General features: G+C 42.9%; 2 protein-coding genes across 4 annotated transcripts; both read left to right on the top strand.

Moving 5' to 3' along the window:
* The first annotated feature begins 24,354 nt into the window (after window positions 1-24,354).
* Rpl34 (ribosomal protein L34) lies at window positions 24,355-28,091 on the top strand. Of its 3 annotated transcripts, none has more exons than XM_087627884.1 (5): window positions 24,355-24,574; window positions 25,661-25,734; window positions 25,813-25,912; window positions 26,156-26,259; window positions 27,963-28,091. In XM_087627884.1, exons 2-5 carry the CDS (start codon window positions 25,670-25,672, stop codon window positions 28,045-28,047), a joined length of 354 nt encoding a protein of 117 aa, XP_087484010.1. In that variant the 5' UTR covers window positions 24,355-24,574; window positions 25,661-25,669; the 3' UTR covers window positions 28,048-28,091. The 3 variants fall into 3 exon arrangements, with proteins under 3 accessions (XP_087484010.1, XP_087484011.1, NP_001102037.1); XM_087627885.1 differs by having other exon boundaries at window positions 24,355-24,777; NM_001108567.2 differs by having other exon boundaries at window positions 24,357-24,378.
* Window positions 28,092-46,433: 18,342 nt separating this feature from the next.
* On the top strand, window positions 46,434-62,080 carry Ostc (oligosaccharyltransferase complex non-catalytic subunit). The gene is given in 4 exon segments (NM_001108566.1): window positions 46,434-46,616; window positions 51,738-51,831; window positions 54,584-54,781; window positions 61,507-62,080. Coding segments are annotated over 4 exon segments (450 nt in total). The 5' UTR covers window positions 46,434-46,477; the 3' UTR covers window positions 61,526-62,080.
* The last annotated feature ends 10,009 nt before the right edge of the window (window positions 62,081-72,089 follow it).

Genomic DNA, 72,089 nt, shown 5'->3' with positions numbered 1-72,089 from the left:
TAAAATCGAGATAGGTTTTTAAACTTAGGCACTGGAGAGATGGCTCAGAAGTTAATAGCACCAGCTGCCTTCCAGAGAACCTGGGTTCTATTACTAAAACCCACACATCAGCACATAATTATCCATAATTCTATAGAGCTTGACCCTTCTTCTGGGCTCCAAGAGCACCAGGCACACGTGTGATGTGTAGACGTTCATGTGGGCAGAGCACCCATACATATAAAATAAAACAATCTAAAATATGAATTTCTCATGTTCAGAGTATAAACTTGAAAATCCGCACATTTTAAAATTGTTTAAACAAGTAGCTTTTTTAAAGTTAAGTACTTGTTAACTTAAATTAAATATAGACAAACCAGTTGTTGGCCATAACAAATAACACAATGATCAACTGACTGATTATCAGTTAGTTTACTATGTTGGTTTTGTATGTTTTTTTGCACCATCTCCCTATGTCAGGTTGGCTTTGAACTTGTGCCCTTCATGTTTAGGTCCCCTGAGTCTATCAGTTACATTGTATACCTCCACACACAGGCTGACAACTGTGCTTAGAGCAAGATAGTATCTGGTCTTTAGATTAACTATCAATACCAAGTCTAGTTAGTAACACATAGCTTGCTTTACTGATCCAAATAAGAGGCATTAGGTAGTCACTAATTGTCTGTGTGACAAGATGTGAAGTGGTTTAGACCTCACCCTCCCCCTGCCCTCGAGTTGCAGGGGCTATTTTTTTTCATCAAACTCTCCGAATCCACCCCGTGAAAGCACTGTTCTTCTCTGCTCACCTAGCTGTCAAATATGGCAGCCACTGACTTTGACTTAACTTTAATCCTGAAAGCTGAAGTGAATTAAATCGAGCATAACCCAATTTTTCCTTCTTCTTCCTGCCCTTTGTGACCCGAACCAGTTTTCAAAAGAACACCTCGGGAGCCAATTTGAAGCGGATGCTACGGCTTTTATTTTTTAAAAAAAGCTATGTATTTTTGAACACTTGAACCCACACAAAGCCTCAGCAGAGCATCCGACTCGCCTCTGAACTGATACCTCATTTGCGTTAAGTTCAAGGTGGAAGTCTGATTCCCTGAACCCCTTGTTAATTATGAAACGTTGCTAACTTTCTTTCCAGGACCCCAGGCACAGAGGGACAACCACCCACTGTATTACTGATCTCTAAAGCAAATCAGAAGCAGATGAGGACCTAGAAAACTCAACAGCCCCTGACAGTATGAGGTGTCTCTCTTTAAAATACCATAATCCACAAAGGTAAATAAAGTTAAATACCACATGCCGACAGCAATTGACAGGCAAGGTCGAGTGGAACAACTGTTAGGATTGGTGCCCTTTGGTGTGACCTAGATAGAGAGGAAAGTTAAATGGGATGTACGGTCGATCCATCCCGACACAATGCTGGGAGCTAGACAGGAGATCTAGCTCTCCAATCCTTCCCTGACTTCAAGCCTGTTACCAACTGATATTCCTGGTGGCTCTTACCTGTTCAAATGGGGCACGATAGTAAGTGGGTTTACTTTGGTTCTGAGTGAAGAGGACATTCACAAGTTATCTAGCTGGTTCATTTCCTGTCTAGAAATGAACCATCCTCCATCCAGGCTTCCTGGGAAGGTAAGAATATCCTCCTTGTCAGTTTAGGTAAGGGCTAAACCTAAGTTGAATACTTAAAGTCACTTAATAGAAAATTTTACAAAATGACAACAACAAAAACAAAAAACAAAACCTTGGGAAACTATTGCTATTTTTCAAGATAAAAGTTTAACCCATATGTCACGTGCCTTCTGCATTATCTAAGAATACTTCAGGATAGTAAATGTTATTTGGAGATAAAAAAAAAAATCTTACATAGGGCTGGAGAGATGGCTCAATGGTTAAGAGCCTTGGCTGCTCTGCCAGAGGTCCTGAGTTCAAATCCCAGCAACCACATGGTGGCTCACAACCATGTGTAATGGGATCTGATGCCCTCTTCTGGTGTGTCTGAAGACAGTGACAGTGTAATAAATAATAAATAAATAATAATAATAAATCTTTTTTTAAGTCTTACATAATTTGATTTTAACCCGGATTCCCTTCATGTCTTCCTTTCCTTCACCCCATCTCTCTCTTCCTCCTCCTCTTTTCAGCCTTGCTATCCAGCCCAGGCTGGCTTCACATTTTTGATGCTCCCACCTCAGCTTTCCAAGTACTGGAATTCCAGGCGTGTGCCCTATGCCCAGCTTAGACTATATTTACACACATCTTCCATGTGGTTCTGTGTGGTTTCCTTTTGACAATGGCGTGTGTTTGGACAGATGGTGACACTGGCACAGGTGATGCCATTAGAACCCAACTGGTCCCTGTAGGGGCTCAGTGGATTAAGCAGGACTTAGCTCACCCCAGCAGATGTCCAGCTCACCTCCAAAGCATGCGTCTGTGTCTATCAGCAAGTATTTGCATATGCTGAAATGTCACTGGACACTCCAGAAAGTATACGTGTTGCTGCAAACTCTTTTTTAAAAGGACTTTAAGCAGCAGCTGCCAATCCAATAGCAGCTACTGATGAACTTCTACCGTTCCTGGCTCGGAGCAGAGAAGGAAGCATTTTTTACATGGAAAAGGAGTCTTGAAGGTGAACAAACTCATTTTGACTAAACTCACTTTGATTTTTCTAACTAAAGACTGGAGGGGTGGAGAGAAGACAGAATTAAAGGAAAGTCTTGATCATCTGCGATTAGCATAAGTGCGCCAAATTAATAAATCGCAAAAGTCTATGTTAGAAATGAAGACTTTAAAGCTAATGTTGTCTAAACGCACAACTTCGTAGGAATACAAAAAGCTCAAGGTTCAAATAAAAATTTTTCAGGTGAAAATAAAAGAGTAGCAAACCCACCATAGACAAGCGCGTGGGAACCTCCCTGTGAGAGCTGATAACACGTGCCTAAGTCTACAGAGCTTCCTTTCACATCTTCGTTCCCCAGTGTACCCACATAGGTAACGCCCGGCATGGGGATCTGAAATAAGCCAGAGGCAAGAAGGGAGCCAAACAATTGAACTGGAGAAAACAAACAAACAAACAAACAAAAAACCCAGATAAAATAATTATTTAATAACTAATGTCTGCTGGTTAGGAGATGTTTGGTGATTTCCGAACAAAAACAGCACAGTGCTAAGGAGAGAAGAGTAAAACTAGCAATGTGGCGAGCTTACCGGAAACACTAAAACCATCACAAAGGAGAATCTGTGAACTAGAAGAAAGTGTAAACACTTTCTCCCTAAACATTTTGAGTAGCTCTTGGGTAAGAGACAAGATCGACATCTGCTCTTGTCTTTGGCCATTAACATTTGAGGGAAGCATCAATGGGAATAATATGATCTCCAGGGCTAGACCAGATCCAGTGACAGTTTCACAGCTTCCTGGCTTTTGGGAGCCCAGGGCAGTTAGCTCCGTTTTCTTTGTAAAGTGTAGTTGATATATTGTTAGTGAGCCTAACTGGCAATATCCTGACAGGGTTGAGCTGCATCGATAAATCCAATGTCTAGAGAAGTTCGCAATGCACAGTAAGAACTACTCTTGAGAATCTGCAGTCCTTTCTAGTTCATACAACTTGGTAAAGGTCAAACTTGTAAAAACTAGCACATGCTTTAAAAAAAATCTAGTAGGATGTGTTATTAACTGCATTATAAATGTGTTTGTATTTAAAATAGTTTTTGAGAGTATACTGATTAACTATTGTGGCCATAACATATTTCTACTAACTTAGTAGCAGAACTAGTGCAAATGCATTCACTTACAGAGGTGGTGGAAGTCCAAAGCCTCACAGGGACTAAGTTTAGATTTCCTTTCCATGAGCTATAAGGTAGAATCTGTTTTCCTATTTAGCCTAGCTTCTAGAGTAGAGGTCCTCAACCTTCCTAATGCTGTGGCCCCTTAACACAGTTCCTTACATTGTGGTGATCCCCAACCATAAAATTATTTTTGTTGCTCCTTCATAACTATAATGTTGCTACTGTTATGAATCGTAATATAAATGTCTGTGCTTTCCAGTGGTCTTTGGCAATCCCCATGAAAGGACTGTTTGACTCCTGAGGGCTCACGACCCGGTTGAGAAGCACTGTGCTAGAGACAACCACATTCCTTGCCTGGTGGTACTTGTGTTGTCAAGGCCAGCATGGGTACTCTCACACCATGTAACTACAACTCCCAAGGGTCCTGGTGCCTCTGCAGGCAACGTACACATGCACGTGCCTACCCAGACACACACACACACACACACACACACACACACAATTACAAATACGAATACATTTTTTAAATTGACTGTTCTTAAACTAAAGATCATGAAGAAAGGTGTTTCTTCACCTTTAAAATTCATTTTTAGGGAGAAAAAATATCTTCATGATCAGAACTACATACAGTGTCAGAAGCAGTCTGATCATGGAAAGGAATCTTGAACTAAGAAATAAGGCTGTAGGTTCAAGCTTGGTTAATGACAACCACTGGCTCTGTAGTCAGGGTCAAGTCATGGGATTTATCTAGACTCCTTTTCTTAATGTCAGTTCAGTGGGGTTCAAGAGGAAAATGAGGCCTAACCAAGAGTGGTCATCAAGAGCAGAGAAGCAGGAAGGAATCTGATTCATGTAGTATGAACTCTCTTGGAATCAGGTGGACCAATTATTTGATTTCTTTCAACCCATCTAGGAATGCTGGCAGCTAAGAAGTTAGAATGGGAGACAGAAAAGGAAATTGGCATAATGTGATATTAATGGGAGATAAGTGAATATCTACAGTACTAATGTCCTAACCAAACTTGTCTTCACTTTCAAGTCTTTATTAGGGAATGATGGCAACACTACACTTTCAGTTGGTTCACTTAAGCTTGATGCTGCTGAGGTCTCATCCATAGGTTTACTTCCTCAGAAATGAACCAGTTTCCCTTCTACCACTACCAAAGTCTGCACCCTAACTAATCAGTTGGTGTCTTAGTTACTTATCTATTCCTGGGATAAACCACCATTATCAAAGCCTCCACCCTTGGTAGATCTTCTCCAACAAGTCTATACCCCCTGATCCTTCACAAACAGTTCCATGAACTGAGGACCAATTATTTGGAACATATGGGAGGTCATTCTCTTTCCAACTATCACATCTGTTTGTGGAGAGCCTACAGTGGAGAGGAAAGCATCACCTCTATTGAAAGAAACAGCTCAAGCATGCTTGGGTGACCGATGTCACCCATAAACTGCTGCTTGTGAGAGGGATATCTGCATTCAGGCTTCAGCTGAGAACCCTGGGGACAGTCTCAACTTTCAAATAAGAGACAGTGCAGCTCTCGGGGGCATTCCAGTGCAGGGTGCAAAAAGCCTTTCCAGATGTCCTCAGCCTGTGCTACAATATGGCCTTCATGAGTTTGTCATTTACTGGATCTTGGAAAACAGGTCTGAGTGTCCCCTTTCTCTTCCAGACATAACCAGCCACCAGGCTTCTGCTGTTGTTGTTGTAGACATCCCTGGGGCTGGTCAATCTCTCCAACCCCTCTCTTCTCCACAACCCCTTTAGCTGTCTCTAACAGCAGGTGTGATCTCAGAACGGTGGAGTCCACTAAAGACTCTTTGGACTTACCATATCCATTGTATTGGGAAGTGGCACGGCAAAGCTCCTGGGTAGAAGTGGCTCGATGGCGCCAAAATCATTGGCAGCCCATGAACAAGGAAACAAACTCCCGCACGGAGAGAAAGTGCGGCTAACAGATGGAAAGGTGCAAGAGTGGTGTGCCTTTGTTGTTGAAGCGATGACATTAAAAAGCTTAAAGCCAGAAACCAAGAAAGGATGTCACAAGGTGGCTCTGCATCCACAGGCAAACAAAACCCTTTCCTCTGTGGTTTATCAGAGCGGTTCACTGACAAAAAGTGCACATTAAGAAAACAAAACACATTGTGCTTTCTTTAAGGTTAGTCTTAGGGAAAGAAATCACTTATGTTAACCTTATTTTCCTGAGGTGGACATGTGTACTGTCCCTCCAACACAGATTGGCAGGGCTGGTTCTGAACCCCTGTCCAAATGATTGAAAGATGGCCCTGGCCTTCAGAAGGAGAAAGACTGTTTTGTGTGTTTTGTGTACTGCTACCAGTCAGAGCTTCTCTTCTCCCTGCATTTGTCGAATTTTGTTGGACATCTTGTTCTCCTTCAATGTTAAGGTTTTCAAATTAATGTTGAAAAACAGAATGCTTGAATAATTGCTTGAATAGAAATTAAAATTTTTAATCATTAAGATTTACTTAACAGATGGGCTAGGGGGATGGCTCGGATGATAAATTACTTCGAGTTTGAGCCCCGTGTTATAAAAAGAAGGAAAAAAAAGGTAAGCATAGTGGTGGACTCCTGAACCCAAGGCTGGCAGTTGGGGGGGGGGGGGACTCCTTAAGCACCCAGCCTAGCACTCTAGTGAAGCACTAGCTCGTGAGAGACCTTTTCTTACAGTAAGATTGATGGAGGCTGGGCATGATGGCACACACCTTTAATCCCTGCACTAGGGAGGCAGAGACAGGCAGAGCTCTTCTGTGTTCAAAGCCAGCCTGGTCTACAAAGTGAGTATGAGGACAGCCTCATCTGCACAGAGATCTGTCTTGAAAAAAAAAAAAAACCTAAAAGTTAAAACTGAACAAATGAATGAAAAAAAGAAAACAAAAAACTGATGGTGACTGATTTGTCCTTTTGGCTACATACAACATACACACACAACACACACATACATACATACAACACCCACAGAGATGCATACACACAACATACACATACAAAACACACACATATACAACACATACACCCACATACAACACACACATACACATACAACACACACACATACACATACAACACACACACATACACATATAACACACATATACACATAACACACACATACACACACAATACACATTCACATTAGAAGATATACATAACAAGAAATGTTATATATGTGTTTTTATTTTTATTTTTTTTAGAAAAGCAGATTTAACACAAGAACTCTAATTCAATCCGTTATTTTAAATGTGTGTTATTACCAGAGGAAAGAATTTGGGGGCACTGGGGTCCTGATCTGGGCATGTCTGTGTATCATACAGCTACAGGCTGAAGACAGAGGTGAGCACATGCTAACCTTAGCCCTGGCTTGATTGCTGTAGACAGTGTTGGAGCTAACATCTTCCTAAATAGCTCATACTGTATTCTTGCCTTAAAAGACTTTCTCTTTTTCCTGAAAGCCAAGTATAAAGCATATTCTGGCTAGTTCATGGCTTCATTCAATTGAATTCCACTTAAGTGAGCTTTAAAATGAGTTTTAGTAAACGTAAGGCACTAAACTAGTGACAAAGTTAACAAGGCCAGAAGAAACTCAGGAAGCTGAACTTCTCACAACTTCTTTTCCATGTGCACGCTCTGCGAATTTCCAGGGCACCTAATTCTAAGCATGTCCTTTTATGTCTGAGAACTCTGGCTCTGATTGTTGTCTGTGCTTTGGTGACACCCCGGTGGTTTCTTTCTGTTGCTCAGTGTTTGTCAGAAGAAGTTGCAATTCCCTGATGGGTTCAATCTCTCCTACCTACATCCAAGTTGAGCCTCCGTCTCTGAACAGCCCTTCTGATCCTCTGGTCTCGGCCAGAGTTTCTGGGGTTGACTTTAGAGAAAGACTTTGTTCTGTTTCCCTGGAAATCAGGTGTTCCATTGCTTTCTTGTTATTTCTGAAAAGCCAGCAAAGAATAGTTCAGTACATAAGGAAAGCAAATTTACAGCATTATCCACGTGCCTCTCAATAATAGCCCCATGTAGATAAGGCAGCCAATTCCCCCACAATATGAGGTGCCCTTCAATAAGAGCAAGAGACTGAAGAGATCTCACAATTGTCTTTGTCTGGCTCAAAAGGCTCCCCCTCCCCTACTCCCTGGCTTTGAGAAAGAGTATTTGTTCTCTTGCAATCTGAAATGTGTGGGCCTAATTGGAATAAGATATACTCCTTAAATGATGAAAATAAAAAGTGATCAAAATAGATTTTTGTTATCCTGTGGGCATTGGGAGCTTAAATGCAAACTGCATGGCTGCAGTGTGGGGAATTAATTATTGGTAATTGAAGTTGTAAGCTTAATTCCCTGCTCGCTTCAATGAAAAAGAACCCTTCTATTTAATATTGAAATAAGCACTCCTAACCCCACGATCCAGGACAACACACACGCTCAGCTATTGAGCAGCAATGATTGTTAAAATAAGAAAGAAAGAAAAAACCCCGTATCTTTTAAACACTGAATTGTAATTATATAAAAACAAAACCATGGTGGGAGAAGGGACAAACACATTAGCAAATACTACAACAGACAGTGCTGGCTACTCTTAACAGATCCTGTTCTAATGTGACAGAGAATCCATTTTGTAAACTTGAGGTTTAAACCATTAAGAATGTATATGTGCTTTTTGAAAACTTATTGAAATGTTTCCATTGAAATGTGCTGTCACATTACAGCAGATATTTTGGGCAAGAAAATATCAATCCCACCCCATGCCCCCATTTCAGCCAAGTGTTTCTGATGTCAGGCATCTTTTTCTTCCTGAGATGTGAATTGCTTCTTGCCCGAGTATCTACTCCCAGGCTCTAGCCTCCAAGAATGCCTCTGAATATTCACACATATGGTAACTTAGGCCTGACGTGCTTTCCTTAGCTACCATCTTCTGAGCCTGCTCCTATAACAAGCAGAGAGAATCATTGTAGTTGAGATGGATGCAGGTATCCCTTTTCCACATGCTCACCATAGGGAATCACATTTCACAGTTGCTCTGTCTGCCAGAGCTGTCCAAGATGGCAGACAGTGTGTGGCTGGATCCTGGATAGACTGGTAGGTTGGTTACTTGTCTTATTGCTGTGACCAAATGCATGACAAAGGGAGCTTAAGGAAGGAACTAGCTCCTAGTTTTTGGGTACAGTCTATCATAGCAGGGATGGCAGGAGCTTGACGTAGCATCACATTGTGAGCACAGTCAGGAAACAGAGAGCCATTAGTGCTAGCACTCAGCTTGCTTTCTCTTCTTCACTGTGTGGGACATAGCACTGAGGATGGTGGCACAAACAGTTGGGCTGTTCTTCGAGCCCCAGTTGTCTAGATAATCCCTCATAGGCAAGCCCATAAACTCGTCTCTTTAGTGACTGGATCCTGCTAAGTTGATAATCACTACTAACCATCACTCTTGGTGTGCAGAACTTGCTGGAGCCAGGGTGGCAGCTCCCATTTAGAATACCAAAATCCAGGAGTCTGAGGCAAGGGTAGAGAGCGGTTAAAAGAGACAGGAGAACCCTTCAGTTTTTTATCTCAGTGTCCCAAAAGCCTTTGCTTTATTGTTCGTCTTAAAAGAAGTGAAAGTAAACTTAAATGGTTTTCTGGATGAAAATGGTTGGCTAAACCATGCATCTAATTTTGCTTCTCTGCAAAATCTCACTAACATATGAATAAGGAGATTTTCTTTGGAAGACATAAAGCCACATGAAAGAGTGCCTGACCTCTGGAAACTGCAGAGCAGATTGGCAACCAGCAGTGCTACATACTCAATATATGGTGCAAAGGGGAGGCTGATCGATGAAGAGGCTAAGGAGGATTAGGGGAGAGCGGTTTCAATGGGCTGGATCTCCTGGTGCACAGGACTGGACAATTAACCCTTCTACTTCCTTAGTATAATGGTTTACTCTCAGGAGTAAGTAAGTACAGAAGAGGCCTCAGGACTGCAGGGCATAAGATATGATTGAAGATGTGAACATTGTTATCAGGAAACAAGATGAATATCCAAGCTAAAAACTCTTTTCCTTCCCTTATCTGTCTCCCAGAAGGCCAGCAGCCTGACCATTTATTTCTCTTTAGGAGATGAGAAGATAGATGCTGGGGGCCAGCTCTGGCACTTCTTTCTTGTTGGTTCTTGAGGCAGTGGAGGGGAAGAGGAGGAGGACTTGGTCTTACAAAATATTTATGGATGCTTTATAATAATAAAGTGTTTACTTATCTTAAGTCTTAAGTAACTTTGCTATAGTAGCTGACTTGCCTGTCTCTGTTCCTCTGAGGCCAGAAGCTGCAGTCTCTGGGATTAGTACCTCATCTTAAAACAGCAGGGGATTAAGTAATGGATTAATTGCTAGAGCCTTTCCCTCTTGTCCAGAAGCCTCTCTCTTGTCAGGCTAGGGGTAAGTTTGGGCAATAAACTTCTATTGAACCAGGAAAAGAGACTCACACTCACAGAAGAAAAACCTTTACACCAGCAAACATGGATCAAACTCACATAAATTCATATGCAGATTCATGCATACACATTCTTTAATCTCCATTCGAACCAGTAGGGTCCCGCTTTCATACTCTGTCATAATCACATACTTACACACACACACCCATACTTACATATGTATATGAAACAAAAGATCAAGCACCAGTGCAGAAAGAACTCACTCATTCTGGATAAAAAAATTAGCTTCGGGGCTGGGGATTTAGCTCAGTGGTAGAGCACTTGCCTAGGAAGCGCAAGGCCCTGGGTTCGGTCTCCAGCTCCAAAAAAAAAGAACCAAAAAAAAAAAATTAGCTTCAATCTTTATTGCATAGAGAAAGAAAAGGCTACTTTTTTTATTGCTAAATGAATTAAACCGAAGTCTGCAAGAAGAAAGTTTTGTTCAAGACTAAGCCTGCCTGCTCCTTCTACAGCTTCCTTTTTTTTCTCTTTTTTTCTCTGCACTCTGACTATTCCTTTCTTAATTGTTTAAGTTGCCTTATAGTTTCTAAGTTATTCCACTCTGCATTCTCCTTCTAGTCTTGTGCCCTCCTTTTGCTCTGATGTAACAATACCCTTGCTCCCAATGCCATATCCCCAATGCTTTCTCTCCAATATGTATCTTTCCTAGTAATCTTTCCTAGTCTTTTGTACCTTCTCTAGGAGAACATTACATGGTCTTTCCAAGAATACCCTCCCTTTTTTTTTTTTAACAAAAGTTCACTAGAAGTTCAAACATAAATTCAAATCATAAATTGAATAAGAAGTTTACAACAGAGAGTGTTTACATGCATGTCCATTAAGAGTAATTATCTGGCTAAACATTCATCATCTGTAACCATCTCTATAGGTTCATGGAGAGTTAAAAACCATAACTTCTGTGTATAAGTTATTAGTGATTTTGTATAGATAAGCCCAGTCAATATCTTCTGTCCTTGCACCTATAGTAAATCCTTAATTTCCTTTTTATGACCTTTGGTTAATGGTTTTACAATCTCTTGGAGGTGCTCTGAGCAGTAGATGCTCTACTTGCTATCTCAGAAGCAATTAAGTGGTGACACTTGTGGACTGGCAGAGTTCTCATTGCAGTTTTGACTATCAGAAAAGAGCTTAATAATTACTATAATTTTAGGAATTCTTATACGATCATCATTAAGAATTAAGAAACCATCCATTTGTCTATATAGCATAACTACAAGACAATAGATATTCATTGTTCTGCAGAGATCTGCCCAAAAGATTGGTCTAATACCTAGTGATTTTATATATATTTTATACTATGAAAAGCATATTAATAGCAGGAATCTTTCCTAAAATGAAATTCTTCTGGGCCTTGCCTACAGGAACAAATGTGTCATAGATTTTTTTTTTAAACCAAGGTGGACCCCATCTCAGGAAGATCACCTGCTAGTTATTAGCTTCCCCTAGATGGCTCCTGACTAAAGAGTCTGTTCTATGAAACATAGCTACCCAGAAAGAAGGCTTTTTAAACGTTGACCCCAAGGAGATTATCAACCAGTATCTCTCCAGTTCAGGGAGAGGGGACATTCAAAGTGAAAAGGGACCTCTGTACTCAGAGCAGTCAATGCAATTTCAATTCTTATTCTTAACCATAAACACAGAGGAAATGATGGCAGATATTTGAGGAGGTCTCAGCATGGAAAATAGAAACCAAATCAATAAAGAGAACACAGTATCTTGGAGGAAATAAAAACTATATTTAAAAAAGCTTCCACAGGATGTGTTATTCCCCTTGGACAAATCAGAAAACAGATACTACATAAAAAGGAAAATTCATATAATTAAAAGAGTTCTTGAAAGCTTAAAGAAAAAGGCTGGCGTTAAAACTCAACTGAGGGGGTTGGGGATTTAGCTCAGTGGTAGAGAGCTTGCCTAGCAAGCGCAAGGCCCTGGGTTTGGTCCCCAGCTCCGAAAAAAAAGAAAAGAAAAAAAAAACTCAACAGAGAAAAGTGAATTCAAGGACATCACTTAAGTATAGAACATCGAGGATCCAGAGAAAAGCCTAAGGGGGGAAAAGACTACACAGGCCTAGGAATCAGAATGCCTTCAGATTTCTCACTGCAGAAAGACAAAGGACATAAAATCCCTAAAAAAAATTCTAGATTCAGTCAAACTATGAAATATATATGACAAAAGAATAAAGATATTGCAAACAGAAAAGATCTCAAAATTTAATTCCTATACTCTTTAATTCTAAAAGGCAGTGAGATCAGGGCATGGGGGTCACTTCCCTCTGGTCAACCTTAGTACTCAGTAGGGTGTACCTGGAGGATGGTAAGTTTGAGGCCAGCCTGACCTTTACAGTAAGTTCTAAGACAAGCCTGAACACCACACAGTTAGACATGCACACACACACACCCCAAAACAAAACAAAACAAAATACAAAAAAGCAGCAGCTACCCTTCTGCCAAAATGAAAGAAAACATTAAGACTGAGGAAGGCATGGTATACAAAGCAGTGTGTTTCTGCTTTCGAATCTGTGTGGTAGCAGACTGACTCCTTGGGACATGTGTGAGTCCCGTTGCATTCATCTAAAGAGAGCCACCAGCAAGAGATTCAGAAGCTAGTAAATCAATGACAACCTAGGCACCCTAGGCCCCCGACTTCTGAGGTATGGCCCTAATAGATCGGTCTTAGAGTGCACGTTCAATAAGCCATCCCTGTCTGAGATTAGTGTCTGTGCGGTTTGTGGGGCGAATCCTGGACTCCAACACTGCAACTACCTCCCACATCACATGCCCCGTCCTCCAGTGGGCAGAGTCAACTGAAGACAAAAGGCAGTTTAAGGACCACACTCTGAGAAACTGAAGTACTATGATTGCCTCCTGTTGTGGGTTACATAGTGTGTCCCAGGCTAGCCTGAGCTACACTGTGAGACCCCCTTTCCCTCTTCACCAGCCCCTACTGAATAAAGCAAAAATCAAAACAAAGACTGTTCTGTGCTTTAAGGGAATCAGGGTTAGGCTCTCCAAGGAGGCAGGCTCAGATCCAGGGCATTTCCTCAGCATTACTCCACTCAGGTGCCGGTCTCTTGTTGAGTGGCCGTTCTCCTAGCACCTGCCTGTCTTTCCTAGGTGTCATCCTCAGATTTCCAGAGCTTCCGTTGAATCATATTACCTATTCTCCAAGCAGTCCTGCACAGTTCCCCACTGTTGCACAAAGTTGACTTCTACTGCTTGCTACTAAGGGACCATAAGACACTTTTCTTAGTCTGGACTGTTTTATTTATACCACCCTGTGATGGTTTGGGTATGCTCAGGCCAGGGAGTGGCAGGATTAGAAGATGTGGGTGGCCCTGCTGGAGTAGGTGTGTCACTTATAAGTCTCTTATTGTAGCTGCCTAAAAGTCAGTCTTCCACTAGCTGCCTTCAGGTGAAGATGAACTTTCAGCTCTGCCTGCCCCATGCCTGTCTAGATGCTGCCACGTTCCCACCTTGATGATAATGGGCTGAACCTCTGAACCTGTAATCCAGCCCCAATTAAATGTTGTCTAAGAGTTGCCTTGGTCATGGTGTATGTTCACAGCAGTGAAAACCTAACAGACACTCCCTATCATGTGTCACATGACACAACTATTCAGTGTTTATTTTGGTTTGGCTTTGACTGAGTATTGATGGCAAATTTAAAATTAGAAGGGTATAATAGTTAAGACTGGAAGTTGGGGCAGGCTGGAGGATATGAGACTTGCCATCAAATAAGACAGACAAGGAGGAATAAATAAATAAAAAGAACATTTAAAAAGAAAATCTGGGCCTGGAAATGGCTCAGTTAAGGGTTGAGGAGTCTGAAAGCCTGACCATTCACTATGGTTCTTTCCACTACAGATTTAACAGCCAAAGCCAGATTTTCTTTCTTTCTTAATTTTTTTTTTTTTTGTTCTTTTTTTTCGGAGCTGGGGACCGAACCCAGGGCCTTGCGCTTCCTAGGCAAGCGCTCTACCACTGAGCTAAATCCCCAACCCCTCTTTCTTAATTTTTTAAGTATTTATTTATTTATTATTGCATCAGATCCACCCAGTGGATGCTGGGAATTGAACTCAGTACCTCTGGAAGAGTAGTCAGGAGGCAGAGGTAGGCGGATCTCTGTGAGTTCAAGGCTAACCTGTCTACATCACCTCTGAGACAAGGTCGTATATTCCCAGCCCCTGACACAGTCCTGATTAGAAACCAACTGAAAAAATCTCCAGTGGCTGAATGAAGAACTGAATAAGTTAAAGTTAGAGTTTCTTAAGGAGCAGAAATACTGCAGATCAGCAAACACTATGTGACAACTAAATTTTCTATTAAATAACAATTCACTCTGCATTGCATCTGTGAAAGATAAAACTCCTTACTCCTTCAGAGCATGCCAATTCTACCCATACATTGGGGAATCAGAGACAGAAGATTGAAGATGCCACGTGGTGAAGGTGACTAAAGGAAGCGGGACTTGATGGCGTACACCTGTAGTATCTGGGCGCGTCAGGCAGGAGGAATGCCATAAATTCAAGGCTGGTCCAGGTTACAAAGTGAGTGCCAGGCCTGCCTGAGTCTTGAAGTGAGATCGTCTTAAAAATGAACGAACAAAACAAAAACAGAGGAGTAGAACTTTAAAAAGAGAACCTTGAAAGCCGTGTCTTAGTGAGCGGAAGAGTCACCAGCATTGACTCAGAATGCAGTACTCAGAATATGCCTGAGGTGCCAGTGGCTGTGAAAACAAAGAGTAGAACTACCACAGGAAGGGGAAGGTGGGCATGCTCGGAAGACAGAATGAGGTCATGCTAGGAATATCTTTGCAGTGAGATGACTCGGATGCCTGACGATCCGAATCCAACTTCCAGCACCCACGTGGAAGGCAATAAGTAGTTCCCAAAAGCTATCTTGACCTCTGCACTAAATAAATACATGTAATAAAATACGTCAAGGGCTGGAGAGGTGGCTCAGTGGTTAAGAACACTGACTGCTCTTCCAGAGATCCTGAGTTCAATTCCCAGTCACCACGTGGTGGCTCACCACCATCTGTCATGGGATCTGATGCCCTCTTCTGGTGTGTCTGAAGACAGAGGACTTGTGTATATATCAAACAAATAAATCTTAAAGGAGACTTGAATGCCAGAGGTGCTGGTTAATGCTGACAGGCCTAGAATCACTGGAAAGACAATCTTCTGGCCAAGTCTGTGAGGGACTGTCTACACTGGATTCACTGAGATGGGGAGACCCACTGAAACTGTGAGCAGTACCATTTCATGGACTGGGACCCAGAGACAGAACGAATAGAAGAAAGCTAGCTGGGCGCAAGCATTCATCTCCCTCTGCTTCCTGATTGCAGATGCCATGGGGCCAGCTGCCTACCTCCATGTCTTTATACCATGATGGACCACACCCTCAGTCTTAGGGTTTCTATTGCTGTGATGAAACACCACGGTTAAAGCAACTTGGAGAGCAGAGAGTTTCTTTCATTTTGTGGTGTGTATCATCCACAGACATTAGGCCAGGGACTCAAGGCAGCAGCCTGGAGGCAAGAGCTGACATAGAGATCACAGAAGAGTGCTTCATACTGGCTTGCTCTTCATGGCTTGCTCAGTCTGTTTTTCTGTTTTGTTTTTTGGGGTTTTTTTTTTTTTTACATACCCCAGAGCCATCCACATTAGGCTAGGACATCCCATATTAATCACCAATTAAAAAGATACCCCATAGACTTGCCTATAGGCCTTTTCCTATAGGAGACATTTTCTAAATTAAGATCGGTCCTTCCTTAAAATTTAGGTTTGGGTCAAGTTGACAAAAAGCAACCAGGACACTTGAACTGTGCCTCAGAATAACGCCCCCTGCTATACTGCTTTTGTCAGGCATTGGCCCCAAAATGTGGAAAGAAACTAATATGTCAAGCTAAAGAATCTGTTTTTAATTCTGGGTTTTGGAGGTGACCTAAGGTTTCTGAATGTCAATCACATGGTTAAAAACTATTTGAGGAGAAATGAGCTTGCTAACTTTGCACGACATTACCACACAAAACAGACAAGAATCAACAGCCTGGTCTCCCTGAGGAACTGACAGCAATGCAGGCCTGCTCCACACCTACTATCCTTGACCTAGGAACAAGCAAGAGCTCCAGGTCATTTTCATATTAAAATTTGAGGTTCCCTTGGATGGGATATTGTGGAAGGGAAACGCTTGACCCCAGGAGACAAAAGAGAGGACTGGGAAAAAGGTATACGGACACATGAAAACTATGGGAGAGGCCACAACGAATGATCATGAAGGACCCAGGGTCCTCTGGCTTCTGCCACACCCCTTCTCCTGATTCTGTTCTTACCCATCAAAGACCTCGCTTTTTCCCATTTCTCCTCTTCACCAGCAAGCACTGATTCTTTCTGGCTGCCACAGGCAGGTGAGACATGTCCCTGAGGGAGGCGGATCACAGCTTCTGGGACATCCATGGCTGGAATAAAGAAATCACTTCGAGGCCAGGGAGAGAGGTGATAAAGGGGCAGGCACCTGCCCTTGGATCCTCTGAGTTTAACAGGAATCAAACAGGTGTGTGCGCAGGGTGTGCAAACATGTCTTCATCACTGTTTAATCCTCAGCTTCAAGGAAACCCAGAGCTCTCTCTCTCGGAAAGGGGGAAAGTAAACAGCTGAGCACTCTGACTCATTTACACTTCAAATATACTTTCAGTCGGTTATTCCTCAACTAATCAAATAGCTTGTGCATCCCTAAAGTAGTATAAAGTGACACACTGTGTGGAATCAATTTTTCTTTCCAAAATCATTAAATCCAGTAGCCTGTGACTTCATCCCTGCTAATTCTGGTACCCACCCTTTCATCCTCCATTAACTTTGGCACGCCTAACAGGCTGTCAGGAATAATTTCCCAGGACGTAAATAATTCAGAAATTAAAAATTAATAAATAATAACAGAGAACTACTGGGAAATAGGCTGGGTCAATTAGCGCGCTCCACATTCTGTTTCTTCGCAGCAGGGGGGACAGCCGCAGTCGTTACTTGAATCTTTCCTTCGATTCCGAGGTCTGATTTACAGCTCTTCATTACTGGATCCAGTCAGACGCAATTACCTCCATCGCTATCTCGGTTCCTAACTTCAAAGAAACGAGCGCTTTCTCGGCTGCTTTTTTTCTCCTTGCAGCAGGCTCAGCTTGACATCCCTGGAATTTCTTCCACGCAGACTAATTAATAAGTCTTCCACTTATCATATTCACTTCTCTTCTTTGATGTGCTACCTTAGTCAATCATCCCATTTAATTAGAATTGCAATGATAACTTTACTTATCTTGTGGCTAGATGTAAATTAAAATAACAGGATTCTAATTCTCTTCCCGATGAGGTTATGACATATGGGAAGACAAAGTTTCAACACAAACAGGATAATATGTACCTCCTAATGTGGGGGTGGAGGAGCATTCTGAAACATTATTTGCCCTTTGTAACAAAATAGGATGACTGTTGAACAAACACGGAGGGAACTCACTAGCATCTTCAGCTCACCAAGCCTCACAGAAACAACTGCCTTTGTTTACATAAAAAATTTGGCAAAGACACCGATCCTGCCTTTCCCAAAGGCAGTGTCTAGGTTTCCAGGAGAACTGTAACTTCAGGAAACAAGACCCTGATACCCTAATCCTTTTCTTCCTTGCTTACCAATTCTGTGACTCCACAATTTGTTAAGTCCTTTAGATGCCTCAAAAATGCCACAACAGAAACATTTCTAACAAGATGTGGTCGTGACCTGCGAAGCCAGAAAGACCAGAAAGCAATAATCCCTTTCCGGAAAACAACCCTAAGGCTGGAATTCCTAGTGCATCTATATGTGTCAGCCTTAGTCTGTGCTGCACCTCCTCTCACTCTCACAGAATGCCTGTAATATAACTGTTCCCACAAAACAGATACAGAGACAATCTGTGAGGTTAGCTTGTTTTCTCAAGGACACAAAGGCAGCATTCGAGAAGGAAGAAATCAAAAGAAACGACCACTGAGCTCTTAAGTTGCAGCCTTCCATGATCTGCTTCCAACTCTTGGCCAAACTCCTGTTCTCTCTAGTATGTTAAGCCATCCGAAAGAAATCTCCTGGCACTAATCCACTGCCAGAGTTTAGCACACGCCTTTTATGCCTTCCTAATAATATACATTCGTCTAAGATATTACCAATGGTTTAGGGACATTGGCAGAAATTTGACATTGTGACATGTTTATGAAATAGTCATGTGATTTCAACTAGCACACATCTACTACCTTTGAATAACAAGTAGAGAAAAAACAAACAGAAGACTATGTATATACATATACATATATGATTTGAAACACAAAATTACAATTCTCTCATTTTTTTTGAAACTGGTTTCCTCCAGGAATACAATCTTTAGCTGCATTGTTTGGTTTTGCTTTTTAAGTTACTAAAAAGAGGAACATCAATGTGAGTTTCCTATAATTGTGCTATCCTAGCTCTTTCAGCCATCCCATCTCTGTCTGTCTGTCTGTCTGTCTCTGTCCCCCTCCCCCATGACCATGTCCAGTTAGACAACAAACAGCATTTACAGAGACCAACAGAAACTTATTTCATTAGCCAGAGCTGAAACCATCGCGCCAATGCTGGTTTGAAGCTAACCTTTGGGGGATTTAATACAGTTGTTCTCTGACAATGGAGCTTGGTTCATTTGCTACTTAAGACATGATTATTTAAATTAAAGTTAATTGGTTTCCTTACTCCCCTTTAGGGCTTTAGGCTCAGAAACATTTCTATTAGAAAAATCTAATTTGTTCTCAAATTCCTATTTCTAAAACTTAGACTGTTAAATGCTGTGGTATTTTAACCCTTTGTAGGGAAAGTGATCCCTAAATTCTGGTACAAGTTAACAAAGCTGACTGCATAAAAGGCACAGTAACACTTTCAGAGAAGGCTGCAATAGGGTCTGGCGAATAACCCACCATGGAAATACAGTGACCAGTGGTCTCTACAAAGATCCAAAGACTGGGCCTCTCCTTGATAATTTTATTTGACTCTTCCTTCCTTCCTTCCTTCCTTCCTTCCTTCCTTCCTTTCTTTTTCTTTCCTTTCTTTTCTTGAGACATAGCTTCTCTGTTTAATAGCTCTACCTGTGTACTAGAACTAACTCTGTAGACCAGGCTGACCTCAGACTCACAGAGATCCACCTGCCTCTGCTTCCTGAGTGCTGGGATTAAAGGAGTGTGCCACCACCTCCCAGCTATGTAACTTCTTTTAGCCAGGGAGAAGCCATGACTACAAGGACTGATTGACACATTAGGACTAATGTGGAGAAGTTGGAATGCTGCAAATCCAAAGCCAAGTTATCTTGGGGCACCCCCAGCGCCTTAATGGTCATCGATCGCCCTCCTCTGTAGCTGACCTAACTAGCATCTTTGTCACCATTAGGTAACACTCCTAGAATATACAGATAGACCCCTAATATCCACCAACCAAAGAGCTAAGAATACAGTCAGATAGCACTGGAGACCTAAAGTCCTCCCCACATGCTGTAACATGTCTGCCCAACACATTACCAATGTGTTTGAAAACTGTTTCTTTCCTTGATATGCTTAATATACCTTTTTAGACAAAGTCATGCCAAAGCAAGACCATCAAACTAATGACCTATTTTAAATGTTTACACCAAATCAATTCATGTTTTCAATGCATACCATGCAATGCCCTAATATAATCAGCTACCTGCTAACAACCACACAGTTACTGAAATGCTTGACTCCATGGGGCGCTACAGATTCTGATTGGTAGCAGTGCAGAAGGAAAAGGGTGCAACATCGAAAACCTTCCAGTCTCTCTGTCTCAATGCAGATAAACATAGCCCTATTTAGAAATAGCATTAAAAACTGATATCTGAAGCTCATTTCAAATAAGAGACTAAGTTATGAAGATTCCTTCTCACCTTTCCTTAATTAAATCCATGTCAATCTGGTCATTCATTTAAAAAATAGTGTTGGCCAGAATGCAGAGCCCATGATTTTATCTCCGAGTTCAAGGCTAGCTTGATCTACACACATCTACTCAGTGGGATTCTATGTAGCAATAAGAATGAAAACTAATTGGGTAGTGGTGACCCACACCTTTAGGCAGATTTCTGTCAGTTTGAGGCCAACCTGGTCTTCAGGGCATGTTCGAGGACAGTCGGGGCTACACACAGAGAAACCCTGTCTTAAAAATAAAACAAAACAAAATAAAAATAACAAAATTTTAAAAAGATTTTTGAAAGAAAAAAATTTAAAGAGTATGGATGAATGTTAGAAACATTAGGTTGAGCAAAAGAGTGTAGGTGAAAAGAGACGCCATGCACGTAAAAGAACAGAGAAGGGGTTGGGGATTTAGCTCAGTGGAAGCGCAAGGCCCTGGGTTCGGTCCCCAGCTCCGAAAAAAAGAAAAAAAAAAAAAGAACAGAGAAGAGGAACCTCAAAGGGTCAGAGGTCAGCACTGTGCTATCTTTGTAAAAAGAGGGAGGAAGAGAAGGTAGAGGACACATCTGCAGTGTTGATCAGAGTGTCTTGATGTCTGGGTTAAGTTTGTGAATCTGAATGGAGCCATATACGTATTCCTCATGGAGACATTTTAATGACTGCATCTAAATGATCTTCGGAGACAGGGCTGGAGAGCAGGCTCAGCAGTTAGGATCATTCGCTGTTCTCCCGGAGCACTGAGTTCAATTCCTAGCATGGTGGCTCACAACCACCTTTGACTCCGGTTCTGGGGATTTGATGCCATCTTCAGACTTCTGTGGGAACTAAACATTCAGACAATATAGACATACATGCAGACCGAACACCGATACAAATAAAATAAAACAAATCTAAAACTTTTAAAAGAATCTTTGTATAAATTACAAGTAGTTATAGAGGAATTTACCAAAACAAATGAGAGAAAATACACAAAAAAAATCACATTTCTAAGTACCAACAACAAAATAGAATTAATAATGTAAGGCAGTGGCTCTCAGTGACCCTTTCAAGGGGTGTCTAAGATCATTGGAAATATCAGATAGCTATGCTATGATTCATAACAGTAGCAAAATTATAGTTATGAAGTAACAATGAAAATAATTGTATGGTGTGGGAGTCACCACAAAATGAGGAACTATATTAAAGTGTCACGGCATTAGGAAAGTTGAGAACCACTGGTGTAAAGGGTACCATTTGCAATCAAGTTAGAAAATGTCAAATGCTTGGAAGCTGACCCAACAAAGGTTATTCAAATCTCTATAAAATCAGAGAAATGTATTCAAAAGTACTAAAGAGGACTTGAATACATGAAAAGATATATTATTGTACTTAGAAAAATTCACACTATAAAACATCTGTTCTTTTCAAACTGGTTTGTGAATTTAACACAAATGGGCTGTCTATAAATTGTATCTAGAAAAGACTTTTTTTAAAGATTCATTTATTTATTATAGGTACAGTGTAGCTGTCTTGAGACACAGCAGAAGAGCACATCAGATCCATTACAGATGGTTGTAAGCTACCATGTAGTTGCTGGGATTTGAACTCAGGACCTCTGGAAGAGCAGTCAGTGAGTGCTCTTAACCACTGAGCCATCTCTCTAGCCAAGACTTTTCTTTTTTTAGGCAAAAATATAGTACATCCATGCTATCTCCCAAGTTACGTTTACTAATTATAAAGAGTTAATAACATGTGGAATTGATAAAGCAAAGACACCATGACCAGTGGATCACAGATCAGTAGAAGTATGTAGCTTTGGTTGAAGACGAAGGTTACATATTAGATTAGCTTCAATAAAAATGCAGTAATTGACGTTGGAAACAGTTATACATGTGGAAAAAAATTATATCCTCAAGTCACTCTATATAAAAAGAGAGAACTCTAAATGAATCTGTGAATAGGTTTTATTTTGTTTTGAAACAAGGTCTCTATGTAAACCAGACTGACCTGAAATTCATACTCTTCACCCATCTTCCCAAACTGGAATTACAGGTGTGTGGCTCTATACTTGGCTTCCATAAGGCATTATTGAAGACACAGGTCAAATACATGCTACACTATGAACACCAGCCAAGATATAAAAATGGCCTAGACTTTTCTCAACAGATGAATAGATGTAGAAAATATGATTGGCACACGCACACACACCTTTTATTCAGCTGTAAGGAAGAATAAAATTATAATACTTGCAGGGAAATAAATAGAACTGGAGATATTAAGCAACATAAGCCAGACTCAGAAAGATAAATATCATGTTTTCTCCCATTTGTGGAATATATGATAAGAAAGTACTTGGAAACTAAAGGCAGGGGCCAAGAAGAGGTCATAAGGATCATATGCAGATCTAGATTTAGATGTGTGTACATACATGTCATTAAAGCATAAATGGGCACAAAGGGGGCCAACAGAGGTGGGAGAAGGAAGAAGGGCAGTTAGAATAAAACTAGCAAGGTTCAATGACATATATGAAATATTATAGTAAAACCATCATTTTGTTTGCTAACAGAAAAATTTAAAAAGATATAAGCAGAAATTTGCAGTTACGCAATCAGCATTTCTAAACCTTGTGAAACAATTCCTTTTTTTAGTTTAAACCAAATTTCCATATGCTGACTAAACCGATGTCAAAACCAAAAAAATAAAGAGATGGTGATGAAGATAACGGTGACTATCTTTTTAAATAAGACACGAACTGCACCAAAATCAACTTTTATCAAAACCCTTAAAAATTACATTGAAAAATGTTAAGCCTCAAATGTCCCCAGTTCAAAGCATAAAAATAGTTGATTCATCTTATTTTAATAACTACACGATAATATTCAGAGATATTAATGAAGAGACAAACAGGGAACTAAAGGAGATTGATAAAAACAAATGAGGGTCTTGAGCTTTTTTTACTAAGATTTCTGTATTTCCAACAAGACTGTTCAATGAAACGTAAACACAGATTAAAAGAGAAGAAAACTCACATAATAGGGTTAAGCTTAATTTGGGAAAATTACAAGACCAGTTTTCTACTGGAATGGAGGGGCTTACATAGGGATAACATTAGCGCACAATGTACAAAAAAGAGCTCCCAGCTCCTAGAGATGGAGATGGTACTCTGCCCAGCAAAGTCTCTCTAGAAACAAAGAGATGAGATGCTAAGGAAATGTATTCATTCGCTTATCAAAAACTATGTTTGTCTCTCTACACCAGCCTTTATAGTGGGAAGAACAGAGACCGAGGGCGCACACGGGAGAGCAGTTTGAGAGGGACCTGAGAAAAGGATATCATTCAGAGCGGTTTACCTAGTTTCTTGACAAAGATAACAGTGATATGGGACTCTTCTTTAAAGTACAAGAAAAGCATTCATTACTTTTGACAACGTCATGAAAACTGGGGACCCATAATATAAACGTTCGCATAGACATTTGAAGGTCGCTGACCCCTCTGGTCCTCATCTTCATCTCGCAGACCAAACTTTACCACCCAAACAAAGCCTCAAGTAGCTGTTAGCACAAAATCATAAATTAGCCACCATTTATAGCGCACTTGCTCATTGTGAGACTTGTAGGCTAAGTGCTTTAACTTCAGGATGCCTTTGATCATCATGCTGCAGGGGTACTTAATAATATCTTCCTTTTAGAGACTTGCGGGTTTGCCCAGAGTGAAATAACTAGTAATTAGCAAATGCTTGGTTAAAAGTCTATAAAGTTTGTGCTCTGGCTGAATAATCGAAGGGAAGGTGGAGAACGAGAAGGGCACAGGTTACCTTATGGGATGTCAGAGAGATTTAAAACTAGATCTAATTACCCTAGGCTAAACGCGTCGTGGCGCCCTTGTTTTCTCTGAGGGAAGTGGGGAGGCCTCTTCTGTCATGTGCTTTAGCTCCCACAGCGATCTTGCACCTAATTTTTCACCTGACGTCCCTACGTGTGGCTGGAAAACGAGCCCGCCTACGGAAGCCGCACTACAAACCTGAAGTCCCATCTACACAGGTCCCCCGCGGCCGCTTCCGTACAACATGGCGGCGCACTCGCTGACATGCCGCTTTCTCTGACGTACTTCCTGTCCGACGCAGTCACATTTGACCTTTGAACTCGCCCGCCCCTTCCTTTTCCTCTTCCGGGGACGGTGCTTAGAGGTATGGTGGCCTGTTTCGGCTCTGTGGCTTTTCTGTTTACGATCCGTACCCATCCGAGGAGCTAGGCAGGCGGGACGCCCTCGGGGTCGGTGCTGTAGCTGGGGTTAGTGGTGAGGGACGAGGAGAGGTGCATACCGGGCGGGTGGTCCGCTCGTAGTTTCGGAAAGCCCTCGATCGAACCAGCGCGTCCGAAGCGGTGAGTAGCCGGAGCCCCGCGCGCTTCGGCCGCCGGGTACGGAGAGCGAGAGGCTTAGGTCGTGGTTGTGAAGCGCTTAAGCGACCGGAACAGTGGAGCCCTCGGTGGGGACCGCGGTCTCCGGCTGCTCCCCTGTTGCTGTCTGTCATGGTGGCTAGTAAGCGAGCGAGACGCGATAGCAGGGGCGGCGGCGCTATGCCTTGGTAATGGAGATAGAAATCAAGTAGTGGCGGCTTAGGCCCTTTAACACTGGTCTGTGTCGCTTTAGGTGCGTGGTAGTTGGGCTCCCTTTAGGTAAAAGTGGATGTTTGGAAGGTGTGGAAGACAAGTCAGCTTGGCTGCACCCGGCTTAGGCGGCTGTTATTTGGGGTAGTGCTAATTAGGCCATTTGTCCCAGGGTTTGAGACTTAACAGCCCACTTTGAAGCAAAGTTGCATAGATGAGTGTGTGTGAAGCTCTTGGGTAGAATTTCCTTGCCCAGCACGTTGAGGAGCTGGATTCCAAATGCATCACTGCTGCGGGTTGGAGGGTCGTTAAGTAACTGATCTGCTAAGGATGTTATAAACAGCATAAGACCCAGGTCTCATTAATAAACAGATTGCCTTCTCGGGGATGCAGCTTTGGGACTAGATGCTACACAGATATTACCTGCCAGCACTGTGGAGGGTGGGATAGTTCAGTGTCTTAATCCCAGTGCTAGCTGTATGAATTGGGGGGGAAATGCTGTCTTAGAGCCCAGGAGCTGGCTCTGTATTGCCAGCAAATAGCACTGCTGGGGATTTACCTAAGGGTCCCACTTGTCATCCTTTAAATTAGTGCTACCAAGCAAAACAGACTTCTTGAGGGATGAGCCCTTGGTCAGGATTTTAACCAAGCTCCATACTTGTGGACCAGTAGGAAAGTCTCTAATTTAATGGAATCTCTAATTTAAATGGAATTCTTTAGAATTCGCCTTGTAAGAGCATGGTGTGAGCGAATGAGTGTATGGACGTAAGAGACATTATGTGATGATGCTTTGACCTTTAATTTACCCTCACAGTGATTTTAATTTACCTTCACTGACTTGTTTTATTCTCTAAATTGTAGGCACTCAGGATGGTCCAGCGTTTGACATACCGTCGTAGGCTTTCCTACAATACAGCCTCTAACAAAACTAGGCTGTAAGTATTTGCGAGTTTAAAATAACTGTTGTTGCTTTCTCTGTGACATACTGAGCCGCTTTCACTCTCCCTTCCTAGGTCTCGAACCCCTGGCAACAGGATCGTTTACCTTTACACCAAGAAGGTCGGGAAAGCACCTAAATCCGCATGTGGCGTGTGCCCAGGCAGACTGCGAGGGGTGAGTGCTCTTGAGAAAGCCTTAATCCCTCAGCAGGGAAATATGTGAAGGTGGACTTGCTACTGAGATACTTGGGAATTATTAAATATCTGCAGCCCAAAATAACCAACGTGAGAAATGGCCGAAATGGCTTTTGGGGAAAGCAATGGGCTTCCCCATTGTAACCTAGTTCCTAGTTCACAGTAACTGGGAGATGTCTTTCTGCTTGAGCATCTGAGGGTAATCACAGGCTTCATTCTACAGGTCCGTGCTGTGAGACCCAAAGTCCTCATGAGATTGTCCAAGACAAAGAAGCACGTCAGCAGGGCCTATGGTGGCTCCATGTGCGCCAAGTGTGTCCGGGACAGGTGAGTGAGGCGGCCGAGGTACTGTGTGCCAGCTGGGGGGGGGGGGGGGGCTTGGCACCGTGTAAAGGAGTGACTCCTGTGTCAGTGTGGGGCATCTTGAAAATAGCATTGTTTATAGAGAGCGGATGGGAAGGAAATGCTGGGCAGCTGGGAAGGTATAGGAACAGGTGCTAGCGTGGGTGGCTGATCAAGTGATGACAGACAGCACAGCTAGGAAAGCTTGTGAAGGCCTTAGACAGCTTTAGTCTTACAATGTGGGAAAGGGTGAGTCCCAGGCAAAAGCTGAGTCATTACTTAACAGGATAAAGGTTTGGGGCATACAGAAGCGTTTTACGCAGCAAGAGGAAATTGCCCTTGTCTTACCTACCTGATGATGGCCCAGAGGGTTTGGTGGCAAGGGGACTTACCTACCTGATGATGGCCCAGAGGGTTTGGTGGCAAGGGGACTAAGTCTTTTGGATACTGGAAAGAGTTGTAAGGATGGTTGTGGTTTATTTGCTGAGCACCAGATAACATTTCAGTGTATCTGAGTGGGTTTGTTTGAGGGAAGAAACAGCATCTCCTTCCTGCTTTACACTCAGTTAATACCGAGCAGAGTGAGCGAAGGAAGAATGAGGGTTGGTGATGGGAGAGATCAGAGGCTGAGCTGGGTGGACTCTGGTGGTTTGGTTGTTTTATGGAACGCTCTGACCTAGTGGCTTGTTGCTTTGTTTCTTGACAACAATCTTCCAGGCCTATTTATGGAAGTTCATTAAGAGGAGGAAGGCCTAGGATGATAATACAGACACAGGGCAAATGTTCTCTAACACAGGCACTCTGAGCTTCATAAAGTTTAGAAGAGAAATTTCGTGCAGTTGTAGAAACTGGGTTGGCATTTGAGGCCATACCTGGATGATACAAACAGAAAGGATTTCCAGACTCTGGTGTTTGGCCTGACACAGGAAGGATGGGAGGTGAAAGGGGCCTGGGTAAGGTCATGAATTTTGAACTGTAGGAGTTTGGCGTATTTCATTCATTGCCTACAGAATCTAGATTTGTGCCTATCAAGACTTGGGCCATTGCAAGGCCTTGGCTCCTATCTCCCCCTGACCCCCAAGCTAGGGGCTTGGTTCTATCTAGTTCCAGCTGGCAGCTCAGTTCTATGGAAAACCATGGAACAATCTACAATACTTTGATAATATGTCCTGGATCCTGATACAAGAAATAACACCAGCCAGGAGCTATCTTAAGTGATAGTCTTGTCTTGGGTGTTGTCTATTAGGTTTCTCTGGCTGTGATAACCATGACCAGAGACAACTTGGGGGTAGATGTTATTTCATTGTGCACCTGAAGCAGAGGCTATGGGGGAGTGCTGCTTGCTGACTGGTTCTTCTTGGTTTTCTTAGACTGCCTTCCAGAAGCACCCATTCACCAGGCCGCTGTGGTACTGCCCACAGGCCAATAGGGGCGTTTTGATTGATGTTCGCCCTTCCTGTGTGACTCTAGCTTGTGCCTAGTTGACATGAAACTTGCTAGCACAGCCCATTTATTTTGTAGTTGGTCATGAAGTGGTTAAGACTCCTTGGATTGGAGAATAATCCTCCCCAAATGTTCGTGTAGCTTCACAAGCTTTGTGATTTGTTTGTTTGTTTTGGTGCGTGTTTCTAGCTCTCGATTGCTTTGCTCCATCTTGCAATGGTTAACCTTCCTGTGTCTCTTCCTAGGATCAAGCGGGCTTTCCTTATCGAGGAGCAGAAAATCGTTGTGAAAGTGTTGAAGGCACAAGCACAGAGTCAGAAAGCAAAATAAATGGGCAGCTTTTTTAAGTAATAAAAATCAAGACTTCGTCTACGGTTCCGTTATCTGTGATTTGTTTCAGTGTAATTGGTTGATTTCTCTTAAGAGAGCCGGTGGCTGGAAGTCACTGGGTCTTGAGATCTTCCTCTATCAGGAATGGTCCTTCTGTTAACTCTTAGTGACACTTAGACCGTCTCATAGTTAGTATCTCCTTCACACTACCAAACCAGAAGCCAGCCTCGGGCTGTTTTGAATGAAATGTTTTAATAATTTACTGACGCGGAGACTTTGAGCACTTGCCGCAGCCCTAAGTGACTCAGACTGTGACCGTCACTGCATGTTAGTCCAGGTTAGGACATTAAAATGCGGGCTATGTTTTGGTGGTGTCAGTGCTCACTGAACAAGTTTTCTGAAGCTCCTTAATGCTATGAGAACCTGCACTGGTCCAAGAGCCATACAAAACCTTTTATTTCCTAATGTGTGTCTGTTGCATGTTGCTCCACATTTAGCCATTACCCATAAGCTGTCGATGTGATTGGTACAAAGGAGGGTTTTCATAGTAACTGTGGGTAAAAGTCAGAAGGTGTCTACCACACACATGAGACAAACACTCAGACACAGAATCTGTAAAAAGTGAGGCATGGTTCTGAGTTGTGTCCTCCAGACATGCCCTGGCCGTGTGGCTCAGCTTGACCTTGGGGCTCCTGATCTCCCAGGTACTAATAGTCTAGGTCTGTACCCCTGTGCTCGGCTAAGTAAACAGGCAGTTTGTAGAAAGATTAAAGGGATCCCAGAAAATGAGTAAGCTGGCATTTGGACAGTAAGAGTTTAAACAGAAGATGATGTCCCTGATGACATTAACCACTGTTTGCCCTGAAGTCTTCCCACCTTTGCAAGTGAGGGGAACACAGTTACAGTTGGCTGGAGTAGTTGCAGATGGATTAACATTTGATGGCTATAGCCCTGCATTCTTTGTCCCAGCAGTCCTGAGGACAGCCTGAGTTACATAGCAAGACCTATCAAAGGGCTTGGGAGGGCTGTGTCTGGGTGCCTTGATAGCAGAGGTGTATTACAAGGTTATGTAGATAACATCTGTTAGCCGCTCCAGGAACCACTTGAGTAAAGCAGCAGAACAGTGGTCATCTTGTCACAGAACATTTTCAGAGTTTGAACGGTAGCTCAGAAAGTAAAACAGCAAGCATGCCCGGAGTTAGAATCCTCAGCATGTGTAAAATCCTAGCCAGATGGTGTCTGTAGTCCTGGTGTGCTGGATTGGGAGGGTGTGCATAACTAGTAGAGAAAGGCCAGTCAGTGCAACACTCCACATTGAATAACTGACCCTGTTGCCTATAACTGGAGAACAGGACAGTACTTAGTATTGATCTGTGACCTAAAAGGGTTCACACACGAAAACTTAAAATGATGATAGCCTTGAGCTCTAAAGTTAACTTCTTCCCATGACAGGTTAGTGAGATGTACTGTAGTGTGTTTAAACAATGCTTTAGACTCAGTTGGTCACCTGTCAATTGACAACCTACAGGCTAGATTTTTAAAACCGTGAAACCCAGGCTTTATAAACTGGAAGGGAAAGCCTTGCTTTGTCATCCCTTAGTGAGTCCAGGCCCTGCTATTGGTGTTAGGTTGAGCAGCTTGACTGAACACAATCCCTTCTCTTTTTTACATATTTATTGTTAATGATATGTTGGTACTATGTGCATCTGTGTTTAGGTGCCCTCAGAGGCCAGAAGCATGGTGTTGAGTACTGAATATCAAACTTGGGTCCTCTGAAAGAGCAGTACCAACACTTAGCCTTTGGATCCTGTCAAATTTCAGCCAAATAAAACATGAGTTAGATCGGCCTGGAGAGATGGTTACTGACTGCTCTTCCAGAGGTCCTGAGTTCAATTCCCAGCAACCACATGGTGGCTCACAGCCATCTGTTATGGGATCTGATGCCCTCTTCTGATGTGTCTGAAGACAGTGACAGTGTACTCAAATACATATAATAAATAAAGTCTTTTTTAAAAATGGGTTAACTGAGTGTTGAGAAAGCTGTATTAACAGGATACCTTTTACAAGCAATTCATTTAACCTATTCTAAGTTAAAAGATATTTATTCTTTTCTTCGAAATGTCTTTGTAGATAATTGGGAAAGTATGGAAAAACATCTTATTTCACTACTTAGAATATTAGTAGTAGATATTTTCCCTTCTGCTTCGTTTGTAAGGCAAAAAGATAATGACAAAATTGAAAGCATAATATGTTTGTAATTATTCATTGCTTTCCTCATAGCACCCCTGCTATAACTTTTTTGAAATGCATGTAAATATCTTGGTATGACCATAATTTAAATATTTTATTTCTTTTGGAAATCCCAGCTAGTACCAGCTTTCTCCCTAAAACCTGGGAATATTTGCATGTATTTGGTTTTCCCACTCAAAGTACTTACAATATTGTGGCATGAACATAGTACCAACTCTATGTCCCGAGTCACCCAAGTGAATTCTTTAGTTTGGCAGGGGTCCCGAGTCACCCAATGGATTCTGTAACTGCTGTTTCAGTTTGGCAGGGGTGGGGGGTGAGAAATCAAGGTTTTATTGAATCCAGTTCTGTGTGTGACAAAGTAGTCTTGACAGGTCCCTAAAAGGCCATGTGAATGTACTCAGTGGTTTTCTTTTTAAAGTCTAGTATTTCTCTTGCTTATAAATTCCATCAGAAGGTTGAAGTGGCTCTTTTACCCAAAGCAGAAAAATCTCCATATGTTTAAGCAAATCAAGTCTCAGCAGCTGAGTATTAATGGCATACCATGTTAGCCTAATGATTAGCCAGAAAATGGCTACCTCCAGGCATAACTATGCATTTTCCAGCAGAAGTCAATCTTTAGGTTATGATGCTAGTTGGTTCTGAATGTCAGTTTTTCTCTAGGGTACATTACTTAGTGCTAGTGATCATTATTTTATAATTATTGGCATCACCACTATCTCATCTTGGCTTGTGAAAGCAGTTGTGTGTGTGTCTCTGCAGTGTATTTAGATCTAGAGAATGCCACGCTATAGAGAGAACCCTTTTCCCTGGGTCTGTTACCATTGATTACACAGGATTCGACTGTTTTCAGGAGCTCTATTCAGTACTTACTTGATAAAGACGTTCACTTAAAATTTGTGACTAGTTTCTAATCACTTGATTCTGTAAATCTCCAGGTTTAATTTTGGTTTCTCTGTTGCTGTGGGACAGGGAGAGGTTCTGCTTTGCTGAGACAGTCTTGCTTTGTATCCCTGACTATCCTGGAATTCACTATGTATACCACGTTGCTGTCAAACTCACAAAAATCCTCCTGCTGCTGCCCCCCAAGTGCTGGGATTAAAGGCATGCACCCCTACACCTGGCTAATTTTGAGAAATCCCAAGTAAACCATTTGTTGAATGTTTGTTGAATTTGTTCTGTGTGTGTAGATGCAGGGGGTAGTAAAAAGTCTTACAGTTCTCTTTAAACAGTGAAAATTGAGTTTGGTGGCGAGCCTTGTGTTGAAAGTGAGGCATAGAAAGGTTTTGCCTCTGAGTTTTCTTTCTTGGTTTGTGCTGCTGTAACAGCCATATACCTGGCAGCTTAAACAACAATTACTTCCCGGGGTTGAGGCTAAGGTCAAGGCGGCAGCCGACTCAGCATCCAGCAACACTTCCTGGCTTGTTCATCTTTTTGCCTTATGGAAGACTCAAACTTCATGACCTAATTCCTCCCCCAAAGCCCAGATCCTATGGCCATCCCTTTGGAAGCCCATTAAACACAGACATACTGAAGACACAGATATTTCATCCTATAATGCTTCCTGAATTAATATTTACAATACTGAATCAAAAACTGCTTCTGGCCTCCCAGATCCCAGCTGCCCGTCATTAGCAGGCTTTCTTGTGTCAGTATGGTGAGCATAAAGGATTGTAGAAATACTTCCCCCATTCATTTATATTCTTTTTATTACTGGCCTTGGCACTCTCATTCGTTCATTCATTCATTCAGCTGACACTTAAAAACTATGCCAAGAAGTGCTGGGGGTAAATACTAGTAGCTAACCAAGCCACTGAACTCTGCCCTGCCTCACAGCTTCCTCATGGAAGACAAGTTTACACACACACACACACACACACACACACACACACTCTGAAGGAAAAGCTCTGATGTGAAACCAAGGAAGGAGTCTAATGGAGACCGGGCTTTTCTCGGGAGTAATGTGTAGGTTTGGGGTAAGGCTAAGCACTGAGTCCCTAACTAGTGATCAGTACATTCCAGACAAAGGAACTGACCTAGGAAATACCAGGAGTCAGGAAACAGCTCTCATAAAGACACAGTTAATTCAATACAATGCTGTTCTCAGCCTTGCAACATGTGAACATTACCAGTCACCAAGAAGCGCCCCTGTCACCACAGAGGTTTTAATAAAAGGGCCACATCTGTAATGCTTTTCCCATCCTGCAGGAGACCAGTGAAAGAACAACTTTCTATAGTGCTCACTTCAGCAAGGTCAAAACTCCCTTTGCATTATGGAATATTTAAATTACAAAAAGCCCCGGGTGACTTGCGCTGTGGCCCACTATGCTATTAAGGAGAGAGAGGATCAAATGTATTGACTGAAATCCCCCGACACTCACCCTGCTTCTATATTCAGTGGCCTGCGCAAACAGCCGGAGGGCTCTGCTCTCTAACTCTCTCCAGGGTTGGAAATAAGCTTCCAGCATGGCGTGCCAAAAGAACAAATGGTCTTGAAGAAAAGTCAGATATTTACTGCATTTGAGTGTTAGCCATGCAGAGACTGTGGGGTGCGTGGTGTTGGCCGTACTTTCTAACTCTTCCACTGCGGTGTGAACGTAGCTACACACGGATGGGTAGAGCCGTAGTCCAATAAATCTTGGTTTGCAGAAACATCGGATTTGCAGATTAGCAGAAGCAAGTGGTCGTCTGTGGACCCCATGCTCTATGATTTTACCTCTAGTCACACTACCATGTAATGGCAGTTGCACGATTGATTTCAAGACCAGCGTACCGTTTGTCGCCTTGTCAGATCTCATCAACCTTGAGGATGGTCAGAAGAAAATGAAAGGACTTCCTGTCTTCATCCCTATCCGCTTCGCAGTGATGGCTTACAGGGTGCCGTATCACCAAAGCGGTGGGGAGGGGCAGTGCAGTGGACAGGACTTGCTTACACACCCCTTACAGTAGTTTTGAAAAGTATGTGGACCCCGCCAAATGTTTAGATTGTCATCTAAAACTTCCTGTTAGGGTTTTAAACCACGCGGAATGTCATTTCCAACAGTGAAGTTTGAATAATTTTTAAAAATAATGTATTTTTATTTTACATACATTGCTGTTTTGACTCCATGCACATCTTGCGTGAGGGTGTCAGATCCTCTGGAACTGCAGTTACAGACCGTTGTGAGCTACCATTTGGGTGCTGAGAATTGAACCTGGGGCCTCTGGAAGAGCAGCCATTGCTCTTAACCACTGAGCCATCTCTCCAGCACTGTTTGAGTAATTTTAAAATACTCAACCTTTCAGTGGATTGATTGAAACTACATGGTGGCTATTTTAAAAGGTAGAAATGGACAGCTGGAAGTTGTATATTAGTCCCTTGCCCCAGACATAACACCACGGCATTTTCCACTGGCTGGACAATAGTGTGCAGGAAATCCTTCCCCTGTGAGAACAAAAGAGCCAGACAGAGAAGCCGCAGAGCCTTACCTGCACTGGTCGCACAGACAGAATAAGGAACCGCTGTGTCTTGAACTGGGTTCTCTTGGCTTCAGTCTCAAAGAACTCCTCAAAAATGACCACTGTCTTTGCCATTTGAGATGGTAACAATAGTGAGGATATTAAATAAAAAATTATCGTAATCACTCTACCCCATTCTAATCTCGTCTGAGTTCGAAAGATCCTCAGTGTGGTCCAGGACAGCCTGCTGCCGTGCGGGGTGCTTCTCCTCAGTGTCAGGCAGGGAAAGACTCTACCAGGAGTCTTTTCTTTCTTTACAACCATTCAGACGTTATAATCCACTGTGGGTGTAAAGGTTCTTCTCTTCTAGGCATTCGGATTAACAACCCAGACAGACACATACCTCCTTAGCGAAGAGATTTCATTCCACCAAGAATTGACAATAAATGGAAACATGGGGCAGATAAACTACATACTACAACCACCAAGTGCCATGGAGAAAAATGGCCCTGCTCAAGAAACAGAAGGTACAAGCACAGAGTTACAAAGGTCTCCCCGAGAATGGCATTCCCAACCGGCTCTGTCTAAGGAAGGAGCCACAGTTCTCCAAGAAGAAAGCTCTTGGGAACAGAGTGGTGTCACAGGGCTGAAGCAGAGGGAAAGAGAGTACTCTGAAGTGACCGAGTTCATAGGGTATTGGCTTGTGTTGGTCCTAACAGTTTCCTAATAGGACCTGTGTGGTCATCAATGGGCAAGAGGACCTCTACCCTGGGGACACTGCTCTAGCTTTCTCCTGGAAATACTTCATCCCACAATCAGAGGCCAGGTTGCTGTGTGTTCCTTGTCTAGACATTAGCACAGAAGCTCCTGCCTTGGGTCCCCCTGAAATGCATTCATGGGGCCTGAGAGTCTCTTTTCTCTGGCATATTTCTCAGGAGAGGATTGTGTTACTGACGTGTTCACCTGAAGCCTGTGAGTGTCTGAGGGGTTAGAAAAGAGTGTGGTGTGTGTTAAACTCGCCCCACATCTGCAGATAAGGCCCTTCAAGGTAGAAGTCGAGCCAGAGGTCTGCAAAAAGCAGGGTTTTCTGCTAGACAGGAAACAAGAAAACAAGCTGTGTCTGTAAAGCCATGTTTGGACAGAGAAGTCTGAAGAGTTTTAGGAATCTAACGTCAGAATCACCTCAAAGACCTGTTTGTCCAAGTGGGTAGGATAGAGCATACCTTTCTGAATTACGTGTTGGAATGATTTATATGACTTATGCTAGCATTGGACATAAAGCGTTATCCTGAATTTCCTTGCTCTGAGTCCCACAGATGTCAAGGCAGCTCAGAGTCTGGCTCCTGAGTGCATGGGAAGCCACCAGAGCTATATTGCCTGAAAGCAGCTGTGCTGATCCTAGGTCCATAATTATTCATGTACCGCCCTCAAACTGTGCGTCTCCAGTCAATTCACCATGGAGCATCAGATGGCTTGTGGTTTCCTTTCTTCTGTAAAATGGAAGAAAGGTGGAACAGTTGTAAAAGATGGGCCGGGATGGAGAATTTACATGCCAGCTTCTTGGGGGAAATCAATTTTCAGAAACAGTATGTGGAATTTGAAAATCTAGAAATCGCTTTCATTAAGACTGACAATCCTCCAAGGCGCCTTGGGCTATCCTTAGGTAACCTCGAAAAGACATCCCATACGAAGCGCTCAGCTAGAATGGAGATAGTGTTTACTTGAAGCCCAAAGGCCTCCAGTCCTGGCTCAGTCACTATTTCTGTCTCCTCGGCTAAGTCACTTGTCCTGGTCCTGGGAGTCTGGGATCGTGATCTCCAAAGTCTTCCATTTGTGCATCCATTGACTGATTTTACTGCCTTGATGGGGAATTTGGCCTCTGCTGTGTTCCAAGCACTGTAGGGGGCTCTAAGGGTTGATACGATAGCATCGGTGTCCCCTGGGAGTTCGGGTCTAGCTCTTGGCAGATGAGCTTAGCCATGTTTCAGGCTACGGCAGCACCTGTGATACATTAGGGAAATTTGCTGGACACGCATAGAAGGTACAGGTCAGTCCTGCTAACCAGACGGTCCTGCGTCCATGACTTTCCAACATCCAATCAGCATCTTACGTAGTTTATTGTCCAGGCCTTGATAGCTTCCACGTAAACCAAGATCCACAAAGCATTTTTCAGAATGGCTGCAATAAGTCCCTACATTTCTAAGAATGCAATCACTACGGATAGGGGAGGTTATATTTTTCTTCTAAACATTAATCCGGAGAAATCTAACATTTGGGGGAAAGGTAGTAATCCAGAAAACCTTGATCTCTTGCCCAGGTAATCTGAGAATCCCAAATGTAAAAAGCATAAACAAATGGAACGTGTGGGTAAACTTCCTGATTTACATTTTCAAAGAATTCTTTAGTGCTAGACGTTATTTGCACCAAATCTGACTAATGACGAATCAGTTCGGAGCATAATACAGAAAACAACAAGTCTATCATGCTCTGCCAAGAGCAATACAACTCCTGAGCTCTCTGCTTTCTTACAAATTTGTGAGCCTCGACTGTTGGCAATTGGAAAACATCAAAGGGTCTAAGTCCTTTAGGATTTAGAAAGCTCCTTTGATGACTTGAAGTACTCACATTCATTCATTCAGCAAACATTAACTGGGTAGGGTGTGTGTACTAGGCACCGTGTTGACACTGCCTCTGAGGAGAATTTCTGAAGCATGTGAAGGCTCCTGTCCCTCCCGGTCCCTGTGGTGTTCTGTTTCCACACAGTACAGGGCATGGCACGGTGGATGGAGCCCAGACCCCCTTTGCTCCCTCATTAGGCCTTGAGAAGTTACTTCAAGTTAGTGTTTTATGAAGATGCCAAATGAAAATAAAAATATTTTCCCCAAGGTTGCCGTAAGAGTAGACACACCTGCCACTTACTTTTTAATTAATATCCGTTGCTTCTGGTTCCCTTTTCATCTCTCTGCAAAAACCTAAACTCAAGACACACCCGCCATCAAACATGGTGCGAGTATGAGCCAATGCGTTTCCTTAAGGACGATTTATATTTGTAGTTTTATAGTTTTGTCGAAGATGAGTTTCTGCCGAGGCAAAGCGGAACAGGCGAGGCTGGTATATCATCCCAGTCAGAGCCAGGCATCGCCTGTTCACCAGAGACACGGGCAGGGAGAAGCTCGGATGAGCACGCGAGACCATGCTGGGACGGTGTAATGATAACCACACATCGGGGGTCTGAAGAGGTGGCCAGCAGTTAAACACAGTCACACAGTGACTAACGAGTGTCTGTAACCCCAGTGTCGGGGGATCTGAGCTCTTTTCTGGTCTCCATGGTACACGCATATATGAGACCAAAACATCCATACACATACAACATGGAAAAACTAATCTTTAAAAAGAGACACGGTGGGGGGGTGTTCCACATTCAGGAGGGCCAGTGTCAGAACTTCCCTTTTTCATTTCAAAACTCTGAGCTTGACCATGCTGTCCACAGTCTTCCTCTTGAGAATCACCTTAGGGAACTGCTGGGAACACTAGTCTTTAAGAGGCATTGAACATGTAGCCCCACACAAGACATAACTATATCTCTATCATGTTATCTAAGGCTCAGGGAACACATGGGAGAGAGGATGGGGGAGAGGGGGACAGGGAGAGAGGGGGGAAGGGAGGGAGTGATGGAGAGAGAGAGAGAGAGAAGATAGGAAAAGGGGCTGGGAAAACTTAGCTGTGGAGCATAAACAGCCACTGTCATCATGGTCCCACAGCAGGTGAAATAGCCTTGTCTAGCCCTGCACAAGGCTAGACTGGCCTCTAATATTGGAAGGACTTATGCAGCCCTACCCCTCCCTGCTGAACTATTGGCTACCGGTGGATTCTGGAGGAGGGACAGTCATTGCCTTCCTTTCGCTATGTATTCAGAGGTGAGCCCACCAGGCACCCATGGACAGTTCCAAATCTGTGGCCCGTAGAAGGGCCTGGTTCAACTCAGTGGGTCACAACACAAAACCAAAGGGCGTGAATGTGAAAGGGGACTTTTAGGGAAGAGGAGGCTGACTGTAGGGGGAGGGAGACCAAAGCTTTGTGGAGAGGGCCACCAGATGGTTTAATAAACATATGAAACTGTAAAAGAACAAACCTCATAAAGATCATAATTAAAAAATAAACCAGATTCCTAGCTGGGCACGGGGGAGCACGCCTTTAATCCCTCCCACTCAGGAGGCAAAAGCAGGGGGATCCCTGAATTCAAGGCCAGCTTGGTCTACAGAGTGAGTTCCAGGACAGCCAGGGCTACACAGAGAAGTCCTGCCTTGAAAAACCAAAAAATTAAAAATTAAACTAAAAAAAAAATCGGATTCCTGAGCTCAAATAAGGACCCCCTCAGTCAGAACCTCTAAAATCTGGGCCCCAAACCTACATTTAAAAACATTCTCATCAACCTGGATCTTGGACTGTCCTTTTACAGAGATGGGATTTCCTTGATGAAAAGACTTCCTACAAACACAGGAGACAGTGTGGATTTTGGGGAAATGGTGGTCTCCGCTGTCTATGTCCAAGTTTGTGTGGTCAGGAGTTCTCTTTGAATGATTAAAAGAAAGTGACCGTGTTGGGAATAAGCAAAAAGTCAAGTGGATACCATTCAAAACGTCTTTTTGTGTCTTCGTGAGGAATTGTGGACATGCACGCACACACACACACACACACATACACACACATACACACAGACACACACACAGACACACACATGGAAACACACACACGCACACACACACAGACACACACACATACACACAGACACACACACAGAGACACACACACACACAGACACACACACAGAGAGACACACACACAGACACACACGCACATGCACATGCACACACACAGACACAGACACACACAGACACACACACACACACACACACACACACACACACACACACACACACACACAGACAGACGCGGCTTGAAGTGCCCAAGCTGTATCTGATTAGTTCTGGGCAGAAGCACATTAGGGCATCTGAAAACCACAACTGGAGACATCTATTCTGATGGGCTTAATGTTCTGCGTATTTTCTTTCAACTGAACTTGAGGGAAAGTGCTTTGATACGATGTGCATATGGGAATATTTTGCAGCATTCTTAAAAAGTTAGATATTTCATTTAGTATATATAAAACATACTTTTCTTCTTCTTCTTCAATGCACATAAATACAGCCAAATCAATGCCTTCAAGGGTCCTTCCCCATTACAGTCCATGAATTTTTGTTTTCCTTTTCTCTACGTTGGTGCCTAGAGTGTGTTTGGAAGGCCCGGCTGACAACCCCGGAGCCAGGATCTTTGCTCCAGCTTTTGGCCAGCAGCAGCAGCAGCAGCTGCTCAGATGTACTGCGGTACTCACCTCTGGAAAGATCATTTCAGGAGGTGAGAAGGCTCTTTGATTTCCCAGCAGCTCTGAAAGCTGCCGATGAGAACAGCCTCCGTGCTACGGCCGCCCCTTTGCAAGGACTTTGAGATCCAGCGCCATATGCAGTGAAATTGCAATCTGGGTTTTTAAGTTCGAATTCTTTGAAAAGATTAAAGTCTGTTCTGTTAGATGCTGTTCCTAACCTTGGGGTAAAGTATACCTTGAAAAGATAGTCTTCAATCAAAAGAATCCATTAATACCGGCTACGTTTATTAAAAAAAGGCACAGGGAGATGGAACAGATAATAGGAGATAGCATTTGCTGTCAGGTTTTTAATCTTGTATATTGATGACTTTAAAAACACATTTACTATTGTGAGTCTGTGGACATGTATGTTGTGGATGTCTGTGACCACATACATGCCCCAGCATATATGTGGATGTCAATAACAACTTGTGGGAGTTGGCTCGCTCCTTCCACCATATGGGGTCCTGTATATTAATTAAAAGATGTATTGTGTTAAAAAATTAATAGAACTATTCTTTGTAAAAATATTCAGTTGGCCAAAATTTGCCAAACCCATTTTTAAAGTTTTATAAATCTATATGATTTTCAAGGCAGCTAGATATATTTAAAAAAAAAAGAATCCTGGGTTTGATATTTTATTCATTTGAAAATGAGGCTTTCAGGAGGCTTTTCTTTCATCTTTAAAGGAGTAAACCATTTGCATTTTAAAGATATGCGCGAGCGCTCCAGGAAGCGGCCTTTTCTATTTATGTTATATTTAATTGCACTTACTTGATCATAGCATCCGGGCAAGTTTGTAAAAAACAAGTTTGCCTTTTCACTATGCTTGTGAACACAGTTAACAAATCTCAAGTTATCAAAAGGACGTTTTTTTTTCGGCCAGACCAAAACTGTGCGCGGCAGAGTCCTAGAAAAGAGAAACCCTGCCCCACTGTGGCCACAGGAAGGAATTACAAGCAGGACGTTCAAATGATTATTTGAATTATACCAGCAATGTAGGGAAGATTTGATTTCAATGTATATAGTTATTTTTCTACAAAAGTTTATATGTTTGCATTCATACATGCATATATTTTTTGGTCCTTTTTTTTTCCGGAGCTGGGGACCGAACCCAGGGCCTTGCGCTTCCTAGGTAAGCGCTCTAACCACTGAGCTAAATCCCCAGCCCCACATGCATATATTTTAGTCTAGACTCACAGCTATGTAGCAATGCATTCCTCTCTTGACGGTCCACTCCTCACTCACTCCCAGCGGCCGTCTCACACTTGAACGTGTAGAAACTCAGCCCCGTGCTTTGGCAGATTCCGTTTTTTGTCTTCAGCACCTCCATACTGAAATCTCCATGAGACACGGCAGAAGGCTTCAGCTAGTTTCTGGCCATGTCAGCGTCAGCGTCTTGACCATCTTTATAGGTTAGAAATCTTCCATCTGAAGGGTGACGTTAGCATCTACTCCAGAGAATTATTGGCTGGGTTGGATAAGATGGCGTAGCACTGGGGGATGGCGGTTCTTGCCTTTAATCCCCGGCACTCAGGATGCAGAGGCAGGCGGATATCTGTGAGTTCAAAGCCAGCCTGGTCTACAGAGGAGCTCCAGGACAGTCAGAGTTACACAGAGAAGGCCTGTCTTGGAAAACAAAACAAAACAATGAAAAAAGGCAGCACAATTCCTATGCACAGTGGACATACATATTGGTTGCCTAATACCTCTGATTTTTCTGGTGTGGTAGCACACGTCTGGAATCTCAGCTACATGGGAAGATAAGGCAGGTAGATCAAAAATTCAAGGCCAATCAGTCCTGGCACCAGTCACTGTTTTGTCTCAAAAATTAAAATGGGAAGGCCTGGAGAAGCAGCTCAGTGGATAGGAGCCAGACCTGCTCTTCCAGAGGACCTAGGCTCAATTCTTAGCACCCACACGACAGACCACAACTGCTTCTAACTCCCGTTCCAGGGTATACAAGGCACACACATATAGGCAGGCAAAAGACATATACACAAAATAAATATTAAAAAAAATTAGGCTGGAGAGATGGCTCAGCGGTTAAGAGCACTGACTGTTCTTACACAGGTCCTGAGTTCATATGGTGGTTCACAACCATCTGTGATGGGATCCGATGCCCTCTTCTTCTGAAGACAGTGACAGTGTGTTTGCATACACAAAATAAATAAATCTTTAAAAACGTTTTAAAGAGGAACCGGAAAGATGACCTAGTGAGTAAAAGCACATGGGACACACACACACACACACACACACACACACACACACACACACACGCACGCACACGCACACACACACACATGTACATAGACACACACACATACACACACATGTATGCACGCACGCACGTACAGAGTGTAAACATTTAAATAATGATCAGAACTTTTAAATGGGTGGGGATGTGAGGTCACTGGTAGAGTCCTTTCCCTCGAATGTGCATGGCCTTCCCTGGCCATGTTTCTGGAAAAGAAAAAGAAAATAGATCTTTTTCCAAGATAAATTTCCTCTGTTGGGCTTATCCCACACTCTGGCCATTGTTAAGGTTAAATTATTTAATCCCCTCCCTTCTCCCTGGCATCTTTAGTCTTTTTTCCTGTGATCGTCTTCCTTAATTTTATAGAAATATGTCCAAGTTTTCCATCCTTAGACATCTCTCTGCTATCACATGAACTCTCTTTATTCACACACACACACACACACACACACGACATAGAGACGTATCCCCAAGTGCGATGAGTGAATAAAGCTATGCTTTGTAAAGACATTTTAGGGCTGGAGAGATGGCTCAGTGGTTAAGAGCACTGACAGCTACAGTGTACTTATATATAATAAATAAATAAATCTTTTTTTAAAAAAAACTTTTCTTTTAGGTAAGTACACTGTAGCTGTCTTTAGACACACCAGAAGAGGGCATCGGATCCCATTACAGATGGTTGTGAGCCACCATGTGGTTGCTGGGATTTGAACTCAGGACCTCTGGAAGAGCAGTCAGTGCTTTTAACTGCTGAGCCTTCTCTCTAGCCTCCAGAAGTCCATTTTTAACTCACTATATTTTTGTTTGGTTTTGAGACAGGATCTTATTTTTCAGCTGTTGTTGGCTTTGAACTTGTAATGGCACGTTTTAGCCTTACAGTTGCTGGGATTTCAGGTGTGTGCCATCCACACCCATCTTATGCTCATTTTATTGTTTTCTTTTTCTGGGTAGAGTTTCTCTCCATGTAGCTCTGCCTGTCCTAGAACTTGCTCTGTAGACCAGGCTGGCCTCGAACTCAGGGATCTGCCTGTCCTTGCCTTTTAAGTGCTGGGATTAAAGGCTTGAGCCACTGGCTCACTATTAATATTATTTTTTTGAAGTTCTACTTTTTTCCCTTCTGTACTTTGGTTTCTGCCCATGTCCTGCTGAAATGAATGAATTAAATTACCAAAATAATTACGAGCACAGGATGCCTAGTAAGGATTCAGATCTGTTTTCGGGTGATTATAATACCTGGTACTGGACATGTAGGTCATTAAAGACCAGCCTGCGTTTGTCAGATGAGGTGCTTTCTTTCCGTTTTACTGCCTCTGATGTGTGAGAACTCCCCTGCTACTTCTGTGTCTGCCCCATCCCCACCTTTGATCTTTCGTATTTACTTTGTAGTACCCTCCTCACCATGTGGGTAAGTCCCTAGGCATTGCAGTGCTCTCCCTTCTCTTTTAACTTTGCTCTGTGAACTTCCTATAATTTTATTCTACATGGGGTCGATATGTGAGGGCATTTCTTTTTTCTGGGAAGAGAATTTATAGGTTTTTTTTTTTAATTGGCTTTATATGGAGGTCTGTGACCTTTCCAAAAACAAAACAAAACAAACACCCCCCCCAAACCAATAAACAAAAACAAACGAGCCTTCCAAAAACCAAAAACCAAAGCAAAGCAAAAAAGCAAAAGACGGGAAGCCTAGTGTGGTGGTACAAGCCTTTAATCCCTGCATTAGAGGAGACCGGAAGATTCTTGAGTGGGAGGCCAGCCTGGTCTACTAAGAAGACAGCCAGAGCTGCACAGAGAAACACTGTCTCAAGAAAAAAAAAAAGACCAACCAAACAAAAAACCAATAATAATAATAATAATAATAATAATAATAATAATAATAATAATAATAGTAATAGTAATAGTAATACCATAATACCACAATAAACAAAAACAACCAACCAACCCAAAAGCCCAGATCCTTACTAGCATATCACACCCAGATGCATCAACTCCATGAGGGTCCTCCAGTGCTCACGTGACAGCTACTGCAGCCTGATGACGCTCCTGCTTGAGCCTCCCGCGTGCCAAGCATAGGCCTATGGGTCTGCACCTGGCTGCTAAGCTTTGTGGAGGGCGAGAGTCATGCGCTGGTTACCTTGGAGCCAGCAGCAGCACAGAAGAGAGAGCTCATCCCCGCTACTTACCGCATCGATGTTTGGGGAAAGGATGGAGGAATGAACGCTGTACAATACCAACACCCGCCTGAAGCCCAGTGACCGTAAGCTCCGCTGGGAGAGGGAGGAAAGTGTGCGAGATCAGATCGATGTCTTCAGAGCACGTGCACAATTTCCACAAAGCAAGTATGGAGTAAGAAGCGAAGGTGCAAGACAGAAAAGAGAGAGAGCGCGGAGACAACAAGGCTATCTAACGCTCCTGCCCAGCTCACTTCCTTACTTCTCTGTAGCTATCAGTAAGGACGGTATCTCAGTGGATATTATAAAATCTGCTCTGTTTCTTAGAAATAGCACCTTGGAAAAAGTATAGAGTGACCCACAGGCAGGAGACGACATCTTTGGACTAGTGATGTTGGAGACATAGAGCAGGAAATAAACCAAAGATTCATGGAGGAAGCACAATGGTTGGGTGACACACTGAAGGGTTTGAAGCAACAGAAGAGACTCACTGTTCCTGCCAACACAGAGCTAATGGGTCCTACTATGCCAGCCGGTGAAAAGTTCTGAAAACTCAGTAATAGAGCAGACATTGTCCCTGAACTTCTGACACCGAGTTTCTGGTCATAACAAATATCCACCGTCACTTGGATCCAAGCAGACCTGTACTGTACTATAATCCGGCTAGTCCCTAGAGAGCATTGGATTCTCTGGTAGATGTGCTGGTATTAAAACCAGGAAGTAACTGGCATCTTCTAACTGGGAACTCTTTAAGCCTTTTAAACATAAATTAACATACATGTTACATACAGATGTTGTTTGAATATAATTGGTTAATACTTGTATTTTTGGAAAAGGCATAATTTATAATTTCATCACACACACACACACACACACACACACACACACACAAACACACACGTTTGTTTTTATGTTCCTTTAGACTTTCTTCAATACACGGTGCCTCATACAATGAGTGAGTCAATTCTTCACATACCTCTTTTTTTTTTTTTTTTTGAAATTCCGGCTTGTCTTCATTTCTAACCTGCTGTGAACATCTACCCATTTCAGGAAAAGCAAACTTCTCTGACGTCACATGCACAGTTCTCCAGTATTTCACTGTATGGATACTTCGCCATATATTTATCTAATCCACCCATTGTCAATTTGGTATTTTAAAGTTTTAGATATAGAGATCTTAGTTTAAAAAAATAATGTCTCTTAAAACTAATGATGTCTCTCCTAATTGAGAACTTTTCAGAGGCTGGCGTTTTAACTCAGCCCAACATATTGTAGCAGTAGGTTCGGTCCTGGCCCCTTCTAAAAAAGAGAAAGAAAAACAGAAATAACTAAGCAGAGAAAAGGATCAGGCAGTGTCATTCCAGCTTCGAGAGTTAATGAAATACAGGTATGGCACGACACAGCTTGGCTTGACATCCATACGTATGCTTTTGAACAACACTCAATTTTTACAGCTGCCTCGACTTTGCCTTGAAACACAATCTCACCTTTATAAAACTCAAATGCACTTTCTCCGTGCAAAGAGGAAACAAACTCCTTTTGTCCATTATTCGGTAATAACCATTCCCTTTCCTTCTTTGTTATCTAAGAAGTAATGAAAGGCTAAATGTTAATAGGAAATTTTATTTTACATCTTGTGGAGGAGTAGGAGACAAAAAAATAAAACTACTGCATAAAATATTTGCATTAAAGTAAGGAAGAATGGTTCTAACTATGGTGATGATCATATGTGTGTGTGTGTGTGTGTGTGTGTGTGTGTGTGTGTGTGTATGTATCTGCCAGTCCAACAGTCTGTACTTCATATTCCTGTTGCTCATAGCAAAACTGATAGCAGATGCTTTTCGTTTTCTGACTCCTGCTGTGGCCCAAATTTTAAAATCCAAATAGCCTAAGCCACTAACATTTCTACCTCTATCGGCTTGTCATGTTTCTTAAGCTTTTTATTATAGGATATGGGAATAAGAGGCACTGCAGGGGGGCTTCTGTATTCTAAATACATTTTTCTGTGCTTGCTATTTTTATAATAGTAACCCATTATTTCCTTGATTGATCAGGATTACTGCCTCTAGCCAGTAAAGTCCTTTTGTATTTACATTTGATACCTTGACAGGAGGACACATGAAGTAGTCAGGCGATTTCCTTTCCAATTTTAGTATTTATGCTACCGAAGCCATCACCCTACTAAGCAGGTAATCAAGCTGAGAAACCAGAGTGACTTCAAGATTTTTGGCCTGAGTAATTTTTTTTTTCCAACACGGGTGATTGGGAAGAGGCAAAGCTGAGAGAACTACAAATGGTTCAGAGTAATAAATATTTCGTTCTGTTATGGACATTTTTTTTTAATGGAGATTATATTACTTTGGCAATTATTGACCATTAGCATCGCTATACAGCATGCAGAAAAAGTTCAGCGAATTAGAGCCTTTTCAAGACCCGAGGGAAAACCTCCAATATTAAAAAGGAGCACATAACTTTCATTCATCCTTCAGCCCTGTGAACTTAAGAATTTCCAGCAGCCAATCAGCCCCAAGTGCGTTGCGTCAGCAAGTGGGCGGGGCAGTGAGGATGCAAATCTCTCCGCTTCTCTGGCTTGGCCACGTAGGACGCCTTGCAGGTCCTGGAAGATACATAATATACAATTATCTCTCAGCAAGAAAAAAGTTCTAATCCACACTCAATCTTAAGAATGCTCATTATTATATAGTTTAAAAATATATCCACTAACAGGTTAATGTATTTTCTTTCTGTCCTTCTACAGTGGATAGCTTGTCTACTTCTGACTTCTACGGACCTGTGGTCCTCGGCTCACGCATGCGCAATAGCTAGGGAAGGCGGGCGTGTTTCCGGGCGGCGCGGGAGGCTGGAGGCCAGAAGGCTGGTCCTACGGCTGGGGACATGGAGACTCTGTACCGAGTCCCGTTTTTAGTGCTCGAATGCCCCAACTTGAAGCTGAAGAAACCGCCCTGGGTGCACATGCCGTCGGCTATGACGGTGTACGCCCTGGTGGTGGTATCTTACTTTCTTATTACCGGAGGTAACTCGGCCGTGATGGGTCCGGTGGGCGCGCAGGCTGCTCGCTCCGGAGGCGCGTGGCCGCTGAGCCCGTCTGCGGGCAGAGCGGAGCTCGGTTCACGCCTTTCCCTGGAGAGAAATGGTCTCCTCTTTGCCCGCCCTCTCCTTCGTGAGCCGAGTTGAATATACTTGTCAAGCCCAGCTAATTCTTATTACTTGCTATACATTGTTTGACCGGGGTCTTGGGAATACCATTTTCGAATCACTGTATTTCTGTGGTTGGTCGAGAGGGTGTGGAACTCTTAAACTAGTCTTGTGGTCCCTGGAATCTTGGAAGAGATTTGACAACCATTGAGTCTGTTAGCTCAGACTCCAGGGGCTTGGGTTGCTTTATGTCAAATCACAGGAATTAGAAAGGAACTTACCGAAACCACGGTGTTTGAGAAATACGTGAGACTGGAATTAAGGATTGCAAAAAGTTGGTGTTTTGGGGAGGGGCGGGGGAGAAGATGGGACTCAGAAAATACAAGGAAAGCAGCGCTTTTCGGATATCTGTCACCGAATCCCTTATGTGGAAAATGCAAAGGGGTGTGGCCTTGTCTATTGGTGAGTTGGCAGTCGGTCTTTAGAGAGCACCCTTTGGAACGCCAGTTCCAGGATTTCTTAAGGATTGTGCTTTTGGAATTTAGGAAGTAGTGTACTTAATTCAGAAAATTAGAAAGATCTTAGGTTAGCAAGAGTAGTTCAACTTTTTTAGGGAGTGTGTGTAGACATTGCTATTGCTTAAATGTTTTCTTAGACTACTTGGCATATTCGAAGCGGTAGAAGACGGTGTTTAACTGTAGAGTTGACATTCTATGTAGCTTACATTAACGGAAATGCTAAATGCCACTTTAAGCATTTGTTGTGGTTTAAGAAAAAAAGACATTACCTGTTGTGGCGTTAGCATTAACTTTTGCTCAGCACATTAAGCAGTGAATATGGAACTTAATGCACTTGGCTTTAGAAACTTAATGTTCATTCCTACCGGCCTGTTTCTTGACTTTTGCTTCCTTTGGAGACAGTTTTTTCGAGAAGCCCCAGCTTTGCATTGGGCCACAATTTTGGTGTTTTTAAAATGGGGTTGGCGGAATTTAGAGCAGAGACTGAAGGAACGGCCATTCAGAGCCTGTCCCACATAGGTACACAGTCTATGGATATACAGCCACCAAAACTAGATAAGATTGATGAAGCTAAGAAGTGCATGCTGACAGGAACCGGATATAGATGTCTCCTGAGAGACACAGCCAGAGCATGTCAAATACAGAGGCGAATGGTAGCAGCAAACCACTGAACTGAGAACGGGGGAACCCTGTTGGAGGAATTAGATAAAGGATTGAAAGAGCTGAAGGGGCTTGCAACCCCATAAGAACAACAATGCCAACCAACTAGAGCTCCCAGGAACTAAACCACTACCCAAAGACTATACATGGACTGACCCATGACTCCAGCTGCATATGTAGCAGAGGATGGCCTTGTTGGGCACCAATGGAAGGAGAAGCTCTTGGTCCTGCTAAGTCTGGGTCCTGCTAAGGCTGGACCCCGCCAGTGTAGGGGAATGTGGTGGGGTGGGGCAGGTAGGGGGGAGGTGGTTAGGGAGGGAACACCCTTATAGAAGAAGGGGAAGGGTATGGGATGGGGACTTATGTCCGGGAAACCAGGAAAGGGAATAACATTTGAAATGTAAATTTAAAAATATCCAATAAAAATTTTAAAAAATTTAAAAAAAAGGGGGGGGGTTGGAGGGGAATTCTCTGCTTCAACCTATTTCAAAATGGAAGGACACATTTTGTACATTTACTGTTTGGCTTCTCCAATGGGCAGTCTTCTAAAAACTGAGTATACCTGTATGCCTAAGCAGTGTTGCTGAGAGTGACAAGCATTACTGACTTTCTGTTAACTCAGTGCTGGGATAACAGCAAAGAAAATGTAATTACTCTGCCCTCCATAGAATATAGCGGAGACACGCTAAATGCCACCTAATTGCTTTCTGTTACATAGAAGAGAAATGACATTGCTGAAGTAATGACATGATAGTCTGAGTTTGAATGGTTAGAAGGGTCATACTAGTAAAGAAAAATATGGACAAACGTGGGACCAGGAGACCAGTGAGGTGTATTGTTTCCCTAGATCGGGGCTTCTGGCATTTTCCCTCCTATGTGACCCAACTTTTCCTGACAGAGTTTTGTACAGCCTTGGGTAAATAGGCATATAAAATAGGTATAATGTCAAACTTTTACTGGTAGTAACTAGTAAACTTACTTTACAACAATAATTTGGTAGATACATAATTGTGTAGGTTTTTAAAAATTATGTATCCATGTATGTATGCATGTATGTCTACCACTCAGAAGGGGAAACTATAGCTCATCATATGGTTGTGAGCCACCATGTGGTTGCTGGGAATTGAACTCAGGATCTCTGTAAGAGCAGTCAGTGCTCTTAACATCTGAGCTATCTCTCCAGCCTTGGTGGTGCTATTTCTTTTTTTTTTTTTTTTCCGGAGCTGGGGACCGAACCCAGGGCCTTGCGCTTCCTAGGCAAGCGCTCTACCACTGAGCTAAATCCCCAACCCCTGGTGGTGCTATTTCTTAAAGCTGAAAGTGAATCCACGTACTAATGAGATGGCTATGCCAATGTATTTTCCATGAAGAATGTTGTCTTAGCCAAGTATTTGCTAAGCAGCCTCAGTGTTCTTCAGAGTCTGATATTTTGGGTTTATAATTACAAATACTGAGAGCATTGCTTCTCCATATATATGTATTGTGGAATAGGAAATATGTTCAGGACCATCTCAGAAATTGTTGGAAAATTTGCCCTAATTTGCAGCTAAAATTCATTTAACAGTTTTTAAAGAAACTCAGACGGCAATTTAAAAAACTAATACACAACACAGTCCAACAGTACTAATTTGGTACTTGACATCATGCTTTTAGGAGAGCAGATTGCGTGTATAGTAATGTATAGTGACAGCAGCCATAATTAATACTACACAGTCATCTGGAGGCTGAGCTCAGAAGTTCCAGGCATTGCATAGTGTGGAGCACACTCAGTGTAAAGGGCATGTGCTTTGTCAGGCTGTAGTCAAGTCTCCAACTGCACACGTGAAACTCGAGTTAATTTCCCAGCGTGCAAGCTCATGAACCTTTTACTAGTAGCATTTTGAAAATCCCCAGTTAGTTATGTCAAACCCCTTACAGTCTGCAATTTAAGAAAAGATTTAGGTTATAATTCTAGGGTGGGTTGCAGTGGTTCTAATTAGTCTTTTGTCTGTTTAGTTTGTTTGGTTTGCTTTTGAGAATTGAGGTTGTAAACTAGAGCAGGCGTTTCTGGAAAGACAGTGAGGAGAGAAGCCTTTGACTTTGGCAAATTGTAGGTCCTGGGCAGCCTTAGCACTGTGGAGGTGGCAGAAGCCAGGATAGATGTAGGGCTTGTTTAATTCTTTCCAAGACTGTGTGTTTAAGAAAAGCAGAAAAGTGTTAGGAGGGTCTAAATGAGGGAAGGAGAGAGGGAGGGAAGGAGGGAGGGAGGGAAGGGAGGAGGGAGGGAAGGAAGGAGGGAGGGAGGGAAAGAAGGAGGGAGGGAGGGAAGGAAGGAATGGTTGATATAAAGAAAGAGCTTGAAAAGGCAGGACTGAAAAGAGTTACCCAAAGAATGAAGTTTGTGAGAAGGAAATTGGAACTAGAGTGAGGGGAGGGACTCCATGTGTAACTGGGAGAGGGGTGAGTGAATGCAGGTGCCAGGCTTTGCACATTTGGCAGGGGGAAGGGAAGGGATCCTGCGATTCTTTGGTCTGGCTGGGACAGGCCTGCTATTGAATAAGAAAAGGTGGAGTTGAGGCTGTTTAATAGTGGGAGCCAGGCCGGTGGTAGCCTTTAATCCCAGCACTCTGGAGGCAGAGTTTGAAGCCAGTCTGGTCTTGAACCAGCCAGAGTTCTAGGACAGCCAGGGCTACACAGAGAAACCCTGACTTAGAAAAAGGAAAGGCAAGGTAAGAGATTGGATCTGCACAGTGGAAATTGGAAGTGTTCCTGGACATTAATGATCATTGCTGAGTAAGTGGATCATCCCAGTACTCAGAAGGCTGAGGCAGGAAGGCTACTGTAACTTTGAGGCATCCTGGATTGTAAAGTGAGTTCTATGCCAGGCTATGAGAACCCCTCTCAACCAACCAAAAAGAAAGCAAGAACATTTCCTCAGGTCTCTCTCAATTTGAATTCAAAATGAATTTATGGATATGTGGCTTTATTTGTGTGCTAAGTAGAACTCTCCCTTGTTGTGGAGTCCTTTTAGAGCAGTGCTTCTCCACCTTCCTAATGCTGCGACTCCTTAATACACCTCCTCGTGCTGTGCTGACCCCAGACATAACATTATTTCATTGCTACATCATAGTTGTAAGTTTGCTGCTGATATGAATTGTAATGTAAATCTCTGATATGCAGAATATCTGATATGTGACCCCTGTGGGAGTGTGTGACCCACAGGTTGAGAACTGCTGTTCTATAGTATTAGCCTGTGTTACTAAGTTTCTTTTTGTATACCTGGCACCTCTTTGAGACATTATTTAGATGTCATTCAAAACATTGCTCTGAAGAGATATCATGACTAAGGCAACTCTTATAAAAGAAAACATTTAATAGGAGCTGGCTTATAGTTTCAAAGATTCAGTCCATTATCATTATGGTAAGAAGCATGGTAGTGTGCAGGCAGCCACGGTGCTGGAGGAGCTGAAAATTCTACATCTTGATCAGCAGGCAGCAGATGACTCTGTGTGTTTTACACTTGATCATTTAAGGCCTCAAAACCCACCTCCACAGTGACACACTTCCTCTGACAAGGCCACACCTCCTCCAATAAGCACACCTCCTAATAACACCACTTCCTATGGCCAAACATTTTAACATATGAATCTGTGGGGGTCATAACTATTGAAACCACCACACCAAAAATAAGATTAGCTGGATCATCTTTGATTATAACAATGCAGTCAAAGCAGCCTTCTTTATGTATAGATGAGCCCCTTTAAGTGTAATTAGAGACGATTAAAACTGGAGATGCTCTTTTCAGACTGAGAAATCTCGTATGTGCTATTGTCTCCCATTAGGAATAATCTATGATGTTATCGTTGAACCTCCAAGTGTTGGCTCAATGACGGATGAACATGGGCATCAGAGACCAGTAGCTTTCTTGGCTTACAGGTAAAAGATACCGTTCTGTACAACTTGGTGATGGGAAAGAAGGTTGTCGGCACGCATGCCTGATTATTCAAAGCTAGAAGCAGAGTGAGGTGGGTGGCACGTGACTGACTCCAGCAGGAGGGTCTCTGGTTTTAGGCATCTATGCCACATAGGGATGTTAAGGCAACAAAAGGAAGTATGATAAAAATGCTGTGGGACTTATCTGCTTTAGAAGCATTTGTTTTAAAATGTGGCATTCTTGTCATAAAATAAGGTAAGAACATAACAGAAGTAGAATTGTATTATTGATTTATTTGGTAGTAAGGTATATCTTAGTGATTGGTATATCACCAACCTAAAGGTTGGTTTAAAATCAAAATGACTGACTCTTCTGGGGTCAGCAATTCAGTCATTCTTGGTAACATTTTATTGTACTTAGCAAATCTATTTATATTACCATATAAATACCTGACACTAATTGATTGCATCACTGGAGTGCCTAATTGATTAATTATAGCTGTTCTTTAGCTGAGCTGAGTAAGTGACATAAACCATGTGTCTACAGGCCCAAGGTATTTGGTTATTTAGGTCCTGGAGAGACACTCTGGGTTTTGTGTGTAGGCAAAGAATGACCCTTTATGATAGCTATATGGACACTTTACCAAAAAAGATTATGAACCCCTGAATGTTACTTTACTATTAAATAAACAATTCAAGACCTTATGAATTCCATTTCATCAAGGAAACACATTCTAACATGGTTTGATTATTACTTTGTATGTAGACTGTAGACTAGCAAGGTATATTTGTATTTATATTATTATAGATGTAGACTGTTCCTGGGGAAAGTTATTGTGGTTCCCTGGGGGGAATTAAACTGACAAATAAGATCTTAGGGAAACTTTTCAAAGCATCTTTTTCATTTCTTTAACATTTTATAAATTAAATTTAGTGGGTGTGGGTGTGTGTATGTGTACACCGTACCATAGGTCAGAGTCCGTTCTTACCTTCTACCATGTGGAGTGTGGGGATTGAGCTCAGGTCTTCAGGCATGGCATCAAGTGCCTTCCCTTGTGAGCCATCTTGATGGCTCCATGCTGTCTTTTCTTGCACTGTTGAATTTTGAATATGGTATCATTTATGTTTTCTTTTTTAAAATTTAATTTTTTTTACAGCAAAAAAATGGAATGCATTTTATTGGAGGAGCAGATTTAAATAGCTTAGCAGAATTCACAATTCAATTAAGGCCATTGACATACTTTCCAAAATACAAAAATCTTTTTAAGTGCTTTTACATGCATTGTGTCGTTAAATCCTCCTGGAAGCTCATGGTGCAATGCCAATGTCCTTGTGCTACTGGGAGTAGAGACAGAGCAGATCCAGTCATGTTGTCCAGGGTTCTAGGGCTAAGTGCAGATATGTTTTCAATGAAATCAATTAGTTGATGAAACATATTATATACCTTTTTTATTAATAGCTGTTGATAACCATCTCTTTGATAGTAATTTGCTTTCTCTAAGAATTCAACATACTATATTCCTAAAAAAATCAGATAGGGTTGTTGAGATGGCTCAGTAGGGAAAGGCACACGATGCCAATCTCGAAAGCCTGAGTTCAGTCCCCAGGCCTTCCACATGCATGTGATGCATGTGTACACCCTCCCCCCCCAAACACATACAAATATACATGAAACGATAAAAACTAATACAATTTTTTAAAAAAGGAAAATCAGATATAAACGTACACAACTTTACATGGTAGGATTTGCAGATTGCTGAAAATGTTGAGGTCATGGGGCCTTAGTTAAGAATGCATGCTTTAAAAATACTTCACTTTGAAATGAGAAATCTATTAGTTATTATGGCTTCAAGAAACACAGTTTAAATTTCTTTGCAGCTGATAGAATTTATTTATGAATAGACAGGATGTCACTATGTAGCCCTGGGTATCTTGAAGCTCACTCTGTAGACCTGAGTGCTGGGATTAAAGGCATATGCCACCATGCTTGGCAAGATGCTCAACTTTCTTTTTCTTAAAGATTTATTTATTTTATGTATATGAGTACACTGCCACTGTCTTCAGACACACCAGAAGAGGGCATCGGATCCCATTACAGATGGTTGTGAGCCACCATGTGGTTGCTGGGTATTGAACTCAAGACCTTGGAAGAGCAGTCAGTGCTCTCAACTACATCTCTCCAGCCCAAGATGTTCAACTTTTAAAATAACTAACATGCGGGGCTGGGGATTTAGCTCAGTGGTAGAGCGCTTACCTAGGAAGCGCAAGGCCCTGGGTTCTGTCCCCAGCTCTGGAAAAAAAAAAAAAAAAAAAAAAAAAAAACCTAACATGTGTATTGATTTTTCTAGACAGCTTTGTTAGTTGATGCTTTAAAACTCCTTTTTAAAGTAAGTTACATGATGACCAGGTTTTATTGTTTTAATTTTTGTGGTGCTTGGGCTAAACCTTGAGTGCGTTTGTGCTGGGAAAGTTCTGCCAGTGAACTATAACTCCGGTCAAGACAGGTTTTTACCTGTTTTGTTCATTGCCATATACCTAGAACCTATGCTTTCTGTGTCATAGACCTCTCAGTAAATATCTGTTGAATGAATGAAAAGATGAATATCTAAAGGCATAATCAGTAGTTGAAAGGGTAAGAGTAAAATGTCAGCACAAACTGTTTAACATAAAGCAGAAACAACGATTTCAGCCTAAAGGGAAAAAACATTAATTTTCTGGTAACATTCATTTGCTTTGCTGTGGTTTTCTTTTTCAGAGTAAACGGACAGTATATTATGGAAGGACTTGCGTCTAGCTTTCTCTTCACAATGGGAGGCTTAGGTTTCATAATCCTGGACCGATCCAACGCACCAAATATACCAAAACTCAATAGGTTTCTTCTTCTTTTTATTGGCTTCGTCTGTGTTCTACTGAGTTTCTTCATGGCTAGAGTATTCATGAGAATGAAATTGCCGTAAGTAAAATACTTTGTATAATAAGCAATTTAACTTTTATTATAAATTGGTATAATATTACTGGACAGCATAAATTCATAGATTTAATTTAACAATCATTTAAATGTGAAAAATATCCAAGATCTAAAGAAATTTGTGACTTGCCTCAGGTTATAACTACAGTTTGAACAAAGCTGAGAGCAGTAGGCCTTTCTGGCTTTCTCCCCATGCGTGTTCATGAGAGTTTAGTTCTGTTGCCTTCTCCTCTGTTTGGAGGGAACTCCTTTTTCTGTAATGGCCTCTCGGTTACTGTACAGATTCCAGATACTAATGAGAGTAGGGAGTTTTCAAGCCACAGCTGCTCTTGCTCTTTCATTATTGGTGTAAGCTGCTTATTCCTAACTTAGAAGCTAAACAGTCTGTCAGCTAGCATGATGCCAGTGGGAAATGCTACTGAGCGGAACTTAGTTTCATGTACAGACTGATAAAAACAGTATATGAAAGTACCCTTTGGGTACATGGGCAGGACACATAAAACACACAGGGTTCCTTTGGTTCGTTGTGGTTGGAGTTTTGCTGCTGGAAAACTCAGAGCCATTGTGCGTGTTAGGCACTGTCTTAGAGTTACTAAGGATTTGAGAAAACATCTTGACCAAAAACAAGGAGGAAAGGGTCCACTGAGGGACCAAGCTAGAAACTCAAACCATGCAGGAACCTGGAGGCAGAAACTGATGCAGAGGCCATGGAGGAGCTCTGCTAGTCCCTCCTGGCTTGCTCAGCTTTCTTTTCTACAGAACCGAAGACCACCAGCCCAGGGATGGTCACATCCACAATAGGCTGGACCCTCGCACATCATCACTGATTAAGAAAATTCCCTACAGTCTGGCCTCCCGGCCGAGCTTATGAAGGCATCTTTTTCAGTTGAGGTTCCCTCCTCTCAGATGACTTCCTTTAGTCTGTGTCAGGTTGACATAAGAAGAGTCAGGACGGGCAGGTATTCCACCACTGCTGTGTGCCCGGCTCCTGTAAATGAACGTTTATTTATGATACCCATCCCTAAGGTATCTTCTTATATATGCAAATATAGAAGGTAAAGAAACCTCAGTTATCGAGATGGCTCAACAGTTGCTACACGGGCACGAGGGCCGAGCTCATATCCCCAGTCGCCATGCGAAAGCTGGATGAAAATGCGTGTCTGGCTCTGCGGCTAGGGAGGCAGGGACAGGCATCGCTGGAGCTCACCAGCTGGCCAGCACTGCCACACGCACACGCAAACATACGTATATAGGTGCCACACACTTAGCAGACGAAGGAAGGAAGAAATAACAAACATATCTGGATGCTGATTTCCGCCTGCATGAAGAAAACTCAAAAAGCTTAGACAGGAAACAACTACTGTCCTATACGATAGGAAAAAGGATTGTGTTTTGTTTTGTTTTGTTGTGTTTGTTTTGTTTTTCAGATAGAGTTTCTCTGTGTATCCCCGTTTGTCCTGGAACTTGCTCTGTAGACCAGGCTGACCTTGAACTCACAGGGATCTACCTTCCTCTGCCTTCTGAGTGCTGGATCGAAGGCATGGATCTGGCTTGGATTGTGTTTTTTTCCTTCCTATCTATCTATCTATCTATCTATCTATCTATCTATCTATCTATCTTGGATTGTGTTTTTTTCCTATCTATCTATCTATCTATCTATCTATCTATCTATCTATCTATCTATCTACCTACCTACCTACCTACCTATCTATCTATCCATCTATCCATCTATCTAACATCCCTATTCCCCTGCCCTCCTCCCAGTCCCACTCATAAATTCCTCCCCCTATTATCCTCTTCCCTTCTCAGAGAAGGGGAGCCCCCCTAGGGTACTACCCCATCTTAAATGCATCCTTTCCCATTGAGATTCAATTAGGTAGTTCAGTTAGGGGAAGGGAATCCAATGGCAGCAGCTGAGTCAGAGACAGCCTCTGCTCCGAGTGTTAGAGGACCCACATGCAGATCAAGCTGCACATCTGCTACAAATGTATACGGTGCCTTGGTCCAGCGCCTTTGTGTTCTTTGGTTGTCTGGATTGCATGGTTTTCTTTCTTTTTTTCTTTTCTTTTATTGGATATTTTCTTTATTTACATTTCAAATGTTATCCCCTTACTTGGTTTCCCCTCCGGAAACCCCCTATCCCATTCCTCTACCCCCTGCCTCCATGAGGGTATTTCCCCCACCCATCTACCCATTCTCTCTCACCTCCCTGCCCTGGCATTCCCCTACACTGGGGCATCGAGCCTTCACAAGAACAAGGGCTTCTCCTCCCATTGATGCCAACAAGGCCACCCTCTGCTACATATACAGCTGGAACCATGGGTCTGTCCATGTACACTCTTTGGTTGGTGGTTAGTCCCTGGGAGCTCTGGGGGGTCTGGTTGGTTGCTATTGTTGTTCTTCCTGTGGGGTTGCAAACCCCCTCAGTTACCTCAGTCCTTTCTCTAACTCCTGCATTGGGGACCCTGTTCTCAGTCCAGTGGTTGGCTCTGTATTTGTCAGACTCTTCCAGAGCCTCTCAGGAGACAGCTATGTCAGGCTCCTGTTGGCATTGGATTGCATGTTTAATTTAATATTATTTAAAGATTTTTTCTCCTTTTTATTGAAAAAAGATTATTTTCTCACATAATCTGTCCTGATAACAATTTCCCGCCCTCTATCCCTCCCAGCTGCTCCCTATCTCCCCTTCTATCTGGAGTCCCTCCCTTTCTGTCTTCATTAGAAAAGAACAGACTTCGAAGAGATAATATTAAAGTAAAATAAAGTATAATAAGATAAAAACCATTACACTGAGGTTGTAAAAACCCAACAGAAGAAAATGAGCCCCAAAGAAGCACAAGAATCAGAGACCCACTCAGTCACACACACAAATCCCATAAAAACGACTGGGAGCCAGAAAATTATTGGAATTCAGGGGGCTGGAGAGATGGCTCAGTGGTTACGAACACTGACTGCTCTTCCAGAGGTCCTGAGTTCAATTCCCAGCAACCACATGGTGGCTCACAACCATCTGTAAAGAGATCGATGCCCTCTTCTGGTATGTCTGAAGACAGCGACAGTGTACTTATATATAATGAATAAATAAATCTTTTAGAAAAAGATTATTGGAATTCAGAAAATTTTAAGTGTATTTAGGAGAAAGATAAATTGATTTGTAGAAATATGTAATTCCAATTGAGTTTGTTAATTTGAAATTCAGAACTGTTTGCTAAAGAAACAAGTAGTTCTGGCTTAATTTCAAGGTGATAGAATTTTTTATATATTGTGATTTTACATCTGGCAAGCCAAACACACAGATTGACAGTAATATGATTTATATCAAGCATCCTTACTAGTTCCTGTCTGTGCTGTGATGAACCATGACTGGCTTAGGGGTCCAGAGAGTTAAACGTCCACGATGGTGGAGCGTGTGGCCGAGCAGGGCAGTGTGAGCAGGCAGTATAAATTTGCCTTGGAGCCTTTATTTATACAGAATGCCACTCTTAGGTCCTCTTTGTGCTTCAGTGTCACTCACACTTTTCCTGGTGATCAGTGCCACCTGTTTTATGCTTTTCCTCTCTCTCTGGGGCTTGGCAGGTTATTCTGTATTTTGAGAAAATAGATAATCTTTTCATAAGTTTTATTGTATTTGAGACAGTAATTGTGCATATATACAGAATACAGTGACACACACCTACAGGCCACATGCTGAGGAATATTGGCGCGACTCGGTGGCACTTTGTATGTACAAACCACATTCTCTACCTCTTCCTCCCCCACCTCAGATTGCCTTGCAGTTAGTCCTGGACAAAGAGAGCTTGATGGGTCTGCAGCCAGCGTTTGGGTGTTTGAGGGCCTGTAGGTGGTCTGCATGTGGATAGTCTAGTGTTCAGGCTTTGCAAGTGAGACACAAGTGACACAAGGTATTTGCATAGCTGCTGGCAGTAATGTGTAGGAGAGGAAGTGGCTGGAGAATTAGCCTCCGGGTGCTCTCAGACTTCGGATTGGTTCTGTGAACTTGTTTCAGATACCAGATCTACTCAGTAAAGTTAACAGTATACTACTCTAGAGACTGGCAGGTCTCTATAAGGGGGAAAGTGTTTTATGGGCCATGAAGTATAATGTGTTTTGTTGTTGGGAACACTCTTTTTTTTTTTTTTTTTTTTTTAAAGATTGATTCATTTATTATATATAAGTACACTGTAGCTGTCTTCAGACACACCAGAAGAGGGCATGGATCCCATTACAGATGGTTGTGAGCCACCATGTGGTTGCTGGGATTTGAACTCAGGACCTCTGGAAGAGCAGTCAGTGTTTGTAACCACTGAGCCATCTCTCCAGCCCCTGTTGGGAATACTCTTTTTTTTTTTTTTTTTTTTTGGTTCTTTTTTTCGGAGCTGGGGACCGAACCCAGGGCCTTGCGCTTCCTAGGTAAGCGCTCTACCACTGAGCTAAATCCCCAGCCCTGGGAATACTCTTAAAGTTCTATTTCAAGTTGGAATTTGATCACAATGTCAAAAAGAGATTAATAAACTATGACTGCTTCTAAAAGTGAGCTGGGGTTGTTTGTAGGACACTGGAGAAGGAGATGGGGCAGGCATGGAGAGACTGCTTAATGCTGCTACTGCTCCTTCCTGGTCTAGTGTTCTGGACCACTGAATGGCCCCGTACAGTCTCGGACTCTTAGCTATAACATGAGAATAGGGCTGGCAGCATGGCTCAGCAGGTAAAGGCTCCCCTCCGTGTGATGAACTGGGCTCTGTCCTCCAAACTCCCTTGGTAGACGGAGATAGTTCACTCCTCTCAGTTTCCTCTCACCATGGCGTACACTCACATACGTGCACACACACATGACACACACATGCTTTTTTAAAATGTAAAGTGAGGAATCTTTTACTTTATTTCACACGTGTTTCTGTCGTCTTATTGACAGTGCTGGGGCTGGAGTCCAAAGCCTCTCTCTAGGCAGACGCTCTGCACTGAGCCACACCCAAGCCCAGTACCCTCCTAGGACTATTGCTAGGGTTCCATGTAATCATGGCACTTGCTAGAGACTCCTAGCAGTGCTAACTCGGCCAGCTTCTGTGTAGAAGGGACGGAGTGATTGTCGGGAGTGCCTGCAGAGGAAACCTGTACTTCATGGTTTCTGTATATAGGTTGGTTTTCTAATTCAGTTTATTTGTGTGCCTAGTGCCTGTGAAGGCCAGAGACAGGCTATGGATTCTCTGAAACTGGAGATCCATGGTGGTTGTAAGCCACCATGTAGGTTCTGGGATTGACCCCCAGGCCCTCTAGGAGAGCAGTCACCACTCTTAACAGCTGAGGCCACCGCTCCTTTCCAGCCCCCTTCACATCCCAGTGTTACTTAGGGTTTATAGGAATAGCACAAAGTTTAACTGTCATCAGGTGGGGCTTTGAAGTGCCTATTCACATCACACAGAGACGACAGGAACCTGTCTCTGAAGAGCCCCACTAGTGTAAGCAGGTGTCATGCCTTGTGTGGTCCTGATGTCAGCGCTTGCTGATAACCATCTGGAGCCTGCTCTGTGCAGTGAAATTGCTTCCTTGTTCTGCTTTTGTTTGAATGTATCAGACCTTATGACAGTGAATGTCTGTAAAGTCTTCTAAGTTAGTGTATGTACATACTCAGGGCTCTTTTGTTAGTCTCAGCATGTGAGGGAGGGCAGCGTGAGGAAAGTGAAGGTTCTCAACAGATTGTCTGGGTGGACGCTTGCAGGAGCAGAGTGAAGTGTGGGCAGGTTGCATTGGCTACGCATTGATTTAGAGTCATCAGGGGTCTGGAAGCTGGAAAGGAGGAAAATGAAACCACTAAGTGTCGGATGGGTGCCATTGTAAGTCTTGGTGAAATCTAATTCCTACTTCACAGGTGAAAAAGCTTGACACACTAGATACTACCAGCCTGTTACCAGGAGTAACATGCTGTATAAAAACATTCTGAGAGAATCCTCAGGCCTCATGGAGTAACTCCATTTTATAGTTGAGAAAGCTGAATGAGGTTGCCCAGACTACCCCAGTGATTAGTAAGGGTGCCACATCAGAGGGGACCCTCTGGGGGCCTCAGTGAGCACAGGTGCACTCGGTCATTTGGCAGTGTGGGGAGTAGTACAGCGTTTGTCGGAGCTGGGTTCTCATCCTGCACATCCCTCCTTGGTATTAGATGTGAGGTGCTCATTGTAGAAGGGAGGGGAGGGTTTGGACCTGCTACACCTTCAGTGGAGACAGCGGGACTTCAGCGTGACCCATGGGCACAGCCGACGTCTGCAATTGCTCTCTGGATACAGCCAACAGAAGCAGCTATCTTTGCGGTTGGGGGATGGAGGGCGCTCAGGCTCAGCACCAGGCGTGATATCCTGGCTTTCTCAGTGCCACCTTTAGTATGATGAGGGGCTTTGGAATCCAAGAAGTTTCCATAAAAAGGTTTGATTTTTGTTATAATTTTGAGAGCCCAAAGATTGATTCTGTTAACTTTAGCTTTATATTCTTCACGTTTCTATCTCTTTGTGTCTAGTTGTATGTTAGTTTGCATATCGTTTTGTGATGTTTTGAGAGGGAGGAGGAGGACCGAAAGCCTAGTTATGTTTTAGCATGAACCAAGGGTGATGATGAGGGACAGCAGTGACATTGGGGTTGTCGTCAGATTCATAGTAGGCAGGCACGTTTGAATGGTTGCTCCTGGTCACCTTTTGTGTTTATGACTTCTGTTTCTGCAGGGGCTACCTGATGGGCTAGTACCTTTTGAGAAGAAATCAGTGGATCCCGGCTTTGCTCCTGTTAATTAAGTTGTAAAGGCTGAACCACTCCCTGTGCAATGTGGAAAAGATTGGAGAGTGGCGTAACCATTGCATGGAGTGAGTGACACCCTAGCAAGCACAGCACAGCTAGGCTGGAAGTCGTGGTGTCAGAGACAAGTGCACTACAGTATTTTTCCTGATGACCTATCCCAGTGTACCAGCTGTGTTAAATGGCATTTTTTCTTAGTTTTTTATTTCTTAAAGAAAATATACTCCTCCTAAAACTTTGGTATTGAATACAATGATTATTTTTTTATAAACCCATCATAGTTTTTGGACATGATATTTCTGATTTTCAGAAATTAATGCAAATCGAGAAGTGTATCATGAGAGCTGAGATAATTTGGACGACTGGCCAGTTCTGCAGCGGTGCTTTGCCTTGAAACGGCGTGTGGGCTACTCTGCCACTTCAGATGCACATGGGGGACTTGTTTCCTGGACAACGTGGTGTTTGAAAGGAGCAGAAATAAATGACTCTTCCAGTTAACATTGGAGAGTGTGCATTTGTTACTGTTTTGTTTCTGAGACAGGATCTCACTAGCCCTGTCTGGCCTGGAATTTGCTATGTAGACTACCAGGCTGCTCTCGAACTCTTAAGAGGGTTTTGCTTCTGCTTTCTGAGTGCTGGGATCAAAGGTGGGTGCCACCAGAGTCAACCTAACTGAATTAACTGTTTGATCTGTAATAAGTTCTTTCTTGTGTTGTTCCTCGGGCACAACCAAGATCTTCAACTATATTGTTAGGTGTCAGCTTCTCCCAATCAAGTGGGCAGACTCAACCTGGACTGGAGGAGGGTTTCTGGCAGTTAGATAAAAGCCAGCATTCCTCAGGAAGTTGTGAAACCTGTTCCCATCTGCCCAAAGGAGCCACTTCTCTTACCTCTTACTGCATATGCCTCCATAGACATACCTGTTGCTGCATATCCAAGCCAATGCCCATCTCCAGGTTCCCTCTGTCCCTATTCAAGTACTTGTTCCACATTCCAAAGCCCCACCCCCAACCCCACCCCACCTAGTGTCCTGCTCCCCACCCTCTTCTCTTTCTCTTCTCTGTCTCTGTCTATTCTCTTTCTTGTCCCACTATTCCTTCCCACTGTGTGGCTGCCCCAGCCCTGACCGTTTCCAGTCTGTTCCATTTTCTCTCTGCTCTGGATCCCTCCAGATGCGTCTGGATGTTTCTCTTATTCACAGTCAAAACTTTAACCATACCATGGAGTGGTCACGCCAGCAATTTCTTTACTGTGCCCCCTCATATAGAGCATTAGGGTGCTTCCTAAGGAAGTGGTTCCACAGTTCCATAACCCAAGCACAACACATGCTTTCATCAGACTCATGGGCGATCAGTAACAACATGTTATGGACACATACCTAGACCAGTCTGATGGTATAGTTTTCCTGGCCAGGTCTGACTTGCCATGGCCTTAACCTCTTTCACAGCTGTTCATTCTAATTGTAGAATTTGTAAGTTTACAGTAAGATTTGTCCCTTGGTTGAGTCTCCTATGCCTTCCAGTTTTATGGGTGAGCATTAGCAGCTCATTAATAAAGATTTGTTCGTTTATTCAGAGGCCTTTGAACACAGAATGAAGATGAACAAAGGCTCTGTCCTCCAGAGCTGGCATTCAGTCATCAATTGATCAAACTGGGGCACTGGAGAGATGGCTCAGTGGTTAAGAGCACTGACTGTTCTTCCCAGCAACCACATAGTGGCTCACAACCATCTGTAATGGGATCCGATGCCCTTTTCTGGTGTGTCAGAAGACAGCTGCAGTGCACTTATATATAATAAATAAATTTTTAAAAAGCTATGAAGAGATTCTTTAAAAAAAAATAGATCAAACTGTTTATAAGCTGTGAGGTACTCAAATGCAATGGCAAAGGACCAGTGTGGACCAGTGATATGCAGCGAAAGGCTGGCTGTGCTTTAAGCTCTGAAAAGGAAAGATGACCCAAAGATATCAGCGTTAAAGGCCTGATTCAATATTAATACAGTTTGTTTGACTATCAGAACATCTCTTAAAACCTTATGTTAGGTGGACAGATGCAGCTGTAATAGAGCAAGGTCCCCCTTTTTTCTAGTGATGGGGTCGTAACAGTTCCCTCTATGCACCACTAGGTGGTGCTACACTAACATGTTTCTGTTTCAAAAACTTGGAAATTTATTTCAAAAGCATTTTGAGTAATCATTTCTTTACCCAGTACAGTGAAATGTTAATTAATATTTAAATCAACATTTTGCAGCATATAATTAAATGTTTTGTTGGTAAAATGTACCATGTTTACGTGAAGAAAAAAATGACCAATACTAGGCATAAAGTATTTTAGGGTGGCCTGCATCAGCATCACAGCATGGGAAAACTGCTAAGAATTATTTATAGGACAGGTGAGTGTAGAATGAGTTTGCCTACCAGAGCGGACACAAACTCATCTTTGACTATTGGCTTTCCTGGGCGAGGATGCTGAAAAGTATAAAGTGGTTTTGTGGAGCACAAGTCCTCTCAGAGGAAAAGGAAGGGAGTGGGATTTTGCAGGATAACCTGGCGGATGATGTCAGGACATCACCAGGCCATGGCTCCAGAGCAAAGCTAGCCTGTCAGGGCGGTATGGCAGAAGTGGCTAGATGGTAGGCTGCTGTTGTGACATCATGGGTTGGAGACTGCCTCAAGATTGGCACAACTTGACTGGGAAGTTGGGGCAAACCCGATAAAGGTTCTGAGGTTGGCATGTTGCTACACCCTGAAGTGAGTTCTTCCTTCGAGGGAGAACTGAGCAGCACATGTATGAATCATTTGTCAGATTTCTCTTCTGTTGATTGGTAAGGGTCTCTGACAAAAGCCCTTAAAGGAAAAAGGATTTATTCTGGTTCACGGCTCGGTGCGCTATGGTACGAAAGTCATGCCAAGGGAAATTTGAAGCGGCTCACATCACGGCAGCAAAGCAGAGAGCACTGAGTATCTGCTGCTGCGGCCGCTCAGCCAGCTTTACGTAGTCCAGGACCCACCTCACAGAGCTGTGCCACACAGTGGGCAGTTCTTCCAACCCCAGTGACCTAATCAAGGTAATCTGACGTAGACACACCCAGGTGATGTGAGCTCTCACCAGAGTGACCACTGAGGTAAACTATTTCAGATTTATAAAGAAGACAGCATATTTGGTGGGTTGTAAACGAGAGCCATTTATGGCACGTGCTTGTTATTCCAGCCATCAGGACATGGAGGCAGAAGGACTGAGGCAAGTTCAAGGCCAGGCTGGGCTACATAGCAAGACCTTGTCTCAAAAGAACAAAGCCTGCCCCACAAGATAACAAATGAGGAAAACAAAAACAAGAAGCGAAATAGAAGATTGTGTTTCAGTCGCTGTTAAGGGTTATCTGAGTTATAAAGTGTGAAGTGTTCTAGTAACCACTTAGGACTGAAGAGCACAGTTGGAAGAAAGCTTGGATTGGAATGGAGCTGCTCTAAGTGCACAGTGGTTGTCTGCGCACAGAAATAAGAACTGTACACATCTATAGAGTCAAAGCAAGTGCCAGATAATGAGTTATAGCTCCTGCCCAGGTAGCGCTCCAGCCCAGAGAGTGCACAGGCTCAGATTCCAGCAGGAGCAAAGCCAGGCCTGCTCCACAGTGCTCCATAGCACCTAACTTAAAGTTTGTGGGTGCTGGGAATCGAACCTGGGTCCTCAGGAAGAGCACTCAATGCTCTCAACTGCTGAGTCATCTCTCCAGTCCCGAAGTTCAGAGTATTAAGACACTGGCCAAATAAATACTACTTATTTTTCTTATGTGCTTGGACTCTTCATGATAATACTATAGTTCTGAGTGGACCTGTTTTTCAAATCTTCCAATGACATATGTGTGACCTTCAGCAAAACCCTTAGGTTCCCTGAGCCTCAGTGTCTCTTAGGAAACGGAAGGTAGCAATGCCCACGTCTTAGGTGCTCTAAGAATTAGATGAAGGGGTGGTGAACAGCTTCCTGGTCTTACAATTCATAACAGCAGCAAAAATGACCGTTATGAAGCGGCAACAAGAATCATTTTCTAGTTTGGGGTCATTACAACATGAGGAACTGTATTAAAGGGTCATAACGCTAGGAAGGTTGGGAACCACTGCGTTAGATGCTCTTTAAATATGGCTCCTGAACTTCCTCGGAGTTAGGCCGTACCCACTGCTATCCTTTTATTTAGTATAAGGTTGTATCGTCTCCTCTGAGGGAAGGAGGGGGTGTGGGAATGTGCACACACAGTCCTGTGTGATACATGTGATTGACTATGGAATGCCTTTTGTTTTTACGTCCATCTAATTGTTTCTGAGACTAATGCAGGGTGGAAAGAGTTTCTGAGCCACCGCTTGACTGAAGGCCAGTGGTGTAATGGTTGGCTCTTCACAGAATCTATCTTCGGAGCCCTCTGCGACGGATGTAGTTCCAGCAAATGCCAGTAAGCGCTTGCGTTGGCCACTGGTCCACCTCAGAACGTGGTCTCCTCCTAGCAGGTGGGGGGAGTGCGACCACGTCAATGCACCGGAGAAACCATTATCTACTGTTTTATTTTAACTGGGATGATCACTGGTTCCAGGCAGGACCGTAACAATAGCCCTTATCCGTTTATTTTATTCAAAGCAACGGTCCTGCTCCCGGTCAAGAAATGGTCATTATTTCCCTAGCTAGTAACATGTGCTTGCCCTGTGACTGTTTTGATCAGACGATGGCACAAGTGTTACCGTGCCAGTTCTGGATAGTTTAGCAGGCCTGGCAGCTCCGGCTTCCTGCCTCAGAAGGCTTGGGATATGCCCTCTAAAAACCCAGCTTCGAGATCATAAGAATCCCAAACCACACGAGAAGCCGTTTGTAGCTGTTCCTTGTCAACAGCAGCTGAACTTGGAGCCTGACCGCTGTATCAGCTGCTGGTCCGGGTGCTGGACCCAGCTGCCCTCTGACTGTAGCTGTGTGAGAATGTCTGAGGGAGGACCGCCTAGTGGAGCCCAGCTGCCTCACAGTACTTGGAGCTAGGGCTAAGCTAGTTTTCTACCGCCGCTCGGTTTGGGCATGGCTTTTATGAGAGATAACAGATGGAAACTTGCTCCGCTTAGGGACCAAGTGGTGGCTGGAAAGGAGCAGGATCTTGAGATAGAGAGGAAAAGCGACTGGGGTTTCTAGAAGACTGGTAGGGACCCAGAAAGACCGTGTGGGAACTCAAGGCTCAAAGACAGGGAAATGACCTTGGAGGCTGGAACCAGGGGTCCTTGTTGTGTAAGGGTGAATTTTTGGCACCGTAAAAACACCACACTTGTCCACCTTGTCCACACTTCATGTCACCGTTTGCTTTGAGGAGATAGCTAGCAATTTTAAACTCGAAAGAATCTGTAGTAGGCGGATACTTTCTTTCATCTTATAAAGTTGCCAAGTCACTCACTGTCAACATTTTGAAGACCAAGGCTGTGCTACCAGACCGGTGTGTAACTTTTGATCAGTCCAAGGTAACAGAAGTGGGACTGTGGGTGCTGGAGACTTTTTATTATATATGTATTATATATATCTCATGTATATAATATATAAAATATATATTTATTATGTATATACATATATACATATATGGTAAATATGTGTAATATATATGGTATGTATGTGTATGTGTATATATATGTGTGTGTATATATATATATATATATATATATATATATATATATATATATATATATGTATGTATATATGTGTGTGTGTGTGTGTGTTTGCTAGTCCTTTTAATCTTCCCTACTCTTCCAAAGCATCTGTTTTTCCATCAGTCGGCCGGCGGTGGCTCCGCTCCGTTCGACCAGCAGATGGCGCTCTTGACATCCTAGTAGTACGAATGGGGCACGCTAGTGGTTGGTTAGTTAACAGAGGCGGTGGTTACTGATCGCTCAGTGCTCACGGTAGACTTTGGCCTAGGCATGATCCTTGAGCGGGTTCATATTTATGTAATTATGTTCTCAAGCCATGACAAATGATTGATTTTTTTGTGTGGGGCGGATTTCAGCGACACTCTTAACAGAAATGTCTCCCTGTGGGGAACAACACCGACAGAGATGGAGATGTGTCCCAGCGCTAATTGTCAATCTGATTTAGTAGCACTCGCATTCCGAGACATCCCAAGAGGAGGAACTCATTTTTCTGATCTGTAGAACTTGGGGACTGGAAAGTACATCTTATTAAGGCTCTAATGATCATAAACAGGACACAGGAGCCGTGGAAATCCAATACGTTGTAAAATCACATCTGAAGTTATAATTCTCACAGATTTTACCTTCAATGGATACTGATCACCCACTGCAGAGGCGCAGTATATAATCCTTCCAAACAGGAAGTACTTAGCCATCTTCAAACCCCATGTTCTCTGCTTTCCTCAATGTTCCCTGTGGCTCTCCGGGACTTATGGTTATTATTATTATGTTCTATATCGCGACATTCAGTTTCAAGGCATGGACTGCATTTCTGTTTAGGATTTCTAATAAATGCCCCAAGGGCTGCAGCGAGGCTTCCAGGACCGTTTCAGTGTTTCAACCATCAAATGAAAGGCAAGCCAAACACTTAGGGGTCCCCACAAAGTGAGGGCAGGACTGACTGTGAGTCACTTTTTAAAAAAAAGATTTATTTGTTTTTATTTATATGAATACACTGTCAATGTCTTCAGACACACCAGAAGAGGGCATTGGATCCAATTATAGATGGTCGTGAGCCACTATGTGGTTGCTGGGAGTTGAACTTAGGACCTCTGGAAGAGCTCTTAACTGCTAAGCCATCTCTCCAGCTTCCAAGTCCCTCTTTCTACTTAGACACATCATGTTTCCCATCATCTCTTCACTGGGGTGTCCAGAGGTTGAGAGTAACCTGTGCAGGTCATTTCCACACATTCATCATGACTGGACCCGGTGGCTTCCTGTCCACAGTTGAGCACTGCACCTGGTCAGTGTTTTGAGAGGAAGTCTTACGGTGTCCGCAAAGACTGAGTATCTGTACAGGCAGGCTTGCTTTTTCTTTCTTCCCCTACTGCCAGGTCCTCTGAGAAAATGTCACATACCCAGTTGTTACTAAAGTAAAGCTTTAATAATCAAATTTCCTCAAGAAGGCTGATTGTTTTTCTTATTCAGATTTGTGTTGGACTTCTTCCTTGGAGCATGTTAATCAGGGTTTCTGAACCACATGGGTGAGCAGAGAGCAAAGTCAGTCTTCGTGTGTATGGTGGAACTTTTAACCCATTAAATGCCTAATTCTTCTCTTTCAAAGGGTTTACTGTTGAAACCTTTGATCTCCCTTTTGAAAGTTAGGGTTACTATTGCTGTGGTGAGATACCACGATCAAAGAAAGTTGGGGAGGAAAGGGTTTATTTGGCTGTTTATCATCAAAGGAAGTCAGGACAGGAACTCAAACAGGGCAGGAGGCTGGAGGCAGGAGTTGATGCAGAGGCTATGGAGGGGTGCTGCTTACTGGCTTGCTCCTCATGGCTTGCTCAGCCTTTTTATAGAACCCAGGACTACCTGCCTAGGGATGGTACTACCCACAATGGACTGCACCCTCCCCCATCAATCACTAATAAGAAAATGATTCACAGACTTAGCCCAATCTTAAGGAGACCTTTTCTTTTCTTTTCTTTTCTTTTCTTTTCTAATACTATTTATTTAATGTATTTGAATACACTACCGCTGTCTTCTGAAATACCAGTAGAGGGCATCGGATCCCATTACAGATGTTTGTGAGCCACCATGTGGTTGCTGGGAATTGAACCAAGTCCTCTGGAAGAACAGTCAGTGCTCTTAACTGCTGAGCCATCTCTCCAGCCCCAGGAGGCATTTTCTTAATTGAGGTCAACCCCCAACTCTGATCATTTTAGCTTGTGTCAAGCTGACATAAAACTAGTCAGTACCATCTCCAAGGCAGTTCTGGTAATAGGATAGCTAAAGTTTACTGAGCACATATTGTGCACACTAGCGGTTGCTCCAGGCACTTCCCATGCATCACCTTGGATCAGTCTCTCAGAACTGTACTGAATCAGTGCTTGTAGCCCACCTCACAGATGAGGAAAGGATGGGTTTTGTGGTGCCAAGTGGTCAGCCACAGTCTGAATCCAGTGTCTGTGCTCTTAACCACAATGGTGGTGGCCTTCACTTGGCTTCAAAGGACTAGGGATCTTTTAATACCGATCCTGATTTTTATTTATTGGTGGTTTTTTGTTTGTTTGCTTGTTTGTGTTCTAATAGGTCTCTTTATGTAGTCACAGCTGCCCGGGAACTTGCTGTGTAGACCAAGCTGGCCTTGAACTCACAGAGATCTACTTGGCACTACCTTCCAAGGGCTGGGATTAAAGGTGTGTGTGATCATGCTGGCTCCAGTACAGCATCTGTCCGTCCATCTGTCTGTCTGTCTGTCTGTCTGTCTATCTATCTATCTATCTATCTATCTATCTATCTATCTATCTATCTATCATCTAGGTTTTTCAAGACAGGGTTTCTTTGTGTAGCCCTAGCTGTCCTGGAACTCACTCTGCAGACCAGACTTACCTGCCTCTGCCTCCCAAGTACTGGGATTAAAAAGGTGTGCACTGCCACTTCCTCGATGGTACTGGTTTTTTTCTTTGAAATCTTGTAGAATGGAAAATTTTAAAAATAATTCTGTTTTTCATACATCAGAGTGGTGTTTTGACTGTGCACCTCTGGTTAAAGTTTTCCATTTTTCATAGCTCATCTCAAGCTATGTTTTTACATTTATACATTGTGTAATTGTAAGTATACAATAGCATTACACTCACTGGTCTTACTCATCTTTGCTCCTAAGCGTGCGCGCGCGCGCGCACACACACACACACACACACACACACACACACACACACACACACACACACAACTTCTATATCTTAATGCATGTTCGGCACTTAGGTAGAAGAACAAGTGCTGGCAGCCATAACATTAACAAAGTATATGCCCGCCGATCCCCCGTACAAGTTATAGTCAAAATGGCCTTCCGTTCATTGAGATTTAGAGAAACGTTTTCATACAATTTTCTTCTGAAAGCATGCTTGTTTGACTCTACCTAAATTGTGTATAGAAGACTACATTTACACATTTGGCTTCCTTTGCACGATGTAGCATCCATATTGATTTTAACCAACTGTGGCACAAGTGAAACAATATGTTCATGAAGGTGGCTCATGTCTTCAGCCATGCAGTTACCGTGAGCTTGAAAACGAGGACCTCTTATTAAACAATGAGAGCCTAGCGGGTGTGATAAGTCACGTTAGGTGATGGATCGAGACTCTCAAGAGATGCTCGGTGACACCCAGCTCTAGTCCAGGTGGCTTGGGTGTAAATTCAGGACATGTGTTTATGGCACATGGTCCACAGGGGACCATGGCATCGATTGGATGGATCTACTTGGATTGTAAGGAAAAACAAATCTCGCAAGCCAAGGTTCCCACCCTTGCAGAGTAGGTAACCGGAAGACCTACTTGGCAAGACGATTTCAAGAAAGGAGAAACGTACCTCAAACTCTTAGATACTGATAGAATCATTTAATTCCCAGCCTCTGAGCTCCATTTGCCAAGGCTATTTCATGATGGTTATGACTGTGCACCTCTGATTAAAATCCTTTAGATAAAATCCACATGACACAAGCCCAAGTCCTGGAGGTGGTCCCACAGGGCACCTATGCGGCCCTTCTTAAGAGCCCCTCTGCCCCCTTTAGTATTGACCTCACCTCCTAGTCTACTGGTTTGTTTCATTCAACTGCTCTCCTTCAGTCATGACATGCCGAGGACAGCATATGATGACAGGGACTGCCAGTAGTAGGCTGGGATGGAGACATCTCAGAAGCCCGAGGCAGCTCTTTGTAAAAAGCTGTTGTTCCCATTTCTCCTAACCTTAGCCCTGGACAATGACTGTATAGAGTTCATTTGTGCATGACTGCCTTTCAGTTGGCCTTGGTGTGCATAATTATTCTATTATATCTGACTTTCCTACTTCTTTTTCCTTCTGCTCTGGTAAATTCTGTGAAACTAGATGTTTCTTGATGTAATGATTCTTAAACAATTGGAAACTGAGGCATAGGGGAACAGCACAGCCCTAATGGCCCAGGTGCATGCCATGTGTTCTCATCTTGGAAACAATGTAATGACTGCACAATGGTAGTTCCAGATTAGTGCTTGATTTGCAAAGAAAGTTTGAAGAAATTATTAGAAAATGAATTAGAGCCAACATTGGGATCTCAAGAAAGGAAAAAGTTATTGAAGTTAAGAAATAAGTTTTACATAACATTTGAGAGTGGTTCCTGGATAAGGAAGTATAGAATATATAAAATTATATACTAGTAAAACTAAGTAAAAATACTGGGACTCTTACGAGAGTCATTGTGTGCAAGGAAGAGAGAGCTAGCGGAACCACTGAGTTAAGGGTTAACTTGATTCTTTCTGGCTACTGCCTGGCAGCTTTGCCCATGTCATTTATCATTAGAGCTTCCCAGGAAAATGCAAGTAGCTGAC

The sequence above is a fragment of the Rattus norvegicus genome, chromosome 2 (genome assembly GCF_021556685.1).
Source record: "Rattus norvegicus strain SHRSP/BbbUtx chromosome 2, alternate assembly SHRSP_T2T, whole genome shotgun sequence".
Lineage (NCBI taxonomy): Eukaryota > Metazoa > Chordata > Mammalia > Rodentia > Muridae > Rattus > Rattus norvegicus.
Note: the sequence above shows the minus strand (reverse complement) of the source record. Positions and strands in the feature narration are given on the sequence as shown.

What these genes read in the sequence shown, in the direction of transcription:
- Rpl34 (XM_087627884.1), top strand. Translation starts at nt 25,670, where the DNA reads ATGGTCCAGCGTTTGACATACCGTCGTAGGCTTTCCTACAATACAGCC. An exon ending in GCCTCTAACAAAACTAGGCT is followed by an intron (nt 25,735 to 25,812) that starts GTAAGTATTTGC and finishes CTCCCTTCCTAG; the next exon opens with GTCTCGAACCCCTGGCAACA. An exon ending in GCCAAGTGTGTCCGGGACAG is followed by an intron (nt 26,260 to 27,962) that starts GTGAGTGAGGCG and finishes GTCTCTTCCTAG; the next exon opens with GATCAAGCGGGCTTTCCTTA.